Source organism: Maniola jurtina, chromosome 12 (genome assembly GCF_905333055.1).
Source record: "Maniola jurtina chromosome 12, ilManJurt1.1, whole genome shotgun sequence".
Lineage (NCBI taxonomy): Eukaryota > Metazoa > Arthropoda > Insecta > Lepidoptera > Nymphalidae > Maniola > Maniola jurtina.
This window is the reverse complement of record NC_060040.1, coordinates 1405781-1462222: the sequence shown is the minus strand read 5'-3', so window position 1 is coordinate 1462222 and position 56442 is coordinate 1405781. Positions and strand designations below refer to the sequence as shown.

At 38.5% G+C, this 56442-nt stretch overlaps 6 protein-coding genes across 7 annotated transcripts; 3 read left to right on the top strand and 3 right to left on the bottom strand.

Moving 5' to 3' along the window:
- The first annotated feature begins 4039 nt into the window (after positions 1-4039).
- On the top strand, positions 4040-8071 carry LOC123870239. Of its 2 annotated transcripts, none has more exons than XM_045913462.1 (4): positions 4040-4121; positions 5171-5373; positions 5918-6023; positions 6166-8071. In XM_045913462.1, the coding sequence occupies exons 2-4, from the start codon at positions 5172-5174 to the stop codon at positions 6635-6637; spliced, it is 780 nt and encodes a 259-aa protein (XP_045769418.1). In that variant the 5' UTR covers positions 4040-4121; position 5171; the 3' UTR covers positions 6638-8071. The 2 variants fall into 2 exon arrangements, with proteins under 2 accessions (XP_045769418.1, XP_045769416.1); XM_045913460.1 differs by having other exon boundaries at positions 5918-6038.
- Positions 8072-8760: 689 nt separating this feature from the next.
- On the top strand, positions 8761-14045 carry LOC123870237 (pleiotropic regulator 1). Its single transcript, XM_045913457.1, has 8 exons — positions 8761-8996; positions 9131-9255; positions 10196-10417; positions 11014-11100; positions 11395-11480; positions 11931-12125; positions 12844-13164; positions 13789-14045. Exons 1-8 carry the CDS (start codon positions 8881-8883, stop codon positions 13978-13980), a joined length of 1344 nt encoding a protein of 447 aa, XP_045769413.1. The 5' UTR covers positions 8761-8880; the 3' UTR covers positions 13981-14045.
- A 601-nt stretch (positions 14046-14646) lies between these two features.
- Positions 14647-19240, bottom strand: LOC123870242 (tubulin-folding cofactor B). Its single transcript, XM_045913465.1, has 5 exons — positions 19015-19240; positions 18312-18511; positions 17773-17916; positions 17006-17164; positions 14647-16002 (listed from the first exon to the last, which is right to left on the bottom strand). The coding sequence occupies exons 1-5, from the start codon at positions 19135-19137 to the stop codon at positions 15885-15887; spliced, it is 744 nt and encodes a 247-aa protein (XP_045769421.1). The 5' UTR covers positions 19138-19240; the 3' UTR covers positions 14647-15884.
- Positions 19241-23604: 4364 nt separating this feature from the next.
- On the bottom strand, positions 23605-41868 carry LOC123870244 (SR-related and CTD-associated factor 4). The gene is made up of 23 exons (XM_045913467.1): positions 41703-41868; positions 41343-41633; positions 40475-40613; positions 40132-40235; positions 38979-39139; positions 38333-38414; positions 37632-37709; positions 36232-36356; positions 35564-35677; positions 34857-34975; positions 34168-34376; positions 31736-31927; positions 30915-31105; positions 30653-30717; positions 30033-30119; positions 29566-29741; positions 29088-29186; positions 28098-28552; positions 27544-27777; positions 26969-27186; positions 26415-26495; positions 26128-26169; positions 23605-26054 (listed from the first exon to the last, which is right to left on the bottom strand). Exons 1-23 carry the CDS (start codon positions 41736-41738, stop codon positions 24556-24558), a joined length of 4797 nt encoding a protein of 1598 aa, XP_045769423.1. The 5' UTR covers positions 41739-41868; the 3' UTR covers positions 23605-24555.
- A 209-nt stretch (positions 41869-42077) lies between these two features.
- LOC123870240 (protein FRG1 homolog) lies at positions 42078-44108 on the top strand. Its single transcript, XM_045913463.1, has 4 exons — positions 42078-42238; positions 42319-42689; positions 42952-43144; positions 43896-44108. The coding sequence occupies exons 1-4, from the start codon at positions 42177-42179 to the stop codon at positions 44041-44043; spliced, it is 774 nt and encodes a 257-aa protein (XP_045769419.1). The 5' UTR covers positions 42078-42176; the 3' UTR covers positions 44044-44108.
- A 472-nt stretch (positions 44109-44580) lies between these two features.
- LOC123870241 (DCN1-like protein 5) lies at positions 44581-56122 on the bottom strand. The gene is made up of 9 exons (XM_045913464.1): positions 55870-56122; positions 55664-55780; positions 53847-53968; positions 53219-53319; positions 52884-53012; positions 52470-52594; positions 51692-51899; positions 50999-51094; positions 44581-50378 (listed from the first exon to the last, which is right to left on the bottom strand). The coding sequence occupies exons 3-8, from the start codon at positions 53954-53956 to the stop codon at positions 51018-51020; spliced, it is 750 nt and encodes a 249-aa protein (XP_045769420.1). The 5' UTR covers positions 53957-53968; positions 55664-55780; positions 55870-56122; the 3' UTR covers positions 44581-50378; positions 50999-51017.
- Between the last annotated feature and the right edge of the window lie 320 nt (positions 56123-56442).

Genomic DNA, 56442 nt, shown 5'->3' with positions numbered 1-56442 from the left:
GAGAGTGTTCTTAGCTATAATCTAAAAAAAAGTGGTTCAGCCGTTTAAGAGTTATCAGCTCTTTTCTGGTTTTCTTGTAGAAAAGAAGGTTAGATAACCGTTAGGTTCATAATATTATGTCAATAGACAAATGTCAAGCTGTCAAGATGGACGTTGCCTAAATACATAATTATTTATTTGAAAATGATGTTTTGGAAAACTCAGATACTTTGGATCGTCGGGGGTGTTATAAATTTTTAATTTACACTTGTGTTTTATTTATCTCTTTCTATTATAGTTGCCTCTTTAATCTACTGCCTAGTTTGTTCGGTGGCAGATTATGAGATGAAGATTTGAATCCCGGGTTGAACAAAAAAAAATTCTATCTAGAAATTCCCAGTAGAAGCATGAGTTGGGAAGTTGATGCTGGTAATAACCTCTCGGAGAGTGTGAAAAGCCGTTAGTCCTGCGCCTGATCTCTCTCCCTTCCCGAGAACAACCATCAAGAAACTCGGCGGCTGCTCTTTACAAATGTCCAATTTACTATTATCAATTTATGTCATGTATAAGTAATTGCAGTCTCGCTGGAGCGAGTTAAATACACGCTTTTTATTCTTCAGGTAGAAACATAATACAGAACCTACAATTCAATACAAATTTCTTTATTGCGAATATGGGTAAACAGAGAAGATGTAACAAAAACAAAAAGGGTACAGCCAAATTCTGGCTATTAGCATGCAATATGTTACGTTCTAACAACATTTATAATAAAACTTTTAAAAGTAAGTTGTCGTTGTAGCTAAAATTCGTCGATAATTATAAATGTCGTAAGCATCAAGTATCAATGGTAGCGGCCGCGCGCATGCGCAGCGCGCCGCCCGCCCTCACGCTTTATCAATGGGGCGGCCATGTTGTTGACGTCATAGCCTGTAGCCATGGCCGTCATGTTTACCCTATGTTTGTTTTCCCTCCTCCTTCGGCTAATTTCGGGTAGCTGCCGGCTTTTCAACAAAGCACTTTGTTTATATTTGATAGCTTTTTGTTTGTTCAATTGTTATGTTTGCTCAATTGTTATTATGTAAATTGTATACTTACTTATATAAACATATTTTGGTACGTAGATAATGTCATATTACATCATCATATTTTGTTATCAAAATAAAATTATTCGATTTAGGTACCTATATTTATTATCAACAAAGAAAAAACGGACTTAAGCCCACAAGTAGGAAGGTGAGGGAAGGATCGAATTCATCCCAGATTGTATAATTTGTTACACTTTTATGTTTTTGCTCTTCGCACCTACTGATTTATGTGGTGTATTCAATAAAAAAAACTCAAATCGATTCAGAACTATCGCAGAAATCGGAGTAGGTACATATCAAATAAAAATTGATGATATAATTGTACATTTTTTGTATTAGTTTGTACATAAAAATGATACCTAGGTGTAGATTTTATATACTAAAAGCTTCCTGAAAGTATGTTAATTACGGTAGTTAAAAAATATCAAAATCGGTTCAATTCGATTCAAGTTCGGATTCGCGGCCTTACATTACATATATATACTTAGGGACATACCTACATAAATACGGGTCGCATATAATACATATATTCGATTCGATTATATTATAACCTCCTTCAATCGTTCAAGTTCAATATTATGTTGGTATCAACAACGTGAGTTCCGAAGCGTGCTATCAAACAATATCTTCCAGGAACGTGGACACGTGATTATAGCTAGATATACCCCATCCCTTAGCCTTTGCTTTGATTTAGCTTATGGTCTTTACCACAAGATAATAAAATAATGTAAGTTAGGGAAAGCAAAGCTTATACATACTGTTCGGTTGACCATACATAAATATACAAGCAAACAAACAAACACACATAGGTACCTATGTACCTAACTAGTCTACAAAAATCATAGCCTTTTTACTTTTCTGTAGTCGAGTAAAAAAAAATTACTAGTTTGGAATCTAATAAAAAGTTTAGAAATAATAGATAGTGGTGCAGAGAGATGGGATGAAGGCGGTGGAGGCGATGGTGAAGAACGTAATATGCATTTCTTTTATGAGAGAAAAAAGACCTTCAATAGGCGAGAATGGAGGATCGAGATAAAAGGCGTACGGATCTGCATAATGTTGCAAAGGAGGCCAATCTTAATTACATTCCTTTGTACTCCGCGCCTTCTACCTATGACGATAGGAGTCCTCTACCTACTCGGATGTACAATCCATACAATGAATCGTTACTGCTTAATATAATATTATAAAGTGTCTGTCTTTACGTATAGAGTTCAATACCCAAAGGGTGAGCTAGCGGCATCCAATTATTAAGCCTCCGTCCGTTCGTCTTTCCGTACGTCCGTCTGTCCGTCCGTCTGTCAGGGGATTGTATCTCGTGAACGGAACCAAAACAAAGTGTCTAACATAGCTCAACGAATATCAGCTAAAATGGCAATGGGCAGGTCATGTCTGTCACAGAACCGATGGCAGCTGGGGCAGACGTGTTCTGGAGTGGAGACCGCGTATCAGCAAGCGCAGTGTAGGACGACCTCCAACCCGCTGAATCGACGACCTTAAGAAGGTAGTGGAAACTGGTTGGATGAGAAAGGCGAAGGATCGTGTGTGGTGGTACGCTCTTGGGAAGGCCTATATCCAGCAGTGTTCAAACAGGCTGATTGATCAATTGATTGAATGATGTGTAGTTATATCTTGCGTGTACTCACACAAGAAGCTACCGCTACAAATCGGATTTGTTCCCGACTGGATCAATTTGAGAAGTACCTACTTATTTGAGTGAGGGGCAACTGAGATTAATTAATTATCCACACTATCAGCTAAGCCATTTTAACTATATTAGTCCAATTTTAGCGCTTGCGTGAAAAATATTATAAAAATCGTGGCGTGTGCCAACCCTTAACCCGGGCGGAAAATTCTAGGGAAATTTCATAAGGGAAGCTGTCACGAATGAAAGCAAATCCTATTAGCTCATTAGTCGGCTGCAGCTTCCCAAGGCTGACATATATGTAAGTAGATAATATAATATAGTGGGTGCTGAATCTCTGCCTAATATGATTTAACATGATAACACAGAGTAAGGATACAATATTACATACAGAGGTTCAACAAAGCTGTCTAGAATCTAGACTCAAGATAAAGCAAACGTGCGGTACGTAGGTACGGGACGAAACACAGACCCGAACTTTTTTTTAAATACTTAAGTATTTTATTCAGATACAAGTTAGCCATTGATCGCAATCTCACCTGGTGGTAAATAATGATGCAGTCTAAGATGGAAGAGGGCTAACCTGGAAAGGGTCTGGGTATGGCAGTTTTCATTGAACCCATACTCCTTTAGTTTTTATACGGCATTGTACCGGAACGCTAAAACGCTTAGCGGCACGGCTTTGCTGGTAGGGTGGTAACTAGCCACGGCCGAAGCCTCCCACGAGACCCGACCAGAAATTCAAAAATTCTGGGAATCTAACCCGAGACCTCGGGATGCAACGGGTGGGGTTTGAACCGCCGACCTTTCGGATTTCAGTCCGCTCCAATAACCGTTGAGCTATTGAGGCTTAAAAGATATCTAACCACCATTATCTAAACATAATGTCTAGTTTGAGTAGGTGGATACCTAGTTACCTTATACCTAGTTTGTCAAAACGTCCGTTTGTCAAAACGTCCCAGATTTAAATCCTTGCAAAATTTTAATCCCTGTATTTTCTTATTATTTCTACTAATTCACATTTTAATGCAAAGAAAAGAGACAGCATAACTTTGTCAGGTTCTTTTTTAAAGCCCTACTCAACCCCAAATTCGGAGGGTCGCGAAAGCAAAGCCCGCGCTTGCGTAAATCAATAACTTTCCATGTACAATGATATCATGTATAATGAATGCATTTATATAAACGCTATACATTACCTTTTTACTTTAGTAAAGCGTAAGCCGTTAGTAGCAAAAATGTGCAATGGATGTTGTCCAAAATAGTGTAGCCAGAATTGCGATCCTTAATTTTAGCAAATGATAGTAAAAGTTGGCGCATGCGCTTCACATCCCATGGACCATTTTGAACAAGTGTAACCAAATATCCGGGAAAAGTGGTGTGTTTTATTTAAATCCGTGAAAAAAGCTTTTAACGTGAGTTAACATTGCATTTTAATGTGTGTTCAGTATTTTTAGAAAGATCTTAATTAATTATTGTTCAAAACATACTATTTAAACTCCTTCGCCATTTTATGAAAAAAAAGGAAAAATCTTTGCTGACTTTAAAAAAAAAATTGTAGGAATTTATGAACCATAGATGTTGCGAACTACATTCTACTTTTAAAACTTAAATTAATACATAAAGCTTAGCGCGCATTAATAAATAATTCCCAAATGTATTTTTGGGGTCATTTCGACCTCAGAAGTAAAATTTAATAAATTTTTCGTTAGATTGTAGGGAAAAATAATGGATATTAGGTAGATTGACGATGTTGGTTAATAAAGATGGATGTATAGACTTCTCGAAAAGAAAAGTCTTGCCGTCTCAAATTTCAATTAGGTACCTTTCGTTACTTCCGTTTCCGTTTCGTCTAGGCGTTTTTATAACTGTGTTCTGAGCCGCGGCTGTTTGTACTTTTTGTATGTAAATAATATTTGACTGTATTCTAGCCCCGGAAAAAATGTTTTTGTGCTACTTAAAATAATGATTTATTCATAACTAGAGGATGCCCACGGCATCGCTCGTGTGGATTCTGTCTGTCTGCTAAGTACGTTTTCACGGCTCAACCGCTGAACCGATTTTAATTAAATTTAGTACAAACCTAGGATACATTTCGGGGAAGGACATAATCAACTCTTTATCCCGGAAAAAAAAAACGGTTCCCGCGGTATACTATTTATTTAGCATACTATTTTTCACGCATTTGTCGTTCAGTCACGCCGTAACAGAGCTATGAATTTTATTGACGTCGTTTTTTGCATATAGGCTACATTTCTTTTCAACAAAAACAAACAGTTCCCGCAGGACATCATGCAGGACACATGATAAAATAACTTAAGCTTTGCACCAAAAAATATTATAACAAACCCCAATTATATTATTAAAACCTTGATTCACGCGAGCGAAGCCGCGTGAATAATATTATAAAGTATGGATAGTATGGATTAATATGTAGTTTTTGAAACATTTTTTTAATCTACAGAATGTCGTGCGGGGCGGAATGCCTCTCCCTGGGCCCACCGCCCGACTCTATCATGCACATGCCACCGCCGCCGCTGCCGGCTTTCCTGGCCAACATCGCGAACCTGACGCCTCCATGTCGCGCTTCCAAGTGCCCGCCGCCTCACAACACTGAAGAGAACGCGCTCTTCCCCGGCGTCGAGTATCACGAGCTGCCGAGACATGGTGAGTAGATTTCTACTAAGTAAGTATATTTTCAATACCTAGTATATCTACTATATTATAGTTGTTCCCTTTCACGAAGACCGCTGATGAACAGATAGATACTTGGGAATGCATTTGTTCTATTTGAACGTATTTTAACGGACGTTAAAAAAGCTCTGGTATGAATGACCTTAGTGATTAAAGGTAATTATTACCCTTAAAAGGTTTGTTAGATCAACTTTAAGGCTAAATTGGGATAAAACTGGCTTATGATTCTAAAGGCCTCTAGAACCAAAGTAATCATAATCTAAATTAAATAAATAAATTATTTGATTGAATTATTAGTGGACTTAATTGTGCATTTCCGTAAAACAACCAAAGTATCCGAGCTCAATCGGGTGCGACGCTGAAGTGGCGATGGACGGGATTAGCATGAGATCTAATTCGAAAAAGCAATAGACATTGGAGTACCAACATTGCTAAAGCAATAAGCACTAACTGAAATAAGGGGGCGGAAACCCCTACTAGGCGTCAAATAGTAGAATAATGATAATATTGTTTTCAGAGCCCGCTGCCACAGATGACACGTGGTTTCTGGTCCTCATCACATGCTGCATCGCTGTGTTGTGCATCGCTGCTCTTCTGGCGCTGTTTTTACTCAAATGCCGAGAGTATGACCTTTTCAAGTTTGTACCTAATTATTTTCCTAATAAAAGGGACAAAAGATTTTCTTTTTCATTAGTTCGCAACTTAAACAAATTTTATTAGTGTCTTTATATAATTGAATTATAATGATTTTTCTACTCTGTACAGAGCTCGCGGTGGATGCAAGAGTGGCACAGGCAAAGCCAGCGGTTCCAACGCTTTATATGGAAGCGCTGCATTGGACTCCAGGGTTCTTTGGGCAGCCCTAACTCCTCGGGGTACTCGGCACTTCGTCGCCGACACCTACCCTCACGATGAAACTGAAGACCATCACTACGAGTGTGTAGAACCACCACTCTACAAATTGGGACCACCAGATGATCTAGCGATCACTCGACATTTTAACGTAGAATACGAAGACCCCGCTCCACTTATCGAAAGCTACTCTGATAGAACTGAAGAATACTTCAGAAATGGAATGGATACGTTGCGTCGAGGAAATCGTCCTCTAGTCTCCTCTCCGACTAGAATCGAACGACCCAATTTACCCCCGCTAAACCTCCAGCCGAGGACTCTCCGAAGAGCTCCTCATTCCCGCCGAGTCAGCGATGCCAATAACCCGGAGAAGTCGGCTATCTGAACCGAAAATGGCGCGGTATTTTCCGTCGCCGATTCAACCGATATCGATTACGAGTGGTCAATAAACGACTCCAACGTCGACCGGCTCGTTTGAGGACCAGTACACACCCACAGAATAACACCCTTCTTTTTGCGTTGGGAGTTAAAAAGTACAATAATTACTAGTAATATTCAAATTCACGTGGAATAAATCATAATGACAAAGTTTACTACCCAACCCTATCGTCAAAAATCATGACGAGATCAATGATCAAGATTTTGCGCTTTCAAAAGTACAAAGAACAAAACTCATTTAGACTGTTCTGTTCTGATGAGTTTTGTATTGTGGGTATTTCGTTGATAATAGCAAACTCATTAATAATATAAGTATATCAGTAATAATATAAGTCAGCAACTTTTGAATTTTTTGTTACAATCTTAAAAATACCATTCAGTGAGAAACGTTATTGTCGTTGATTTTATATTACTTAAAATTAATATTCTACATACTGCATGAAGAAAAATAGTGTTGTATCAAAGTACATAAATAAGACGTGTCTATTAGTTATTTATAATTAAGTATAGCTAGTAGTAATTAAAATAATATTATGTAATACACGTGCTATTTTCATCCGGATCATAATTTTGCAAAAACCAAATAGCAGTAGGTACAAACTCAAGGTTAGTATGAGAATACATTAAGATAAAAATTATGCCTACTTACTCATAGGTAAGTAGATAATTATTTGATGAACTTCATTCAAAATAATCGATATAAGTAGTTACCCATCTAGTCTAAACGAAAAACTGGGCGGTTACAAAAAAGCTGCATCATTGTTATAGTCTCAATAGTGATTGGCTGAATTTCTTACAGCAACAACATTTGTGAACCTTTTCAACCTTGTTTCAATTTGAGTTAGAATAATTTTTAGCTTTAGTGAGCCGTCGTTGATTACAATCGTCAAACTGTAACAGCCAGTATAACAGCCAACCCCAAACTCGGCAAACTACGACGCCAGGCTGATAGGCGCCACGGACTTTCGACTGTTAAATACCTACGTTTTATTAATAATTATTTTTAAGTATTTTTCCAGAAATTTTGCAGAAATTTTTCTCTGTTGTTAAGTATTTTAATGTAATTTATTCACATTATTTTATTATCTGCAAAGTGCAATGCTCTAGCTATAGATCTAATGTTATTTTCTAGTCATGAATTAGTTTTAAATAATCTACTTGTGTGTGTTAGAATTGTATTCAATCTAAATAATTTTTAAAGTCAGGCACATTTTACTTACCTGTAGCTTTCCTGTTAATATATACTAAGTATCTATACATAAAAAAATATTTGAGCGCAACCGTAAATACATAATAATAATAATTTTAAGTCTAATACAAAACCTGCAATCAAAAGTTTTATACGTCTTAATTAATATTAAATAAATTATTTGGCGAATAACTTTAGTTTTTAACTTCACCCATCCTTTTTAACTTTACATGACATAAATTGAATCTTGTTTTTAACCCCCGACCCAAAAAGAGGGGTGTTATAAGTTTGACGTGTGTATCTGTGTATCTGTCTGTGGCGTCGTAGCGCCTAAACGAATGAACCGATTTTAATTTAGTTTTTTTTTGTTTGAAAGGTGGCTTGATCGAGAGTGTTCTTAGCTATCATCCAAGAAAATTGGTTCAGCCGTTTGAATGTTATCAGCTGTTTTTCTAGTTACTGTAACCTTAACTTGTCGGGGGTGTTATAAATTTTTAATTTACACTTGTCTTTTGTGTATTGTAAAAATGGGGTTACCTACCCTATACGGTGTCAGGTAAAAAAAGCTTTTATTGGAGAGTACCTCCTATGGTACCTACAGATACTTCGCCGTGGTCGCACGGCGCACTCACTTTGTAGTTTGTACTTCGTACCCATCACGCAGGTCTCATTTTTCTTGACGCCAATTAATATATTAGATATATCTAGTATTTTTAGCGTTACACAATATAAAGTTATATTAAGTTTTACTGGTTTTACAAAATACAAAATATGCGTCAAGCTTTATGAAATAATCGCTAATGATTTCCGAACGAACTTCATAGACAAAACAGCATGAGCATAATGATAATTTGACATTGACATTTGGTTTGCTGTCAAATTGTGGTCAAAATCAAATTGTCAAAAATCAAAACAACACGGACGCTAGTTAAAAATAAAAACCTTTATTTAACCTTATTATGTGAATAATATTAATATTGAAGGCAATATAAGACGTGAAAATGGCAGACGAAGTGATAAAACATTCAGTGCACACACTCGTTTTTAGATCTCTAAAGAGATCCCACGATATGTTTCTCTCGAACCAGAGTATGCTGCCTCCAATTGACGAAAAAGCGTAAGAACGTGATTTTAAATACTAATAAATAAAAAGATAACTTGACTAACTGACATATTATATTACCTAAATTTTAAATTTGAGTTAGCATAGAGTATGCCAATAGCTCCAGTTTGAATTTATTACTTGTTCAGTGAGAAAGTCCTGAAGGCAGTGAAAGCGAGAGACAGCTACGGGCAAGTGATGTCGGCTGTGCAGAGAGCACAGGCTATCAAACAACAAGAGGCTATGAACCGGCCTGACACTCCTCACGATACTGGTAAGAAATTACTTTTTCTTGATCTCTGACTACTTCATACTACTAAAATCCATCCATCATTATCAACAACCCGTTGCTGGCTCACTCCCGGATGCCCTCTCAGAATGAGAAGGGTAATCTATCCATCCATATGAAATATTAAACTTGTTGGTTGATATTAAAATGATGGAGAGTGTTGTGGTAGACGTCTTTATTCTATGCAGGCTTATGATCGTCTCCTTATACCAACTAACAGTAATTATAATTAAATCTTATTAGCTATTTATTGTCTTAAACATATTTCTTAATCTAACCTAAATAATTTTGTATCACCTTTTGTTCAAATTCAACGCGTAAGCAGCCTACATATTACACATACTAATATTATAACATTGAAAGTGTTTGTCAGTCTGTTAGCTTTTTACAGCCCACTGATTTTACGAAATTTGGTACAGAGGTAGCTAGGAAGTATATTTATGCTTTTTTTTATTCTGGAAAATGAAATCCACAGGATTTTTAAAAATCCTAAATCCATGCTGAAGTAGTAGCATCATCTATTTGGTGAACATGGATATATAGGATACTTTTATCCCAGAAAATCAAAGATTCCAAAAGCTTTTTAAAAAAATCAAAATGAAGAAAGAAAGAAAGAAAATATATTTATTTGTTGTTGGTGTCACAAACAAAGAACATACAAATGTAACATTTTCAGCTCAGCATAATGTGTTGCATCATATGCTTCAACACACATAAAATGCACTGACTAGTACCAACTCCTTTTCCATAATACCCTCATGCCCAATGCAGCTGGTTCTCTACCATTCCAGTTTGTCCTGTGGTAAATATTTTATGTGCGTAAGTGATATAGTAATAAATTATTATTATGACGTAAAAGCTATGACTTTAATTAATGAGATATAATATGATATGATATAGAGAGAATATAAAAGATATTTTGCAGAAATAGCAGAATCAGCAGCACTAGGGTCAGACGGTGCAATGTTACCCTACAGTGCACCCAGCATCCCCACTCCCACCGCGCTGGTGCCCGCGCCGCGCAAGGCGCCCACCATGCCGCGCCCCAAGTGGCACGCGCCGTGGAAGCTGTTCCGGGTCATCTCGGGGCACCTGGGCTGGGTGCGCTGCGTGGCCGTGGAGCCGGGGAACGAGTGGTTTGCCACAGGTTAGTTACCTACTAGCCATAGATTTTCTAAATGATATGAAACAACAATATCAATTGTCATTATCAAATCCATTGAAACACCTGATGAACAGAGATGTTCATATATGGAATAACTTGCCCAAAGATGTGGTTATGTCAAGCTCTGTTAACAGTTCAAGAATAGATTGGACAAACATTTGGAAAACTCAAAGCACTTAAAATATAGACACATCAGCAAAAGCTTCCTAGTCTTGGCTAGCTTATTATAAATAGTAATATAATGTCTCTCTCCCTTGAAGAGATAGTAACTGAAAAGCCCGTGGAGGGCCGCCCTAGGGGTCTTGGGTCACATGACTAAGAGCTTGATTACTTGTATTTAGTGTGTAATGGTAAAATTTAAAATTTAGTGTCATCTTGAACCATTTTCGTAATCAGCAGATGCATCCTGAAAACTCTCAAAAATAGCTCCCTTATAAATGTATTCACCTTGGATTTGAAAATGGATGTCATTTTCCTATAATCACCTCAAGAATCCTCAAAAATGAGCGTTATTTTTAGCTCTCTTCATCACAATTGGAAATAAAAATTCCAATAAATCCATTGTTTTTTTATTACAGGTGCTGCTGATAGAGTTATCAAAATATGGGACCTGGCGAGCGGGAAGTTAAAGGTGTCTCTCACTGGCCATGTCAGTACCGTTAGAGGTATTTTGATTTTTTCAAAATTTTTAATTCAATATTTTCCCACATAAATTACTCTATTTTTATCCAAAAAAATTGAAAAATATTTGTCCTTTATGCCTTGTGACGTCATTGATCGCCTTTCGTACAGCGTGACGTTAATAATAATAATTAACTATGTGAAAAATAAATAAAAACCGTGATTTTATTTATAATTAATCTCTTTAATAATGAATTCTAGCACCATAAATTACCGCTATACAATAACATCATTTTATGACTACAGTCCAAGATCCTATTATAATGAATTGTCCCCAGGTTTGGAGGTGTCACCCCGCCACCCGTACTTGTTTAGCTGTGGAGAAGACCGACAAGTGAAATGCTGGGACTTGGAATATAATAAGGTATAACATAATTATACAATTACTTCATAATTATTTTAAAATATCTACTAACAGGCATTGAACTGTGACTCTAGAGTCACTCATGTACATTAATATCTATATTTCTCATTTCATTTCATAATGACCCATTTTACACAACTGCCAAAAAAAGGAGTGTAATGTTTTCAGGGTTCATGTATGTATGTGAGTTTCTCTATTGCACCATACCTTCTAAATGCCTGAATAGATGGACGTAGCGGTACCAAGAATCCTTACATCATCCTGACACTGGCTATAATTTTTGAAAAAATCAGTATGGTTGCTACATGACGCCAAATGTGAATTATATTACTTTTTTAGTTCATTGGTCGTGTTTTTTTCTTCAATTACTTGTTTTAGGATTAAACTTACTAGACTTCTCGAGAGATAAGCTATTCGAAATCGACTAATGTACTCGATGTAATTACCAAGGTGATCCGTCACTACCACGGGCACCTGTCAGCGGTGTACACTCTCGCGCTGCACCCCACCATCGACGTGCTGCTGACGGCCGGCCGGGACGGCACCGCGCGAGTGTGGGACATGCGCACCAAGGCCAACGTGCACACGCTCGCCGGACACACCGACACCGTGGCCTCGCTCGTGTGCCAGGCCGCCGAGCCACAGGTGACATCTCACTCATTCCTTTAATGAACATTTACCTGTCATTCTATAAATCAACATTTACCACTCATTTCATAAAATAACATTTACCACTCATTTCATAAAATAACATTTACCAATCATTCCATTATATCAACATCTATCAGTCATTCCATAATAGGACATAATTAGTTAGGAATTGCCATAACATTTTTTAATTTTTAATTTTAATTTTTTGATTTTTATTTTTTAATTTTTATATACGTGACATTTTATTTATATGTAATCACTTTGCAGCGCCCTGACGGGGCTTCATGTTGTAATATTATAATTATTTTCTATTATGATGTAAAACATGAATGAAAATAAATAAAGAATAAATCATTATTTACCAGTCATTCCATAAATCAACATTTAGCTGTCATTTCATAAATCAACATTTACCAGTCATTCCACATATTATCAACATTTAGCAGTCATTTCCTTAATCATTACTTGCCAGTCATTCCATAAATCTACATTTATCATTCATGCCCCCAAATCTACATTTATCATTCAAGCCCAAAATCAACTTTTATCTTTCATGCCCCCAAATCTGTGTTACTCATACCCTAAATCAACATGAATATCCGCGATATAAATCAACATTTATTACTTATTCTCTACAATTTAATACTATCAACATTTCAACTCTATAAAATAATATTCCCATAGATAAACATCTTTTTTTCTAACATTCCAGATAATAACAGGTTCACACGACTCTACAATCCGCCTCTGGGACTTAGCGGCTGGCAAATCCTTGTGCACTCTTACCAATCACAAGAAGTCCGTCCGCGCCATCGTCATCCATCCCACGCTCTACACCTTCGCCTCCGCGTCACCCGACAACATCAAGCAGTGGAAGTGTCCGGAAGGAAAGTTCATACAGAACCTATCCGGACACAATGCGATTATAAACTGCATGGCCGTCAGCCCAGAGGGGGTGTTAGTGAGTGGAGGGGATAATGGTACTATGTATTGCTGGGACTGGCGTACCGGATACAACTTTCAGAGGTTGCAGGTTAGTTGACTTTTATTATCTCCCGTTTCAAGTTCATATTGGCCACAGTCATCGGTGTTGATAGATCGAATAAAAACCTCTGAAAACACATCCAATTTATAAATGCGAAAGTGTTTGTTTGTCCTTCAATCACGCCGCAACGGAGGAATGAATGAACATTTTCGTGGACATCGACTATGATTATATGGGTATTATTTTAGGAGTTTTCAAATTGAATTTTAAAATATTTAAGGAATCCTACAGGCTTGATCTTGAACGTTTCTTTATTCAGAGTTTGCTGATTATGAAAATGACGGCTCTAAAACCTTCAAGCTAATTATTATGTATTAAACTGATGATGATGGATATACTTATCTTATCTGCTCTTGTCGATTCTCAATAGAATCTGATTTCTGTGCGGCGGTAATCTTTCTTGATCTATAGATCTATAGATCTCAACCTCAGGCACAAATCTATAGAGTGCAGTGTGACTTAAGACACTATTAAAACGAGATAGCGTTATATCGCTGTCATGAACGTCTCGTTTTGACTGAAACTTAAGTCTGACTAAAGTCAAAGCAAGCTCTATAGATCTCAGCCTAACAGTCAACAGTTGGACATGAAGTATTTTTGAATGAATTCCAGTCGGCCGTCCAACCGGGCTCAATGGACTCCGAGGCCGGCGTGTTCGCGATGACGTTCGACCAGTCCGGCTCGCGCCTCATCACGGCCGAGGCGGACAAAACCATCAAGATCTACCGCGAGGACGACACCGCCTCGGAGGAGACGCACCCCATCAACTGGCGACCCGAGATACTCAAGAGGAGAAAGTTCTAGAACATTGTGATACGAATAAAGGCCGTTTTTTATTTAAGAATAAAATGACGTTTTTGATATTCAAATGTGTTTGTTTCCATTTATTACACTATTATAGCTGTAGAATTAGTAGGAACGGATTTTATCGAAGACCTATATTCGAGAACGGGGGCTTATTCCGTGTATCCACCCTATAACAACCATCCTAGTTACACTTGGAAACGCATCACTACTGTTATTATCTGTGGTTATCAGGCCTAGCCCGCACAGGGGGTTTTACTCTCGCGAATTATTTTCCGCGTATGGAATTTCACCTGCCCGCACAGCAAATGCGGTGAGCACCATACAACTCCATACTGCACAAATATTCGTGTGAATTTAACACCGCAATTTGTATTAAATCACCGATTTTTTCCCCGCTCGAATTTCAAATCGCAGTGCGGGCATCTACATATTATAATCTCTACGTGATTGCGCTACAGAATTGCGAAAAAAAATTGCGCGATTTTTATTTAGCGCGTTATTAAATTAGTTATATTTGTGCCTATATTACGTAGGTATCTGAACTGCATTTTGTGACTTCAGTTTTCATGATAAAATCTGATATAAAGGAGAATATTGTTGCCTCGTTTCCACCCCGGGATATGAGATAGATTTCCTTAGCTACATAAAAATTAAACACAAAAATATGTTCAAATATTCTTTATTAAAAAATTAATATCAGTCGTGTGACAAAATTAAATGGCGAATTAATACATGTTTGACATTAGTGTTTCACTTTATATTTTTAAAATATTTACAATTTCATTCCAATAGCAATGGAATGTACAATACATCACTCAACTGATAGATATAAATTCTATACAAAAAACTAACTAAACTAAATTAACAGGATGAAAAATAAAGTAAAAGAACCTCCCTTGGATGAATTAAATACTAACCCACACAAGGTAAAACATAAAAAATAGAGCACTATTTTAAATCATCTCGGTATAAATAGGTTTAATGCCTTTAATTACTTCTCACCCACCATTTTATCCTTGTGTTAAATATCATTTCAAAAGTATGACTATTCCATATTGTAAAGGTGATCAGTACTTTTGAGGAGTTAACATGGCGCATGAGAAGTCATTTTGTATGAACTATAACAAAAGTTCACGAAACTTTTAGGCATTATTTTTGAAATTTGAGCACTTGATTATAAATTAAAAAAAAGACAATAAAAACAATACGAAATATTACAAATGTAACCTAACTTATTTAATATTATTATAACTAATAACATTTTTAAATGCACATTCGTTATTATCGTAAGGAAATATGTTGAATTGAAGGGTAGTTATTACTACATGAAATAAATAAATTTTGATTTTGATAATGCCCATCCTTTTCTAATATGTTTTACAGAAAAAGACAGTATGATTTATGTCCCATTAATGTAGTTCAGTTAAGTGTAGTTTTGCGTTTTCAATATATTTTTTTTCATAATTAAATAATAATTGCTAAAAAACTAAACAATTTCAAATATTGCTATACAGTACAAATAATATAATCTATGATTGTTGAAAGCTCTAGTCTTCAGTAAAATATATAAAAAAACTCGCGTTTGCAGTGGCGCTGTAGTGGTAACACACACACACACACACAGTTGTAATCCCAATCAGCACAACTTTAATCATCATAATCAGATCTCTTTCCAAATCTAAGGGTGAGATCTATAGACCTCACTTATCCTTATTTTCACGGAGTCCAATCGGATGAGAACCGCTCTTAAAGTGTGCACTTCCTCGCAGATTAAGTCGCGGACAAAAATTAGTTAATTTATTAAGGTGTCTGTGTTGTCATTGATTAAAAAAGTTTGTGAATTGACGCCTCTGCAGCTAACATATTAAAGCGTTAGTTCCCATCTCCGCACTGCAAGCCGTTTATATCTCATCTTCTAAGTCCACCTCCTCTTCGGGGAAGTCCCCTACTGTAACGTACATGGGTTTGACGAAGCCGCCATACTTGGGCGGACATGTGAAGTATCTTTTGCCGTTCACTCTGAAAAGAAAAACATATATTTTTGAAATACTTTGATGTTGATGACTGATGTTCAAAAAAATTTATATAAAAGAAACTCTGAATGACCATCATATTATTTAAAATACAGTTCAAAGCACTGGATCTAGAAACTGGTTGGTATTTTGCATGCAGGTTCACTCTATAACGCTACCATAGAGCCCTAAAAAGGATATCAAAAAAATGAAAAACAAATGCAAGCAACATGAAATAGTTATGTTCATTTGGCCCTCTCTAATTCTCTAGAGGCTTTCGGTTTCGGTTTAAAGAATTTATTCTCAAAAAGAACATACTGTTCACTTACATTAAGATTACTATATACATTTCAGTACTTACACAGACGCATGCATTTACACTTTAAATTTTATATTATACTATATTATTAAAACTATATCAACCTAATTATTTATTTAGTTTTTGTTGCCGGAAGTGTTAAGTAATTTATAGGGAGTTTGTTCTAAGTTTGTGATTTCTAGAACTAATGATCCGATTCTGAATATCCTTTCAGTGATAGTTAGCTAGAGCTATGTTATCCCCGAGTACTGCAGGCTATAAACCGCGGGGCAAAAGCTAGTTGAAATAAAGTGATTTCAACTCTGTTGCAGTTACACCCATTTTGACACATTAGCATATTGGAGGCTGGGGCAGCAGAGGATTTTTTATCAATCAACTGAATTTAATATTTATCCAATCAAAATAAGGTATATATTTCAATGCTCCGTTATTAACCTCGGAGCATCGCAGCATTGAAATATAGACCTCATTTCATAAATATTAATTTTAATTGATTTTAAAATGCTCTGCTATCCTGTCATCCAACGTGCGTAGGTCCTTATACATTTCATTTATTTATTTGCTTTCATGTAGGTACGACCGGCCTCAGAATTCGAGTAGCAAGTTTGCAAAACTATTGCATCAAAAACGAATATGGTCATTAAGGCGCTGTCAGGGCATCACAAATACTTTGGCATAACGTAACACTCACGAGCCGTCGTTCTTCCCGCGCGGCTCGTCATACTGCACCCCGATCCACAGGCCGCGCGCGCCCTCCAGCGGTCCGTTGTAGCGCACCGTGGCGCGCCGGGCGCCCTGCGACGGCACTCGCACTTCACAGCGCGCCCCCACTAGCACCGCCTCCGCTATTCTACCATGAGGAATATCCATATCCATACAACACTAATATTATAAATGCGAAAGTATGTTTGTCTGTCTGTCTGCTACCTTTTCACGGCCCAACAGTTAAGCGGATTCCGACGAAAGGTACAGAGTTAGCTTATATTCCAGGGACAGACATCTTTTTATCCCGGAAAATCAGACTCCCCACGGGATTCCTAAAGACCCATCTGTTTAACCAATTTGTATGAAAGGTACCGTGGTAGCTTACGTGCCTGTAATTGACATAGGTAACTTTTATCTATTTAGGACGTCACATGGGGATAAAGGACAAATGTTTTTCTATTTTTTGACATAATAATATTATCCTGCAGAAATTACTCTATTTTAACAGTAAAGAATGGAAAAGTATTTGTCCTTTATGGCCACTACAAAACATCACATCATTACTAAAGTCCTATTCATGGTGTAATAGCCTAGACATAATGAGGTCATTTTTCACACAGTTTTAGTGTAATGGATCTAGGATTAAGATGGTTCAGGATTACTGTATAGTTGAACTAGAGTCAACTGACCTTAAAACTAGTTCAACTACTGAGCTAACCTACCTAGACCTAGTTCAAGCCTCAAGGTACTTACTTAGCCTCCTCTTCCAGCTCTTTCTGCTGCTGCTCTTTCATTTTGTTCATCTCTTCCTCATTGTATTTGCCCAGTTTGTTTTTCTGCAGGAATGAACGAAGAGTGTCACCTTTTTTCTGATACTCTTCTTCAGAAAGGCGAAACCTGAAAGTGTAAATTTGATTGTACACAACAGCCCAAAAAAAAAAGGAGTGTTATGTTTTAAGGATGTATGTATTTTGGATGGATGGATTGCATGGACAGATTTGGAGGTATGGTGTATGAAAAAATTGAATTGGCGTACTTTGAGAAATTTACAGAAGACTCTCAGGCATGCAGATTTTCTGCTATATAACTCCAAAAGTTAGAGGTTTATGGCCGAAATTAAACCCAGGACCCAAACCCCCCCCCCCCCCCCCCCTCAAATATGCTATCTAACTACTAGTCTATCACAGCTTTGAATTGCAAAATTCTAATAAACTTTTGCAATTGCTTTGAATTGTCAAAAGAATTTACCACTGGTTAAGAATCACCAGAACGACAAAGACTAAGTAACGTACCTCTCTGCTGCATCTGAGGAGTCAAAGTCCTGGACGAGTGTAAATTTATCTATGACATGTATCCTCATGCCATCATCAATGGGATAGGAGCCCAGCAGGGCTGCATCGTTGTCAATGTCACACACAAAGTTGTTCTTTTTATCATAAACCTTCAGTTTCATTGTTGCTGCTGAACCTCCAGTCACTAGCTCTAGTTTAGTCTGTAACAAGTAGGTAATTTTTTTTTGAGGTAGTAACACTTTACTGCTGAAACTGAAAACTCCCCACATCACAAGAAAATTTATGAAGTGATTAATAAAAGGGGCAATGGAGTCATGTGTGAATAGACCTTGTTTTTTGTCAAGTATGTAGGTACTAATTTAAAGTAAGTATAAAGAAGAACGATTTGCTTGTTTTTAATTGATACACTCTGGGACCACAGAACCAATTTTAATAATTCATTCAACAATAGAAAGCTACTTTATCCCGAAGTAACATAGGTACCACAATTACTTAGGCACCACGGACAAAGTCTCGGGCAAAAGATCTACAGCATCACTTGATCAGATTGTTATTTATTTTAGTCATATTTTCTCATTTATGTGCTGTATATACAGTAATTTTCTATCTTATGAACTGTTTTATATATAAAATATTCTAATAGAGGCATAATTTAATGATTTATTAGGATTAAAAGAAAAATGTGTGAATCATCGTAGGTAACCTTAAACTCTAATACGGTGATGTCTTTCTTGAACCGGCGCTCCACGGGAGCCGCATCTTCATTGTCCGACTTCGTTATGTGGACATTGACGAAATCTTGAGTTATTATTTGGATTCCTTCCATACTTGTAAAAATTTATTTACACCGACAAAATGAATTCTTTTAATTCTTGTTATTAATTATTATAAAATCTGTTGACACTTGACTGTTCCACAGAGTACATTTCTGTTCTGTGATGATGATTATTTGAAATGGTCTGTCAGTGTCATTTGTCAACACTCATTGTACTCAGTTCATTATGGTGCCGCCAGACGCTTGCGGCAAACAACATACAGCAAGCATCAGCATTCGACAAACATCACCGAGCACTTTTTGTATATTAGTGATTGGCTATGGTTTGACTTGCATTCAATTGGACCATTTTCGGATCAAATCGGACAAGCACTCCTTGCGCGATTGGCTGTGCAATCCTGTATTAGCATAGACAAACACCACGGGTGCTTGCCGATGCTTACTGCAGTAGGTACCTACATGTTGTTCGCTGCAAGCGTCTGGCGGCACCATTACAGAGGTAAACAGAGAGCTGCCAGGAGAGAAAATGTAGCCAACGTACATGAGCCCTAAAAAACTTGTACGGCGGTCTTTCGATTAATTATAATCAATAATTATATCAAAATGGGCGGGCTAACAATATATCAAATCGATTGGCGGGCCCAATAGACCAAGGGAAAAAAGTCACACTATGAAAAATCTTTATTTTATATTAAAAAAAGTCAAGGCTTCCGAGTTACCATCGCACTGTACAAGAAATCTCAAACTGATTATCTATTTCGGTAACATAAATCTGTATTGAAACCTCGGTTTTTAGGGTTCCGTACCACAAAAGTAAAAGCGGAACCCTTATAAGATCACTTTGTCTGTTCGTCCGCCAAGAAAATCTAAGTATCTACATTCCGTTGCCCTAGAATCATGAAATTTGGCAGGTAGGTAGGTAGATCTTATTGCACAAGTAAAGGAATAAATCCGAAAATCTTGAATTTCTGATTAATTACATCACAAAAAAAATTACAATGGGTTTCAATTATTAAAGCAAGATAACTGTACCTACCAAGTGGGGTATCATAATGAAAGGGCCTGTACATTCTAAAACAGATTTTTATGCATATTTTTTGATTATCGTGCAAAATGTTGGAAAAAACTCGGTGCGCGAGTCTGACTCGCACTTGGCCGGTTATTTCCTCTACTTGTGCTATAGGACCTTCATCTTGATCAACCCATTACTGAGCACGTGTCTCCTCTCAGAATGAGAAGGGCTTAGACCGTAGTCTGCCACCCATCAGTAGGTACCCTGTACATTATTTTCTTGAGACAGACAAACAGCGAAGTGAGCCTATAAGGATCCCTTTTGAGGTCTAGATCCCAGAACCCTAAAAAGGAAAAAACCTAAACATACTGTTCCAAAACTAAAGGTACCTACGCCACGGCCTCTGGAGCGTATGGACTCAATCCAATCCAACAAATTCTACCCAAAATGAATGAAATAAAAATACCTATTACGCATCCATACCAAACTTTAAAAGGGAAATCATTTCCGCCATGTTGTGACGTAAGCTAGGAATATATTTTGATTTTCAATCGTTCGGCATGTGACGTCATGACAAATTCAATATGGCGACATTAGGCGGACACGACAAATAGTACCTAATATGTCAAAAGTAAAAAATTGAGATAAAATGTTCGTCTAAACTCTACTAAACTAAGAAAGGGAAATCGTGTCCGCCATAAATATGATTGAATAATATTATATTGTATTTTCAATGGATTTTGTAGGAATTCAGTCAAATTATACTTATTTCTAGCCAAGACATCACGACATGGCGGAAATGATTTCCCTTTGTTAGTGTGGACGCGTTGTCATATAGTTTGGTATCAAATGAAAGGTTTTATTGTGTAGATATATTTCGAAAAATATGATTAAACTATAATGGTGTAATATTTTTTATTAAATCGGATTTAGATTTGAGATCTTGTTATATTAGGTATCGATTTGGATGAAGGATTTGTCTTGCTAGGTATCTTCTTATCAATAGACTGCAAGGCAGCATTCATTTCATAGCAGTGCTGAAACTCAAACAAGAAAACAAAGCAACTATACAATGCGTGCAAAATGTCCTCGACGACTCTCCTATAACAATTCAAAAGCTCGCTCCTGAAAATATAATTAAAAATGCGCGATGAATTTTATAGTTTTTTTTTATTTAAGCACATGTATGACAAACATTAAGCATGCAGTTTTTCTGCATATATTCTATAATATAATGAGCTAATTTTATTGATGTGATTCCTTATTAATTATAATTTTAAAATGTGTCAGCCCCCCCTAAAAATTAAAATTTATACTTTACACATTTATATATAAAACCAGCTAAACAACCCCAATTGATTCTCAAAGTAAAATATTGAATATAAGCACACCTAAACTAGAAAAATTCTTAATATTTTAATAATATTATAATATAATATTTGTATTTAATCCATTTAATTAAGTTGTTAGTATTCTACGCATAAGAACTTTTAGTCAAAAACTATATATTACTATCCTAAATGTGGCCTACACCTTCACCGAATAAAATAATGAAAATAGCTACTGAATAGTGATTATTAAAAAGTATAAAATATCAATTGTTTAAATAACAATTAAATAATCTAAAACCTAAGACATTACGCCAATTCGAACAAAGAGAAATGGTACATTTTTGAAACAAATCTACATCAAAGTAAAAAAAAGTACAACATTTTCTATGAAGTTGATATATCCATTTTTTGTCGCTTAGAGATTATTTACTCTAGGTTTTCCGTTATCTTGACCACTTGATATTTGTTCGGCACCATGTTCCAGAATGTTCTGGCAGATTCGGGTGACGCAAGCGCAGTTGTCGAGGCCTTTTGCACGCATTGCTAGCGATATAAAATCCATGTCGGAATAGAATATTAGGAGTAAAATCGCAAATCATTTAAATATACAAATAAAATAAGACAAGTGTAGATATATGATCCGATTCCAACATGTTATTGTTAATATAAAAAAACAGACGCCCGCCGAGTACAACTGTGCCAAATTTTATTATTATTTATTTAAGAGAAAATGTCACAATAAAACAATTATGCTAAAATATAATACAGATAAAATTCACCTTTAAATATTACAAAATTCAATACATATATTGTAACATTTTCTCTGCCTCTTTTCTGATTATATAAGTATAATCGCGTGAAATTATAAAAAAAAATTACATCAGAATATGAGGCCAACAAATATAAGGCTAATGCATCACATATTTATTTAGAATGTATTATATTAATTTGATTTTTTATTTATTTAATGATATTAGTTTCACAAAAAGTTTTGTAAACATGACTTTAGTTTTAATTTTAATCTGATAAAAACTTCTCGTAAGTTACTTATAACGAGTCCAAACTAAGAAAGGGAAATCGTGTCCGCCATTATTGTGACGTCCTAGCTACAAAAACATTTTCACATTTTAATAAAATATAATGATATATAATATTTTTAATTTTTTAGGACAAAATCTATTGAAACCATATTGAATCAAAATATATTTTTTTGCTAGGTCGTTACAACATGGCGGAAACGATTTCCCTTTCTTAGTTTGGGCAAGTTATACTTTAGCTCCGGACATAATAATAAAATTTCAATCCAGTTCCCATCGACCTATAACTAATTCAAGTTCCATCGAAAAGCTTACAGAAATTTGATCGCAATAACTTTAATGGCATTACAAACTCTAATTAATTGACTACTGGCAAGAACATTTTGACCGTTAAATTGAACTGGGGTCATTCATGCCTATCTTTCACATACAAAAAAAATAATGGTGTTTATTTGGTTTGGAAATAGTGCTATTTATTAACATGTAACGCGGAAAAGGATGGCTCTACATTTAGATTTATGAATTCAGTATAGTTTTGTGTACACACGAATCATGAATAATAATATATGAAGATATGGATCTAGCGCTCCAAATGCCTACTTATCGCTATCCCACTTCGACTAACAAATTAGAATGAGTGGTCGGATCCCCGTGGTGTCTCGCTCTCACTCGGCAGTCGAAATGGGATAGCGCTAAGTAGGTACATATTTGTTTCAAGTGGGTATCAGAAATCCATGATCTGAATAAGCACGATTATTGCCTCTCCCTATGTTTTGCTATTTAAAAAAAGGAACTGTAAAAGTTTAATTAAATAAAAATAATTTGAATTTGAAAAAAAAAGAACAATGACCATAGACAAGTCTGTAACAAAGGTAACAATGTGATGCATTAGCGGATACAGTCGTGCAATTGTTCTAGACGCGCGTGCACCGTACCTGGCCCCGGTCGCTCCACTTGAGCGCCGAGGCGCGTTCCTCTTCGCCGCCCCGCCGCCGCTAGCCACGCGCTAGTCCGATAGCCACGCGCTAGTCCGCTAGCCACGGCGCTAGTCCGCTAGCCACGGCGCTAGTCCGCTAGCCACGGCGCTAGTGCGCTAGCCACGGCACTAGTCCGCTAGCCGACAAACAAAACACCAAGCTATACCAGTAAGGCACTCGTATATTTCAACTTTTTTTGTATATAAAATTAATCTTTGGCGTTATAACGGCGGGCGCGGGACCCGCGGCTAGGCGTACCGATTTGACCGATGGTGCCTGTGACGTATATCACTACCCATATTGTAAATTTCACGTAAATGTTTTTTATCGGCTTGTCCTTCAATCACGTCGCAACTGATCAATGTGATTTTTGCATAGGTGAAACTAAAGACCTGGAAAGTGAGAAAGGCTACTTTTTATCCCGGATAATCAGAGTTACCACGGGACGAAGTCAGCTAGTATTTATCCGGAAAGACTAGCTGTCTCTCGCAACTGTCATCTTAGATTAAGGTTTTTAAAAATCTTAATAAAAAATTTCATAATTTTTCCTCAGTAAGAGTGGAAAAACATTGCTGGATCGTTGTTCTTAGAACTTTATAGAAAAAATATTTAGATATATTGATTGATTAAATTGGATGTCAAAATTTATTATATTAATCATCATTACCTATAAAAAAATTATTTAAAATGAAGGAAAAATATTAATTAGATTATTCAAACGAAATAAATAATTATTTGTAAAAATCGTAGTAAAAACTGCATTATGATTAATTCATTAAAACCCTACTTAAAATAACGTTACAACGTTAACAAAAACGCTATAAACTAAAACTAAACTAACGTTATAAACTTATAACATTGACGTTATAAAATAATAACGTTAACGTTATAAGTTTATAACGTTATACCATATTCGTAAAAAAACTTAATAACGATATCAGAAACGTCATAGGCACCTCGTGAAACGGACAATACGCGCGTCGTCACCGAATAAAAGCGCGTAGCCGCGAGTTGCGCGCCGTCCCAAATTTGCATGGGTCCTCGGCGCGCGCACGTACGCGTCACCCGAATCATTTCCACTGGAAGTAGCCAGTTTGCCACTTCTGCCTTTGTCAAGCCACACCCTCTGTGTTTTCACTAGTTTTTTCAGGGGGTTCTTTAGTCTCTGATTCTTGACTGAATATGTCGTCTGACTCCGTTGTGAGCGATGTGTCGTTTTCATTATTCGTGTTATCTATTTCTGGAGGTGTCTCGTTTTGCGGAGCTATCGCGAAGCTTGTATCGACCGCTTCATTTGCATCGTACAAATCCATCGCACTCTGATCAGTTTCCATGGCGTCAGATGACGGTTCATTATCTTTAGATTCGTATCCCTCACTTTGATCATCATAGCTCGGTTCATTTGTATCTGGTTCATTTAAATCGGGTTCGTATTGATTGGTACTATCGTCAGCGATGGATTCTTGTGGTTCACTGAGCACTTCACTAACATTGCCCTCTAGTGCACTTTGTTCATCTTGACTAGGATTAGCTTCATTGGTTTCTGCTTGGATGGTATCACTAGTTTGCTCCTCGGGTTTGTTTTCTTCGCTCTGACTTTCGTCCGCAGCGCCCCACCTGGATTTTCTATCCTTGTCTCTCCTGGAGTTTCTCTCTTGTTGTTCCTCTCTGGGCGGTCTCGCTCTGTCGTCAAATGTCCTTCGCCTGTCACTTCGGTCTCTGTCATTGCGATCTCTGTCATTGCGATCTCTGTCATTGCGTTCTCTATCATTGCGATCTCTATCATTGCGATCCCTGTCATTGCGATCTCTATTGTATCTGTCCTCATTATCCCTTCCTCCTCTCCGATCTTTCCTTCTATCGTCCCATTCATTTCTCCTGTCCCAATCCCTCTCTCTATCTCCGTTCCAACCTCTGTCATTGAACTGTTCCCTATCGTCAAATCTTCTGTTTCCTCTATCGAAAAATTCAGGTGGGCCGTCAAATCTTGGTCCATCAAAAGACCTGTCTCCATCGAAGCCGTCAAACTGTCTGGGACCGTCGAAAGGAGGTCGAGGACCGTCAAATGGAGGTCGAGGGCCGTCAAACGGTGGTCGGGGGCCATCGAAGGGCGGTCTAGGTCCATCGAACGGTGGTCGCATGCCATCGAAAGGTGGCCTCGGGCCGTCAAACGGCGGTCTCGGCCCGTCGAAAGGAGGGCGGGGACCATCGAACGGCATCCTGGGACCGTCGAATTGAGGTCGCGAACCATCGAATGGAGGTCGCGGACCATCGAATGGGGGCCTCGGTCCGTCGAAGGGGGGCCTCGGTCCATCGAATGGAGGCCGCGGTCCATCGAATGGAGGTCTCGGTCCATCAAACGGTCTGGGACCATCGAAAGGTGGTCTAGGCCCGTCAAACGGAGGCCGCGGGCCATCAAATGGCGGCCGCGGGCCATCGAATGGCGGTCGGTTGCCATCGAAAGGCACGCGATTGAACGGCGGTCTGTCAAACATCGGTGGGCCTCCTTCGAACGGAGGCCTCTCGAACGGTGGCCGGTTAAAGGGCGGAGGGCCCATTCCATTGAACCTAGGGCCAAAGGGCGTCGGCCCGGACATGTCCATCCATGGTCCTGCAATAAGAGTGGTTTGTGTTTAGCCTAAGGTCACTTTGGTGTACAAGGAGGAGGCTAGACAAGACCGTACCTCTCATGGGATGCCTAGCGGGCGGACCTCTCATTCTTAATTCTGTAAATTAAAATGGCTTGTGTCTTTAATTGAGCTCTACATACATAGCTACATTGTGTTTAATACAATAAAATGTATTTTTTTTTTGTAACATTTTATATTTTTGACCATTAATTTTAAAGTCACTACTTGACTGAAAAATGTGTAACAAGAAAAACAGAATAATAAAATACAGCATTAAGTATTAAAGAAAGAAATTTGTAATGATTGTAAACATGATGTTTGGTGTGTATGTGACCACTCACCAGCTCTGAAGGCAGGCGGCTGGTTGGTGCGCGGCGGTGGGATGGCGGTCCAACCTCCACTCTCTTCACTACCTTCGTTATCTGCAAAAAAAAATGCTCATACTTACAAAAATCGCTAACTCACATGACTTACTTTATTCCGGCACTTCTTCTGCTTGAGGCCTTTTGTCTTGAAATGTTAGAGGTACCAGGATAACCAAACCCTTAGGTAGTAAGCGGGTGAAAAGTAATTAAAGTGATTTTTTGAATAGCAAAAAGATTACCTGGCTAAGTTTGTTGTGGGCTCTTCTCCAACTCGGGCGCGTTTGGAACCCTCGTGGCTTTAGTTTTAAGTCTACGCAATTAATTATCACCAGTATATCATCTTACAAATCGAACAATTCTAACCATCAAAAGGTGTACAATAGTCCTACAATAACCTACTTTGAATAAATGATTTTGAGTTTGAAGTTTTGAAGACCGAGGTATAGTTTGTAAGGGCTCCTAAGTTCGCATCAGTATTCAATTTGCGAGGAGAGAAAAAAAGAAAACAGCAAGAGTATTGTAAGACTCACTGCTATTCATGTTGTCTCCCTCGTCGGCTGTCGTGGGCCGGTCCAGCTGCGGCGCTCGTTCCCGACTGTCCCTCGAGTCGCTGTCGGCTGGTAACTCCTCGTTTCTCACGTCGTCGCCTGTTTTGCCGTTGGCCATCTCCCACAGTCGCTCCTGCAGACTCTTCTCAGGATTGGAGTCGTTGGTCGTGTTGCGTGGTGACTTCTCACGACTCTTTTCTCTATTGAAATTAATAAATGATATTTATAATTAATTTTATGATAGTAGATAGATAACCTACACTTAAGGAAATTTCTAAATCATTTTTCAATACATATAAAATATTGCGGAATCGACATGATTGAGCGTTTTCTGGGGTGAGGCGGCGTACCGGTAAACGCAGTGTAGGACGACCTCCAGCGGGACCGATGACTTAAGGCCAGGTTAGGTGGCGGATAGGAAGGCAGAGGACCGTGTTGGGTGGCACACTCTTAAAAAGGCCTTTGTCCAGTAGTGGAGGCATACAGGCGGGATTAGTTTGGACCCTATACTGGATCTTGGATCATAAAGTCAAAGCCAATATAACAAGCGTTCTCACCGGTTGCCGTCCCGCGAGCTAAATCTGCTTGAGGCGTCCCGGTCCCGGTCCCGATCTCGGTCCCGCCGGTCCCTGCCGGCGCTTCGGTCACTTCGGTCGCCACGTTCTGGCCGGTCGCCGCGTTCTGATCGGTCCCCGCGTTCTGGCCGGTCCCCGCGTTCGGGCCGGTCTCCACGTTCTGGCCGGTCGCCACGCTCCCGGTCTTCCCTGCCACCTCTACGATCGTCTCTCTCCCTGATAAACAAATAATAAAAACAAGTTTTTAAAACAAACCTGACTGACTGCGGCTTGTACTGCATCTGTACCAGGCCTCACAATAATCCGATTTTATAAGAATTTTATGTACCCAGTGACACTCGCGTCATCAAGACGAATCCAATGACGTATAATTTCTTTTCCAGTAGTTTTCAGATCTATTTTCCTCTTTTTGGAATCTATTTGGTCAGTTATATTTTTTCTTATTTAAGAGGTATTCTATAACTTTAAAAAGTTAAGTTTAGTGAGTTGGTCTCGACATTTTCTTACATTACATTAAAATTTAATCAAAAACTTACCTATCTCTATCCCGAGTTCTGTCATTTCTGTCTCTTCTATCTCGATCTCGGTTCTCCCCTCGATCCCGAACTTCTCCTCGATCTCGATTATCCCTTTGTTCTCTACTGTCCCCTCGGTCTCGGTTATCCCTTTGTTCTCTACTGTCCCCTCGATCTCGGTTATCTCTTTGTTCCCTGCTGTCCCCTCGATCCCGATTGTCACCCCGATCCCGATTGTCACTTCGGTCTCGAGTGTCCCGTCCGCGCCCGTCTCTATCCCGCCTGTCCCTGTCTCTATCCCTGTCTCTGTCGCGGTCTCGCCTATCTTTGTCTCTGTCTCGTCGGTCTTCGTCTCGTTTGTCGTCGGGAGGTGGTTGCGTGGCGTCGAAGGTTGGTTGATTGTCTTGAGGGTTGAAACCGGGCGGGGGTTCGGATGAGTTGAATGCGGGAGGCGGTTTTGAGAGTAGCGCTTGGATCTAGGGAAGAAATATCACTTGTAAATTTGTTTGAAAACAAATCGCTCAATTTCTGCAAGTTTATTCAGAAAGTAGAAATGTCACTTGAATGAAATGAAACATAACAAAAAAACAACCGGTTTCTTTTTGGTGCAAAAACTAAATTGATTTGCGAAAATCACGTCAATAAACTATTAAAAGCATGTGCAATATAATCAGAGCCAATGTTTGAACCATGGTGCAGGAAAGTGGCCACCTTCCAGAAGCACGACAGAAAACCTGTCGCGTGCTCCGTCTAGTGGCCACTCACTCCGCAGTCTGGGAATGGTTTGTCTTCATCATTTTATTTTGCACTGGCTTTTAAGAGTCAAAAGTGTTTGTTCCTCTTCTTGATGGTTGTAGATATCCAACTTTGCTGTTAGGACTACAGGGATTATTATTTGAGCTTTGAACCACAACAATCAATTGTATTGACATCAATTATATTTTTATTTTGTTGAGCTAAATAAATTTTTATTTATTTATTTAGTTTTATTTAATAAGTCAACCAGGTTACCTGATCCATGGAGAGCGGCGGCGGGTTGGGCAGGCTGGCGGGTTCGTCCCCGTGCTCGGAGTTGTCCAGCTCCATAGCGTCGTCTGCTTCGCGCGTTGGCTGGGGGGTACACATTTGATACTACTATCAATGTACATAAATGGATGCATGGCTTTAGGTCTAAAAATTGCGTGGGAACTCTTCGATTTTCCGGATCACTCTTCAACTTGTCTTTAACTACGTATATTACATGCAAAAAAATCACGTAAATCAATTGCTTGGAGCAAAAGACAAACAAATCCGGCTTTTTTTTTGATTGTTTGTTTATTAATGTTTTGGCAAGATTTATGCAGTATTTATTATTTATTACCAACTAATAAAATCAATTGAATTAAACGGTACCAGCGAAAACTTTTTGCTTTGTATTTCTAGGAGTATTTCAAGTGTGAAAATGAAATAAGTGTTATGTTTCGTTAGTAATGAATAAAAGATTTCTCACCACAGCGTGTTGCGGCGGCCTTGCAGGTTGGGCCAGCGGGTGCGGCGCGTGCGCGAGTTGCGCGTGCGCCGCGTGCTGAGCGTGTAATGGCAACACGAGCCCGCCCACGTTGACGCCCACGCCCATCAGCCCGCCAAGGAACCCGCCCACGCCGCCCACCATACCCGCCACGCTGCCTGGGGAACGGCATGCGTATCACACGAGATATTAAACCAATTTGTATCTAATCCCGTGAGGAGCGAATTTTGGAGCAACGACATTTTACCTATTTGGGAGCAAAAACATTATTTGTTTTGGAGCAAGAACATTGTTATCTATTTTGGAGCAAGAAAATTTTAACTATTTTAGAGCAAGAACATTTTTATTTTTTGTCCATTTTGGGGCCAGAACATTGTTACCGAGTTGTGTGCGAATCTGGCGAAACCAAAACATCCGTAAAAAGCTTCACTTCAAAAAAAACTTGTTACCTGGCTGTGGTAGCGACTGTGGCGGCATGCCGGGCGGGAAGCCTAGCAGTGGGCCCGTGGGCGGCAGCGTCGCGTCTCTCTGTAGACCTGACACAAAACACTTTATTCACTTTTATATAAAAGTTAGTATATCGTGGCTTGTTGAAAAGCAATGAATATCATTTAGAGTCAGAGCCAATGTTTGAACCATGGTGCAGAAAAGTGACCACCTTCCAGAGGCACGACAGAAAACCTGCCGCGCGCTCTGGCTAGTGGCCACTCACTCCACAGTCTGCGAATGGTTTGTTTTCATCATTTTATTCTTACACAGTAGCTATTAAAAATGATAAAGAAATAAATTAAGTCCCACCAGGTCTACCGTTGCATTTGTTTTGGTACCAAATCTCTTAAAAGAGTGGCGGTTATCCCTTGTCACTTTCTATCTGTACGTTCAAATGGAAAAATCCAAAAACCGGGAATTTGTGGTTACATCACAATAATTCGATATCACATCGCACTTGACCGATTTTTTTAATATTTTCATTTGTCGCGGGTTTAAAAAGTTAAATAATTCATTTTTGGCTAGTGTTGTTAGCAAAGTCAAAACAAACGGAGAATTAATGAGAATTATATGATCATACCTGGCACCGGCGCTCTGATGGGAGGCACGCCCGCCGCCAGCGCTGGAGGCAAGCCGCCGCCCATGCTACAACAGACAACACAAGGTACAGTCATAGGCCGTAAGTCGTTTAGCACTTTAATGATCATATTCGTGTGGCACGGTTGTGCACACATGCGTTAGGTGTCAGGGCATGTTTATAGAAAAAGACAGAAGTGTGAAAGTGTGTCGTATATAAACAAAGAATATAAGATCGCGAAAGACATCTGTAGTGTTGCACTTACCCTGGTGGAGGCATCCTAGGCATGGGCATGGGTATAGTCGCGGGTGGTACAGGCATGCTACCGGGCAGCGGCATGCTCGGCGGCATGCCCCCCGGCATGCCGGGCAGGGGGCCCGCCATCATGCCCGCCGCCGATACAGGTGGCATGCCCGGCATCATGGGCATGCCGTCTGGTATCGTCTTGGGTATTATCTGGAACAATATTGAAAAATTAATAATTTTATTTTATTAAAAGAAAAACTTACAACTAGTTACAAGTAGATAAATATAAAAGTATAACTAATGACAAGCTTTCAGTTAACATACAAATATTAGCCATATCAGGGGTGAAGCATTAACTATGTCTGGGAAGAAGTATTAGCCATATCTGGGGAGAACTGTTTGCCATATCTCAGGAAAACATATCAACTAAATCTGAGGACAAATGTTATTCATATCTGAAGAAACATATCAACCATATCGGGGAGAAATATCAGTCATCTGATTAGTCACACTAATATTATAAAGGCGAAAGTTTGTATGTGTGTGTGTGTGTGAGTGTATGTTTTTTAGTCCTTCACGCAAAAACCACTGGACGGATTTGGCTGAAATTCGGAACGGAGATAGATAATATCCTGGATTAGCGGGGCTATTTTTCCGGGATAAAAAGTAGCCACACAGGCTACTTTTTATCCCGGAAAAATAGCCCGGCTCCAAACCAAACCAAAGAGTTCTCCCGGGATTTCGAAAAACCTAAATCCACACGGACGAAGTCGCGGGCGTCAGGTAGTAATACATATATGTATATTTATTACAGCTAGGAGAGAATTTCAGTGAACTCACCCTAGGCGGTAACCACGGCGGCAGCGTCTCCTCGTCGACCGCGCCGCCGTCCTCCAGGGCGTCCAAGGAGAGCGCGCCCAGCAGCCAGCGCGCGTGCAGCGCCGGCCACGGCAAGTAGGCCACGCCGAGGTCGGCCTCCCAGTAGTCCTTCCACTCCCGACCCTTCACTCCCTTGCCCGCCGCCCACGCTACCTAGGGTATAAAAACTTGTTACTCATAGTTTCTTACGATGACAATGCGGTTTATACAGGTTTGAAGAGAAGTTTGTTTTTTAAAAAGAGAAACTGATGAGTTTCTTGTCGGCACTTCTCAGTAAGATCTGCTTTCCGAACTGGTGGTAGAGTCTTGAAATATAAAAGTAGCAGAAGCTGTCCAATATGAAATCACATTTAAGGGGTCTTGATATTTATTCACCAATATCTCCACCAGGTACCAGGTACTATTGTACAGTTTTTGATTGTCAATTGCCACATCGTCACTTTCCATCAGGTGTGATTGTGGTCAAGTGCTTGCCTATAATGAACAAAAAAAAGCTTGTTCAGGACTTGTGCTATACTCACAGTGATCTCCTTGGAGTGCAGCTTGTGCTTGTTGAGCTTGGCGAGCGCCTTGGCCGCGTCGCGCCGCCGCTCCATCACCACGAAGGCGCAGCCGCGCGGCGCCACCACGTCGATCGACACAACACCGCCGAATGCGCCGAACAGGTCTGACAGCTCCTCTTGAGTGGCCAGCTTGGACAGGTGGCAGGCAGACTTGTGCTATACTCACAGTGATCTCCTTGGAGTGCAGCTTGTGCTTGTTGAGCTTGGCGAGCGCCTTGGCCGCGTCACGCCGCCGCTCCATCACCACGAAGGCGCAGCCGCGCGGCGCCACCACGTCGATCGACACAACACCGCCGAATGCGCCGAACAGGTCTGACAGCTCCTCTTGAGTGGCCAGCTTGGACAGGTGGCAGGCAGACTTGTGCTATACTCACAGTGATCTCCTTGGAGTGCAGCTTGTGCTTGTTGAGCTTGGCGAGCGCCTTGGCCGCGTCACGCCGCCGCTCCATCACCACGAAGGCGCAGCCGCGCGGCGCCACCACGTCGATCGACACAACACCGCCGAATGCGCCGAACAGGTCTGACAGCTCCTCTTGAGTGGCCAGCTTGGACAGGTGGCAGGCAGACTTGTGCTATACTCACAGTGATCTCCTTGGAGTGCAGCTTGTGCTTGTTGAGCTTGGCGAGCGCCTTGGCCGCGTCGCGCCGCCGCTCCATCACCACGAAGGCGCAGCCGCGCGGCGCCACCACGTCGATCGACACAACACCGCCGAATGCGCCGAACAGGTCTGACAGCTCCTCTTGAGTGGCCAGCTTGGACAGGTGGCAGGCAGACTTGTGCTATACTCACAGTGATCTCCTTGGAGTGCAGCTTGTGCTTGTTGAGCTTGGCGAGCGCCTTGGCCGCGTCACGCCGCCGCTCCATCACCACGAAGGCGCAGCCGCGCGGCGCCACCACGTCGATCGACACAACACCGCCGAATGCGCCGAACAGGTCTGACAGCTCCTCTTGAGTGGCCAGCTTGGACAGGTGGCAGGCAGACTTGTGCTATACTCACAGTGATCTCCTTGGAGTGCAGCTTGTGCTTGTTGAGCTTGGCGAGCGCCTTGGCCGCGTCACGCCGCCGCTCCATCACCACGAAGGCGCAGCCGCGCGGCGCCACCACGTCGATCGACACAACACCGCCGAATGCGCCGAACAGGTCTGACAGCTCCTCTTGAGTGGCCAGCTTGGACAGGTGGCAGGCAGACTTGTGCTATACTCACAGTGATCTCCTTGGAGTGCAGCTTGTGCTTGTTGAGCTTGGCGAGCGCCTTGGCCGCGTCGCGCCGCCGCTCCATCACCACGAAGGCGCAGCCGCGCGGCGCCACCACGTCGATCGACACAACACCGCCGAATGCGCCGAACAGGTCTGACAGCTCCTCTTGAGTGGCCAGCTTGGACAGGTGGCAGGCAGACTTGTGCTATACTCACAGTGATCTCCTTGGAGTGCAGCTTGTGCTTGTTGAGCTTGGCGAGCGCCTTGGCCGCGTCACGCCGCCGCTCCATCACCACGAAGGCGCAGCCGCGCGGCGCCACCACGTCGATCGACACAACACCGCCGAATGCGCCGAACAGGTCTGACAGCTCCTCTTGAGTGGCCAGCTTGGACAGGTGGCAGGCAGACTTGTGCTATACTCACAGTGATCTCCTTGGAGTGCAGCTTGTGCTTGTTGAGCTTGGCGAGCGCCTTGGCCGCGTCACGCCGCCGCTCCATCACCACGAAGGCGCAGCCGCGCGGCGCCACCACGTCGATCGACACAACACCGCCGAATGCGCCGAACAGGTCTGACAGCTCCTCTTGAGTGGCCAGCTTGGACAGGTGGCAGGCAGACTTGTGCTATACTCACAGTGATCTCCTTGGAGTGCAGCTTGTGCTTGTTGAGCTTGGCGAGCGCCTTGGCCGCGTCGCGCCGCCGCTCCATCACCACGAAGGCGCAGCCGCGCGGCGCCACCACGTCGATCGACACAACACCGCCGAATGCGCCGAACAGGTCTGACAGCTCCTCTTGAGTGGCCAGCTTGGACAGGTGGCCCACCCATAGGGTTGTACTACATACTGACACAAAAAAAAGTATAGTATATAGCCCATACTAATATGATAAATGCGAAAGTGTGTCTGTCTGTCTGCTAGTTTTTCACTGCCCAACAGTTTAACCGATTTTGATGAAATTTGGTATGGAGTTAGCTTACATCTTGGGGAAAGATATAGGCTACCTTTTATCCTGGAGACTCAGAGTTCCCACAGGATTATTAATGGCCCACCCGCTTAATGGATTTATATGAAACTTGGTACAGATCTCGGAAATTGACATAGGCTATTTTTTATCCCGGAAAATCAAAGAATTTCCACTGGATTTTAAAAACCGAAATCCACGCGGACGGAGTCGCGGGCGTCATCTAGTGTAGTATAAAGCATTCGCCATATTTAATCTATTGACCGTTCACTAGAATTTGACGCGTGACGTTATGTTGCCACCATAGCTAACTTTGTATAGCAAAGAATTAAGTTTTCGTTTAAGCGAGACAAAAAACTCACCACTAAGGTTTTCTTTTTTGATGGGAGGTAGTCCTTTCTTTTCCCTTTCTCTTTGTTTTTCCTTTTCTGCTTCTCGCTCCTTATAGCTTTTTTCTCTGTCTCTATCTCTGTCTTTGTCTCTAAAGAATATAAAAATAATGGTTCAAATTCAAAATGGAGGAAATCTTTAAAATGAAATTATAGGGTAAAAGTAGAAGGCTATCAAAAACGAGGCTAGAGGTCAACGAATGTTGCGTAAGTCAGTCGGAGTCAATGCCGCGTCGTAGGAAGGACATTGATTCGAATTTCGCACGCTATACATTGCGGGTTTGAAAAACACTGAATCACTAAAACTACAAAATAATGCAATTTATTTATTAAGGTTACTAGCATTGGATTGTGTTGAGGTAGTATAATAATAACGCTAAGTTTTTGATAGCGTCCTGGTTACACCCTGTATAGTCGAATTGAGGTAGCGTCGTTTGCGGGAACCACGTTGGTAAAGTAGCATACCAGTTATAGGCGACCTAGGTTCGCATCTCAGTCGCGTAGTTTATGAATAGCTCCGTGGGAGAAGGGGCTAAATCGCTTGCCGGCACGGCTTTGCCGGTAGGGTGGTAACCAGCCACGGCCGTAGCCTCCCACCAGACCAGACCGAGACCATTCCACACCTCAGCGGTTCATACCGGAAACAGAACTTCAATATTGGAATGAGATGTCAAGTTCACCTGTCTCTGTCCCGCCGTCTCCGCGGAGAGCGAGAGCGAGAGCGCGAGCCTCTCCGTCTCCGTCGCGGGGATTTTGATCTCGATCTGTGCCTTCTAGACTTTGGGGACGGACTTCTGCAACAATGCAATGAACATGTACAGACGACTAGCTGGTGCCTGTGACTACGTCTGCGTATTTAGATTTTATAAAATCCTGTGGGAACGTTTGATTTTTCGAGATAAAAAGTAACGGATGGGCCATGAATACGGAAAAAAAAGATAGAACAAGCGAATAAATATCGAACTTTAAAACATATTGTTAGGTCCATTCTTCTGTAATTTGTAGATAATTTTAATTTTAAGATTGTAATTTCTTTATACCAGGCCGTTTTTTATCGGTATTTCGATAAAAGATGGCTGTTCTGTTTGGCGGCCGTTTTAAGTATAACCTGGTACCACCGCTATAAAAGATGACAGTCTCCTATTGCTTGCCAGCGGCACCACAAATGAATCTATAAGTTTTGTTACTTCGACTTCATAGTACACCCTCGATAAAAGATGGCAGCCTCCTGTTCTGTTTGGCGGCCATTTTCGACGGAATTTAATACGTTACTTCTGTCCGCAAAAATATCTGCGATACTTTCTAGTCGCGCCTAAAAAGAAATTTATTTAAAAATACGTTTAAGTACCTTGAGTCATTAGCATCAGGTATCTCTATCACTTGTGGGCCGGTCTCAACAAACTCTATGTCCGATTCATTGGCCATGTCGTCTTTTGGCTCATTCTGTTGCTTAGGCGGCTCTTGTTGAGAATTCTGCAAATAAATATTACAATAATTATTGCTTTTGGTAAGAATCACACTAATATTATAAAGGCGATAGTTTGTATGTGTGTGTGTGTGTGTGTGTGTGTGTGTGTGTGTGTATGTTTGTTACGCCTTCACGCAAAAACTACTGGACGGATTTGGCTGAAATTTGGAATGGAGATAGATAATATCCTGGATTAGCACATAGGCTACTTTTTATCCCGGAAAATCAAAGAGTTCCCACGGGATTTCGAAAAAACTAAATTCACGCGGGCGAAGTCGCGGGCAACGGCTAGTTAAGATATATATATATAGATTGACACACAATAATTGATTAATTGTGGCAATTTTGCTGTACATAATCTTTCAACCAAAGCGACAGGCCTAAAATCTAAATCTAATCCTATCCATATCAATAAAAGACCTATCATTTTAGCTTAGTTTGGAGATTGTATAAAATAGAATTATTTATTTTTTATTTATTTATTTATTTCATTGCTGTCATGTACTAATAACTATATAACTTAAAGCTAAATAAGTATAGTTACATGACGCCCTGTCAGGGCATCGCAATTTACAATAATATATTAATTTCATTTATTATACACACAATTATAATCATTATAAGTTAAGATAAATTTTAATTTTAATACACTATTATTAAATTATTAAATTAGTAGGTTAGTAACACTAAATAAATTAAATAAATAGTTTCTATTTGTAGGTATGTCATATCGTGAGTAATAAATATGCCAAATTAAAACTAAGTTTACAGATGCAAGAACAACAGTACATAGTTTATCGTGGAATTGAGGTCATATACGTAAAAGTAGGTGCAGTTAGTTACGAAAAAAGTTCATTTATGTCATAAAAACAATTTAGCGTGAGCCATTGTTTGAGTTTTCGCCTAAAGGTCCTATCGTTATTTTCATCTGTTATGTATTTTGCCACATTACCATAATGGTTACACAAACTGTATTTTAGTCAGTACAGTTTTTTTGTAAATTAAGAAAAGCATCAAGTATCTCATTCCAAATCAGATTCCCACCTTAGAGTTATAGGTATTTAAATTTTTTTTTCCAAAAAAATCAGGATTTTTTAATCTTGTGATGTGTATGCATATAATTTTCAGAATTGAGATCTTTTTCATTTTGAAATGTAATGTGAAACTTAAAGTTAGTAGTGGTGATTGTCTTTTTTTGTCGACAGTCTTCACATTTCAAATGCAATAGTATTCTAACGTTTCTAAATTTTTATAAGAAAAAGCAATGAATACCAACTTACTAAAAATGGTAGGTTTTGATTTTGGTTCTGTTGCTGCTGCATTTGCATGTCTGACATTTGTTGAAGGTGCATCAGATTCTGGAATTCAAAAAACAATATTAGTAGGGTTTACACTTCACAAAGATTTTAATTAGGGCCTTTTTCACAATAACCAGATAAACTTAATCTAACAAATAAAGACATTTTGACAGATACCCAATACAAAAACTGTTTTAACGTCGAATTTATACATTAGATAAAGTTTATTTTGAGGTTGTGAAACAGGCCCTTATTTAAATAAACTTTCAAGAACTTTTGAATTGTCAAGTGAATTTCCTGCTGGTTTAGAATACCAGAAAAATTTCTCCGAAAAATTGTTTTCTGTTCAATTGTTTTATGGCATGCGGCTGCACCAGTCGGGCGCAATTTATTTGCCAGAAATTCGGCAGTTGCTCTTTACTAATAATACCAACACAGACTTATTATTGAGAATGGTTTGGCCATATTCATTTCCTGGCCTAGTGTGGATTGGCAGCATTCCTAGACCTTGGAGAACATTGTGGAGAACTCTCAGGCATAAAGGTCTCTTCACAGTGTTTTCTTTCATACACATAAACCCCAGACCCTGTGACTAACAGGCAGATGTTTCAACCACTAGGCTATCACCAGTTTTTCATTCGTTAATAATATAATAGTAGTGTATAATGAATATTGGTACATACCGGTAGATTCATTCCAGTCATGAGTTGCATTTGCGCCTGCAAGCTCTGCAACTGCCTCATGATTTCTGGATTTGTTAATATACTGGAAACAAAGAGAAAAGAGAACATAACTAACACTGGATTAACAAAAAATACTGGATTGATTTAGCTGAAATTTGAAATGGAGATAGATTCCCACAAGATTTTTAAAAACTTATATCCACGCGAACGAAGTCGCGGGCATCAGCTAGTAAAAAATAATAATCCCATGTAGAGCTAGCCAAGGGTTTTGTTTATATAACAGAAATCACTACCCATATTATAAATTCGAAAGTGTTTGTTAGTGTTGGTTTGTTGCAAAGAAGCATTGGCGTAACAGATTGGCATAATTTTTGTGGAGAACTGTAATAGGCTGACCGGAAATTTTCACAGATATATAAATATGTATGTTGCTATAACAACAAATTAAGAAGTGTTATTTCTTGTACGATGGTATGGACCCTGCGAGTCACACACTCATATTTATTTATTTTAAGTTATATTTTTGTTGGTACCAAATAAACAGTTTTTCTTTCTTTCACACTGGTCCGTTTTTTTTAAATTAAGTGTAACACCTTTGTTAACCTGCATTTAGAGCAAAATGATTGATTAAAAAATGAGCTCTCACCTGCCAAGTGCATCAGTGGTATTGTTGGAAGTGTGCCCCGAGTGGTGTGGCGCGTTGTTGTGGGGCTCGGGCGCGGCGTCGTCCTCGCTCTCGTACTCAAAGTCGTTCAGCAGCTTGCGGTTGAACTTCGCTGGTTGCGGCCCTGACGAGTCGTCCTGGAACTGGGATGTAACAATAAATTAATAATCCAAACATCCATACATTTTGCATTTTCGTGTGGGACCATGTTTTTTTTTTTGGGATAAAAGTAGTAGGCTACTTTTATCCCGGAAATCCCCTGACTATAACTTTACTCTGTATCAAAATTATTATATATATGTCGTCGAGTCAATATTAAAAAGAGGTTTTAATGTCATAGACTCCGTGAAAAGTAACGTTACGTGAAGAACGCAGCCATATTTGTTTAGCTGTCACTGTCAGAGTTGGATTTTGATCGGCACGCGTTGCTGTGTTCAGAATTCACTCTCGCATTTTATTATCAGAATATTAACGTAGCGATTGGCGATTCATTATTATTCGTCCGGTTGTTGCCGAGGACACTTCTCAGTAGATACGGTGTGTGAGTGTCGTACTGTAGCCGTAGGTTTTAGAATAGTGGTTACCTAAAGTGGTACTGGTGGTTGAACGAGTTGTTATTGTGGTGATTAGGTTAGATGGTTGGTTTGGGACCGGTGTAGGGGTGGAAGGAGCCGGTCTAGGTAGGTTAGGTTAGGTTTACCTAGTTACGCTGGAAGTTGTCACGTGCAGTAAGTGAGAGTTATCATGTTTGTAGTTGCGGGTAGTTCAATATCATTTGATAGTCCAAGAATATCGTTAGTGTGCCCACGAAGGCTCGGTTAATCTAAAGGTTGCTATCCTGACATATCCGCTTAGTTATTATCCAGGTTTACTAGTGGTTAGATCATGCTTCAATCTTAATAATCATTAGAAGCGCCTACAAAGTAATAAAAAAGGTGAAAAATATGCCCACAATAACCTGATAACACCCTCGGCCTCCGTTATATATTATATCAAAAAGTAAAATTAATTACTTTATTATTATTGTGGAGCACCTTAGTTAAGGCCATCAAACGGGCCCACTAGTTTGGCGAGTCATATCATGTAAATATTAATATCATGTATATAAATGAGTTATGAAGTTAAAAAAAAGTACCTGGTCACCCCCCATCATGGGTGAGGATTGATGTGGGGAGTCCTGACGCGGCATGGGTGACATTTTATTGTCTGATGTGTTGTGGGAGATATTAAGGCTACTTCCTGCAACACAAATAATTGTTAAGTGTAAACTATCCTCTTGGTCACAGAAAATTCAGACTTCTAGCTTTATCTACAACAAAGTTACCCTTTCCTTAGACTTAAGACACTGTTAACATGAGACAGCGCTATACTGCTGACATAAAACCGTCTTGTTTTAACTGAAGCTTAAGTCTGAGAGAAATGAAAGTGCACTCTATAGATCTTAGCCTTAATGTGTACTGTGTATGTATATTTCTCACCATTGGCAGTGTTGTTGAGCTGCTGTATCTCCTGGTGCAGCGGGTGGGAGGGGTCGGCCAGGTCTAGCAGCGGCTGGATGACGTCCGGGCTGAACACATGGTTCTTCTGCCACAGGTTCAGAACACGGATTATGTTGCGCTGAAAGATTGATCATTCATAGTTTAATATTTACAATTATTAGTGTAGTTGGCCAATCCACATTTGGCCAGTGGTAAACTATGGCCAAACCCTGTGGCCAGCCAAAGAGAATTTCTGAGAGAAGATGCAGGTTCAGTAGTGAGCCAGCCATGGGTTAATCATGATGATGCTTAGTGTAGAGTATAGCAGTAATAGTGTAATGGTTAAGTTACTTGAGAAATCTGGGGTTCAATCCTGGACATGCGTGTCTAACTTTTCAGATATGAGTACTTTAAGTTTTAATATCCTGCACTTCTTTTAATGGGGATGGAAAACACTGTGAGGAAACTTGTGTGTCTGAGGGTTCTCCATCATGTTTTCGAAGGGGCGTAGTAGGAATGCATGATCTAAAACTAAAAAACTGACTCAGTGAACTAAAAACCTGTTCCTATAAATTCAAATTTTGGGACAACTAACTTCAAAACATTCTCAAAATTCTATTGTTATTAATGAATATCAATGTTTAGTAACACTTTATCATAACTAAGCTAAGACTGAGCAGTGTATGCTGATAAAACTTCAATTATTGCAATTAAGTATGTATAATTATTTTGCCTATCTTACATCAAAGGGAGCATGCTAATCAGAATAATTAATAGTTTATCTATATCTAGGATCATTTACTATCAAAATTATCCTTATATATTAGTGATGCACAAATTATAACCTAAAACTATAAGTCTTATCTACCTTATCACCATCAGGACATCTGAACAGATTCGCGAAGGTTTGCTGCATGTTCTTAGCGAACCTAGGCGCAAAGACATCCTTCTCCTGCCCGAACTGATGTCGCGACTGCCTCACTATTGAGTCTATCACGTATAAACCAGGCACTTTGTACTCGGGCTTGCACTTTTGAATGAACTTTTCGACACTGTGGACTACGTGCTTGTAGAACTTTATGGCCTTTATTGCACCTCGCGTGATAGCACTCATCTTCGCCTTGGATATAGGCGGCTTGTTTTCGTACAACCCGGACAACTGAAAACCAAAAATCAGTAAAAACGATGCTAAAGCTACATCCACCATCGAATTTTGAAGCAACAATACCTCCGCGTTGAACGCTTTAACTTCGGGCGTATCCATTTTGTTGTTTTGTTTTGTTATTGCCTAATTAATAAATTAATGCACTACACTTAAATTAATTATTTGCGTTAGGAAAATCATCTTCAAATACGGATCAACATGTTCAGAATTACAAAATGGCGTAAGTTTGAAAGTGTTGCCAATTTATAAAATATAATTGTTTCATAATGTTGGTACACTAGTTGTTTACTAAATAGTGTGTAGATGCGCCATAACAACCCTTTTTGGCTAAAATTCACCGACTACATCAAGCTGAAGTCGAACAAATTGAAGATTGCTCGCTGGAATGTAGGTATTTGTCTGCGATCAATCGCCTAACCATAGACAATATAGAGCAAAGTTTTGTTTTTGTCTTTGTAGTAAATAAATACCTATAAAATTTACCTTTGATTTTTACATAAATTTAGTTCTCTGACAACTCTTGGATTTGGAAACATAATGGGCGATGAATATGCAGCCGTAAAACGTGGAAAGTTAATACTGAAAGGCGATAAACCAAAGTGAGTTTACACAAATTATGATTATAACCTCAAAGCCATAATAAGAATCTCCCTTTAATTTTTTTATTTTATCTCAACAGGGCTAAGAAACGCAAGCATAAAAAGAAAGAAAAGACGGAAGACGACAAAGTGGACGAGGACTGTATAAAACACGGTGGTTGGTGGAAAGTTGAGAAAATCGAAGATGTATCAGGATCAATAGCTATTGAATTTGGGAGGAACACGTACATTTTAGCTCTAGACAATGGATTATTTACTATTGGAGCACCACACGGCGACGGGGAAGGTCCCTCGCCAGAAGAGATATTCACAGCATTTCCAGCTGGTGACAATAAATTTGCCTTAAAGTCTGGATATGGGAAATACTTAGGTGTGTCTAAGGATGGTGTAGTGACAGGGCGGTCGGACGCTGTGGGGCCTATGGAACAGTGGGAACCTGTTTGGCAAGATGGTGGGTTCTATTTCTAGGATTTTTTTTCCAGGATTATTATTTTAAGATGGATCCACGTAATGATCCACGGATGGATGAAAGTCCACGTATCAACCAATCGAACAATTGCGTGCACGCGCAATTTGTCAGCCAATTGCGTCAATGCTCTTGTTGTTTGCCGGCTCTATATCTATAATTTGTAGCTGGCCCCATTTGTATATAAAACTCAAGCTAATTGATTTTTCCAAGTATTCAATTAAAACATCTATAATTATATTTGTAGGAAAAACAGCAATCCTAAGTTCACTAAACAAGTTCATGTCAGTGAATGAGGATGATGACTCAGTAGTTGCACGCAACATTGCCGCAAGGGATGAAGACGTGTGCAACATACGTAGCAACAAGAGCAGGGAGGTCAGCCGGTCTGTTGTGGCCGAGGAAGAAGGGGACCTGACTGAGGTGGAGGTCAATTATGTGTAAGTGTGATACTTTCCTCAGAATTCAGCAATTGTCTAAAATTTACATTTTTCTGTGGGAGTAATCAATCAATTAATCATTTATTTCCAAAAACATTGTCATATTATAGTTGGTCAGATGTAACAATTTCCTTCATATAAAATGGCATTTAGTAATATTTGAGATCAAAAATGGTTCTCCTCACTAGTTTTTATCTATCAGTGATATTCCAGTGCTCAGTAGCTGATATATGTCTCTAGAATACAGCTATGGCAGTTTGGTTCATGTCTTGTTCTAATGGACTTATGTTTGGACCTTTATTAAATGCAGGGCATTTTGAATCTGCAATTCAATAGTTAGTCTAATAGGTTTCCATGGACCATAATGCACAAAATCAGTTCCATTTATATTATTAGACTAAAGGATGCCTGCGGCTCCGCCCGCGTGTTTTTTTTAAAAATCCCGTAGGTACTCTGATTTTCCGGGATAAAAAGTAGTATGTCCTTCCCCAGGATGTATCCCAAGTCTGTACCTTTCATTAAAATTTATTCAGTTGTTGGGCCTTGAAAACGTAGCAGACAGACACACTTTCGGATTTATAATATTAGTATGGATTTGTTGACAGTGACTCATGGGCAGTTTTTTAAATTCCTAGATTATAAGTTTTATGTACTTACCTGTAGCTTATTTTTATATTATATTTTTACTGAATTGTATAAGTATTTATATTGAGTTCTTTGCCTTTAGTAAAAACTTTGTTATTATTTGCAGTAAGAAGTTCCAGAAATTCCAGGATAAGAAGTTGCGCGTCAACGACGGCGGGGTGGTGGAGCTGAAGCGCGCCAAGACCGACGGCAACCTGCACGAGACTCTGCTCGACCGGCGCAGCAAGATGAAGGCCGATAGATATTGTAAATAACTAGTATTTAACATTGAATAGCTTTAATTATATTATAAAATAAATGTAAATTATTTTTAATTGAATTTTGTTTTTATTAAACTCCACTAGTCACAACCAAAACCCTTGGATGAATTAAACTATATTAAACGCTCCGCCATATGTGCGCCGGCCCTAATTCATCCAAGCCAACACCTAATGGCAAAGGCGCGGCCGCCAAGCGATTAAAAAAAGAATACCCGGCTGAGTTTGTTGTGGGCTCTTCTCAGACGGGCGCGTTTGGAACCCTCGTAGCTTTAAGTAGTTTTAAGTTACGTAATTAATTATCACCACTATATCATACAAATTTAAAAATTCCGACCATCAAAAGGAGTGCAATTGTACCTACTTTGAATAAATGATTTTGACATTGACTTTAAGCGTTCCGGTACGATGCCGTGTACAAACCGATAAGGGGTATGGGTGTAATAAAAAATAATTATTTACAAAAAAATATTTGTCATAAAAAAACTAATAGTCTTAACTATGGGATTCAGGATATGAAACAAAAGGCAGGTGTGATTTTTTAAACGATTTATTTCTCTTGCAATGACATTCGGTACAAGGGGGGCCTAAAATGTTTTTTGAGATTAATTTTGTATACACCGCATTCTTATAGAACATACCGTATTCGTTACAATCATAGAGAATTTGAAAATACTACCTACATGTCTTATAAAAAACCATATCTACACCTAAGCCTAAGTATAGACTAGAAGAGCTAGTCTATCGGAACTTTATTCAGAGTGTTCGGCCTTGCAAAGTTCTAAAGCCTGTTTATTTATGAAATACACCAAAATTTAATTCTACAATAAATTATGAAATAATAAAATTAAATTGGTCTTTTGTACGGATTACCATTGCGAGTACTCGGATGGTATTCATATTCAAATATGGCAGAACACTTTTAATATAAATTATCTCACTAAGGGCAGATTTTTCAACTGTCAAATAACTTTTATCTGAGGAATAATTTTTGACAGATTTTCTATACAACTGTCAATACCTCAAATAAAAGTCAATTGAAAAATCGGCCCTTAATTTATTAGTACAAATTAAATTCGGTATAATGCGTCCAGACTAAGAATAAGAATTCCACCATGTTGTGCTGAGCTAGAAATAAATTTTGATTTTTAATATAATATTTTTAATGGATTTTATAGGACTAAGATCTAGAAATACATCATTATTTTTGCATTGCAAAACTCATGTTTTTTAAACAGGCTTTGGAACTCAACAAATTATATTATTACAAAAAATGCAAATTAGTCTCTGAAGTAAGCGACACTTAAAGTAAAAAGCTTTTCAGTCAAGTTCATACATCGATAACCTACTTATATGGCCCTATACTGAAACACTAATTAGTTTCTAAGGTCATCTTTTTAAAGTTTTTTTTTTGACATGTACTGTGGTAAGTAGTCATTTAGAAACAATACAATTTAAGACTCGCTTAACAAGTGTTTCAGTATTTTGCGGCACCAATATTTATACTGGCATTTCAATATTAGACAACTTTTTATGTGAAATTATATTGAATACTTATTGAGTGTTGCCTGATCTTTGTACAAAAAAAATGATATCTACAAAGACAAAATAGTTTTTTATACAAAATAAGTAGTTAATAACCTATCAAATCAATATTTGACAACTTCTCATCTAAAATTATACAGAATATAGTGTTGCCAGATATTTGTACAAAAAAAACTGATATATACAAACACATAAACAGTTTTTTTTACAAAAAAAAGAAGACGATAATGTATAGGTTTACGCACTAGGTCTGTGCGTCGATTATTTTAGTACAAGTATTATTGGACCAATATGAATATTCTTCAATTATTAAATTAGTAACAGTTAACAATTTATTGCATTATTTTAATTAGTTTCGATCTTTACAAAGTATCGTTAGTTAGTAAGACCGAGAACATACTAAAAACGTCACCATACACAAATGAACACGTACTGCGAGTTAAATGGCGTATTAAGTATGTTTCTAGCCTAATAAAGGCTGGATACGGTGATACTATAGTTTGCCCATCCTAGCTGTATACTCGGAAAATTCTAAACAAGGAATAGACACGGTATATTCTGTCTTTAGTAACTAAAATAATTCGAAATAACATTATAATTTCCAGCCAGTGTTGTCACTTACGATCTTGGTTTTACCCTATACTTTGGGTAGAAAGCCCTTCATTACCCTATTTTTTTCAAATACCCTGATTTAGGGCGATTTTACGTTAATTATTATTTAGCAACACTATTTCACGTTTTTGATATAATTTCACGATCCTAAATCTTAAGTCTTTCGACAAAGAAGGTCTATTTAGATGAAATAATACCAAGCTAATTTTTTTTTCTTTCTGCACTTTTGTTTTGCCTATCCCCTTTGATAAATCGAAAAAAAAAAAACAAAAAAAAAATTAGGTGAGTATAAAAAATAGGGTTACCACCTGAAGTTCTATTTTACTCGAAATACATGAAAAACGGTAATGCGCGCTCTACCTAATATTTTTCATTTCGCCCTTCAAAGTGAGAACACTGTCTAGAGTCTAGAGCATCCAAATCAACGTAAATTAAACTGTAATTCTATGCAAATACAGCTGGTTTTGCAATAATGCGCAGATTACTTTGCTAGATATCTAATGACGGCACCAATAGTTCTACAGCTAGGTTGGGCGAGCTATAGGGTAGAGACATATATGGAGGAATTCCGCTTCTATGGGACACAAAGAATGTTAGGCAAGCATCATACATGCGCGGACAAGACGCCGAAAAACAATTCCACAGGCTTTTCAAAACTAGATGTGTCCCTAGCCTTATTTATAGACTTGAAGGTTAACCTTCAAAATAGGTTAAATTGATTTTAATGCTATACAGTAACGTTGAATGTCTGCAAAGATTCATAAATCATAACATTCGAGCACAAAACTATGAAGAAATTAGGTTTTTGTTCATTTTCAGGTGCCAATGCTGATGACATTTCAATGGAAAAAGTTAGACAGTATATTATATCTTGAAATTTCTATCTATAACATGGGTTTTAGTGGTATAGTGCGCACAAAACCAGTATTCCAATCTGGGAACGAGGCGTATGACTCCACATTGTACTAAAACAGATCTCAGTCGGGCTTGTGTATTTAAGCCTTTTTTCCGCTACTAAAAATGCAGTTACGCATCCCATACAAAAGCGGGTATGTGGGACTCACTGAGAATGCTACAGCATTCTACAGCGTACCCACTAAAGAACCCAGCGGCACCGTCCGCGGCAGGCATGAGGCGTTTCAAGATCTTGTGTATTTAGGCCTAGTCTATGACCTGCGCAAGCTGCCATGTTGCAACATCAGATTCGACTACATGTTTAGCACACACTATATTATAAACATCAGTTTTATAAAAAAAAAAAACAATTTTAAACACCTTTTTTTGAAGTTTTTAACCATTTTCTTCATTATATTTGATAAAAATAAGGAAAATGAAGTGGTAATAAAAATATTCATTTGAACTATTTTCACATAAACTGATTTGTTTTGCTCTCAAAAAATTAAATTTTTTTTGCCAACCTTGCTTAAAATCTCAATGGATGCCACCGCTAACTTAAAAATCAAGGTATTATTCTCATAATAATTGGAACAATATATTATTATTTTAACATGGTTTCGGTGGGCAAGATATTTTAACATAAATTATCTAAATACAATATTGTTACAATAACCATAGTATTACGAAACTCGTGAATTGAACCATTGCGATCGTCGCAATCATTGATATCGGCTTTTATGGTATTCTGCTTAGAACTTATCTACACTAAATGAGAAAGATTTGTTTGTGCTTAAATTAAAAGTAGTTAAATTCAAAATATCTACCCATTGTACAATGTTTGTCAATTGTTGAATTTGTAAAATAATAATTGATGTAAAATGGTAATAATATTGAATGTAATCGCTACTGAACCGATTTTAATAATTCTTTCACGTAAGCTACTTTATTCGGAAGTAACATACCTATAATATATAAATAGCTATATCAAATTTCACCCGAGCGAAGCCGGTTGGATCAGCTAGTTTTTTATATAGTGCAGCCTTTATATATGTAAAAACTGTCTTTGTTGCTTTTTGAAAACAATAACCGTATCTTGTCGACTTTTTCCCGTAGAATTTGCATTCCAAATACAGACTGACATAATAACTCAAACAATAAATATCCAGTTGGGCATAGAGTCCATTGTAAAATAGGGAGAGTAGATGTATTTAAAAATAAACGGAATTTGTATTTTTTTTTTTTAAATTTATAGACTAGCGCTTGGCTGCAATCAGACCAGGCAAGTGATGATGCAGCCTAAGATGGAGCGTGTGGATTTTGAAACTTAACTTTTATCAATGACTGGATCAAAGTTTCGTAATAGGGGTAGTTTTAATAATTAAGCATTACATTCAGAGTATTTTAGATTGCATACATTTTCAAATGATACAGAAATTATAAGCTTTAGATGAATGAAAACACTATAGTTATTGTTGATCATATAATGTGATTAAATCATTTCTGAACCCAAATAGATAATTATTTAGATCTTTAATTAAATAGTTTATTTTTGTTATTGTAATTACGTATACTTAATTTGGTCATATTGATTGATAATTCTTCAAGAATGTTGTATCAATATCAATTTCATTAAAGTCAAAGATGGTAGTTTTATAAAAATCATTCTATACATTGAACATATAACTATACTATTATTCTATAATAGCATTGTCTGTATTAGTATTACATTTCATGGATTATTTCCATTGATAAAATCAAAATATGATGAAAGAAAGATGTAATAAATTCAATTGTTTAAACTCAAGTTTTTAATTACTCATCACAACAAATCTATACTAATATTATAAAGAGGAAAAGTGTGTAAGTTTGTTTGTAGGAAGTAATCTCTGGAACTACTGAACCGGTTTTGAAAATTCTTCCGCCAGTAGAATGCTACATCATTCCTGAGTGATGTAGGCTATTTTATTGTCAAAAAATTAGAGATCCCTATGAAATTATAATAGGCTAACCGTGCGAAGTCGGAGCAGGTCGCTAGTGTTATATATTTTAAAAGCCCAGAAGTTTGCAGTTATTAATAATATAAAGTGGGTTCCTGCAATTCGGGTTCAGAATGTATGTTAAGTTTTAAGATTGCTATACACATAGTTGTCTAATTTCAATGCAACAATTTTTACTAAACAGTAAAATCAACCCGATGTAACTTATACGGCGTCAATTTTGATGTTTTTCTTTTAGAGTATCTGCATTTTTTTCTTAACCAATGTTGTAAGACAAGGACAGACAGACCTAATTCAATTTAGAACGGCCAAACCTCGTGAGTTTAGGTGCCAGTCGTGAGCCTATTGTTTATTTTATTTTATAAAGGGCTTTGAAGATTTTGGCCTACCTAGTAACTACTGGTGGCTAGATTGTAGATGATTCCACCAGAACAACTTTGCCTAATATCTCGGAAACGTCAAACTTTGGAATAAAAAATAGCTATGTTAAGGAGGACTCAGGTATAGGTCAAACCAACTTTGAGTATAGCAATCCTAGCAATTATGCCGGAAACATATTATTATGTAAGACATGTACGTATGGCCGGCTCACTAATGTATATGTAATGTAGTACAAACAAATCATAATATATACAAAATGATACTGATTCTGATGGCAACTAAATTTTAGAGTACTCGCAACTTTTTCTTACCAATATAATAAGGAAAGGACAGACAAACTTAATTACATTGCACAGATTTAATGAACCGCTGGATTCAGGCAGCGCAAGAGAGTTCGTGTGGAAATCCCTACAAGAAACCTATGTTCAGCAATTGACGTTGATTGGTTGATAATGATAATGAACAAGATAAAGTTGAAAACTAAAACCAAAAAAGAAAAAAATTTTTTTTGGAGACCCACACTTTTTTGATCCGTTAGGTCAAATTTTTTTTTGTATAAAATATAACCTATGTCACCCCGGCCTTTACAAGCAATCAAATGACACCTCATTCATGAAAATCGGCCCGGTAGTTTATGCGCTACGGTGGGACACACAGAATCTGGATACAAACATATATACATAGACCACTAAAATCATAACCCTTCCTTTTGGCTTTGCCGTAGTTCGAGTAAAAAGAAAAAGATGCGGATACTCTAAATTTAGTTGAGAGAAAGCCATCAGAATCGACGCCAGTACATGACAGCGTGTGGTTACATTCAGCGCCGCTCCCGCGACGCCCGACTGTCGCGCCGCTGCGACTACACCGACACGCGACGCGACGTGCGCGACGACACCGCAACTGGCGACAAATTATTACATTTTTACTTACGGTTGTGGTCCCACTAGATTACAATGTGGGATTATTCAAAGGGCGGAACAGTATATTCCTAAAAGGCCGGCAACACATCGGCGGTTCCTGCAAATGTTCATGGGCGGCGGTAATCACTTAACATCATTATGCTCATTATTTCATTATCTAAAAAAAAATCAACTACTGGATAAATTTTGGGTATAGCAGTCATATCACTAGAAACTAACCAACTACAATACACAGTAGAAAATATTGCATATTGAACTTTAGAAAGAGATAACGGTTTCGTAGAGCTTTGTCTCTGTCGTTGAGACCCACAAAACGTGATACTCCGATACTACTTTCGATTTGTCTACGACAAAATATTCATGAACGGCGGTAATCACTTAACATCAGGTGACCAGCCTGCTCGTTTGCTCGCCTCTCTCAAACTAACTCTCGGAGCCCCGCAGTCTTATAGTGACCACGACTCATGCAACTGGGTCGAAACCTATCCAAAATACTAATTGTGGTATATACCCATTATTTATCCATGGTTTAACAACATTAAAATATGTTTAAACCATCCTAGATATAAACACTGCCTGGTTTAAGTGGTCAAAGTGTACCTTGTAGTGACACAGTGTCTCAGCTGGCCCGCATAGTGGAATCCCCCGCGCGCTCCGCTCGCAGCCACTCCACAAACTCATCCAGCATCACGGGCCCTGCAACCATATACAATAGGGTACTTTACACCAAGCGAGAACAAATCTCAAAGTGTATAAACAAGATAGTACTAGCAATAAGCAATCAAAAAATGGTAATTTCAGTTCATATAATTGTACATAATGACTTTTATAATTTATTTCAAAGATTTCACTAAATGTTCGAAACGCGCGAAACTGTTATAGCCGCCATGATGAATTCCGACTGTGACGTCACATGGATTATAGTTGTATTGAATTTCACTAAGAAAATGCCATTGTTTACCAACAATATGGAGGCTATCGTTTTTGCAGGGGAAAAATACAAAAAAATGCATTTTTATTGCACTTATCGATTTTTGTGAATTTTTTGACACAATCAAATCAAGACACTTTTCAAAAAAGGGTAAAATACCATATTACCATTCAGAAACAGCTGACCTTCCGACTTTCAATTTAAACAAAACTTACAATATTGCATCTTTGGGCTAGCTTGGTTTTTAGTTCATATGAAACTAAATGCATATCTGTGACCTAGAAGGTCTATGCTTTATTTTTGTGTTTATTATGGAAAACTAAAGTACAGTATGACATGTTGTTAGATCTCCGATCACTCACAAGCGCCGTCCGCGTCGTAGGTAGTGAGCTGCGTGTCCACGGTGCGGCTGAACTCGAGGATGTTGCACCACTGGTCGCGGTTCACGACCCGGTAGCGCCTCTCGCGCGACAGGAACTCCGTCAGTTGCGGTCGGAGGGGCCAGCGCGGCAGTAGGACGCCTAGCAGGGCCCGCGCTGTGCTTGTGTCTAGTGATCTCTGGTCTTTGTCCTGGAAATAATGTACAATACGACTATTTTCAGTGGTACGGAACCCTAAAAATGAACCTCAACCTCAAATTGTTTCTAATCACTCTTGTGTTAATGCTTTAGAAATCATGAATTTATTTTATTACCAAAGCTAATTAGTTTACTTACCACAGCTTTGTGTTTCAAGGATTTTTTTGATTTTAATCAAGATTTAGGAGTAAAGTATTAGCAAAACAGCATTTTGCAGCTTGAAAAAAATTCCCAGGAAATCACAAAAAAATCCGGGAATATAACCCCTAGTTTCCACCCTACCGACAAAGACGTCTCGCCCAGCCATTAAGCACTCTAGTATGATACAGTGTAGAAACCAATCAGGGATATGGTTTTGATGAAAATGCCAACTGCCATCCAACTTAGCATGTTTCCATCTAAGACTACATCTTCACTTACCACCAGGTGAGATCGCAGTCAAGGGCTAACTTGTATAAGAATAAAAAAGAGCCAATTTATGAGCAATTGTGTTAAACTTCTTACTACGTACTTACGTAATAATCTATACTCATAATTGTATTAAAATTGAAATCAAACTTACCCTAGCAAAATCATATGAATATCTGTATACAGCCTTAAATACATATGGGTCATTGAGTAAACAGCGTAAATATTCTAATTTGTTTTGTAACTTGAGCACATTGTCACACTGGAGTTCTGTTAGACCTGAAATGCAAGAAATAAAGCATTTATGTTTTTATGTCAAAGTACATTGTGATATGAGGCAGTAAGTACTTGTGACGATGGTAAACTCTCGCCTGTGGCTCGGGCTTACGAACGTCAGCTCATTGGTAAATAACCTTAACACCTTAATGTTTATCATGTTTTTCAACAGACAGACACACTTTCGCATTTATAATACATATTATTTATTAGTATGGACAGTGAAAGAACAGTTCTATGAGGGGAATTCGATCATCAAATTGGATTGGGCAAATTCAACAGGGTTTTGTACCTTTGACCCACTCCTCCTGTGTGAAGAATCCCATTTGCTTGGCACCCATTTTGTATGCAATGACCAGCATCACAACATTTTCTGGATCCACACCTAAATCCTCACAAAACTTTTCCATGCCTTCAGGTCCTGAAAGAGTATTCAGTAATATACAATCAAATATTTTTTCTAAAAATAAAATGTCATAATAAGTATAGGAAGGCACTCTTTATCAAAAGATGATTATTAAGATTGAAGATTAAACCTTTACTAAAAGTAAACTTGGATAAGGATCTTTTTTATTTATTTTTTAAAGAATTTTCCTTATGTGGAAATAAATTGAATTGAATTATTACCTAATACATCTGGTTCTGAGACTGTTGTGTATTCTTTAAACCATGTTAAACATTTTTTGGCGCTAAAACTGGTGTCTTCAGTTTTGGAATGTCTTCGTGAACTGCAAAGAAATATTTACAGACATTAGATCAAACAGGGGAATCAGGAAATAAGGAATTGTCAACCCCTTTTGATTCTATACTTTGATTATCATAATTTTAGGGAACAATGTCTGCGTGGATTTAGCTTTTAAAAATTCCGATGGAACTCTAATTTTCTGAGATGAAAAGTATATCTCCAGGATGCAAGTTATCTATGTAACAAGCAGATGATGACCACAACTTTGTCCATGTGGATTAAGATTAAAAAAAAATCTTGTGGGAATGTTTGGATTTTCCGTGACTATTTGAAGTAGCTTATTTCCTTCCCCGGAATACAATGGTTGGTTAAAACGTATGGGCCATGAAAAGCTAACAGACAGACAGCCACACTGTCGCATTTATAATAATCGTATTTTATTTCATTGCAAGTTAGCCCTTGATTTTGATCTCACCTAGTGGTTAGTGATGATGCAGTCTAAGATGGTAGCGGGCTAACTTAGTATGTAACTATGGCTGCATAGCTTAAGGTCTCCTTTAGGCTGCTCACCTAGAGTTGCGTGAGCGTTTGTGGTGATGGTGGTCGTCCAGCGTGGTGGTGCCGGGCACGATCTCAGCGGCCGGCGCGCCGCTGCGCGTGCGTTTGCTGCAGCGCGGCATGGCTCTACCACCCTACACAAATCAACATACTCTACTACTGTACTGTGTACTTTTGTTATCTAAAAATAACATTCATTTTAAACCTTATTTTAAAAAAATATAGACCTAGTGCTTGGTTGCAATCAGACCTGCTGGCAAGTGATGTGAAGGACCTATATCAAAGATGGAGGGGATAAGTGTAAATTAAAAATTTGTAACACCCCCGACAAGTAAAGGTTACAGTAACTAGAAAAGAGCTGATAACTTTCAAACAGCTGAACCGATTTTCTTGGATTGTAGCTAAGAATACTTTCGGTCAAGCCACCTTTCAAACAACAAAAAAAACTAAATTAAAATCGGTTCATTAGTTTAGGAGCTACAATGCCACAGACAGATACACACGTCAAACTCATTACACCCCTCTTTTTGGGTTGAGGGTTAAAAACTGATGCATATTCAAGCAGTTCTAGTTAGAAATGAGTAAGAAAATAGCTTTATATGATGTTTAAGTGCCTAAACCAGTCCAGAGAGAAGAAAGAAAAGATGACAGTGACATTTTGACTGTACAGGTGTAGACTTTGACAATGCCTTGTGGTACAATAGCAGAAAGGTGAAGGAGGAACCAGATCAAAAAGTTCTGAGATACACTGCGAAATATCCTGTAGAATACAGATAGACGGGCAACTTTGTGCTGATGTTCCAAACTTTGGCACTTAGAACTGACCAGCACTATGTCAAAATGAGTCTGCAATCAGTCTGAAGATTTAGAGCAAATTAGTTGAAGGTAGGATGTTGTATCTTGAACATGAATGACCTTGAGGCAGTTGACGGATATCAAAAAATAAAAGTAAATAAAACAAAGTAGGTATGTAGTTGTAAATAATTATAAGTGGGAAGTAGGTGAAGTATCCTCAACAGCTTTGGCTATTATTATTGGAACCCAAGATAGTATTTAGCAATCCTGCATAAAATAAGTATTTTGGTGAGAGCTGACTGTGATGGATGGCTGCTTTTTACACTATTATTTTTTAAAGTAAAATGACTTCAAGTAACTAAGTTCTTTTAAGGATAGAAGTAACATTTGTGTTACTTCCATTCTTATTTAAAATGACTGCCAAACCGAACAGATTTTCTAAGGCCACTATGTTTTGTAGAGGTATTTTTAATTGCAATATCTGCTACAAAAAAATAAGCTTCATTTTATCTATGCCTGATATTTTTTTCCTCTACATAGTTACTTAATAGGTGATAAACAATGTTGTTTAATCTCAAATTAACTTCTCTGAGAAACTCGTTCACTTTAAAATTCCTTTGCATTGTAATAAGATTTGCAATTGCAATCTTTATGTTCATTGGCTGACAAAAGATGCTATTTCCACTTTGCAAATAAATTATTTATCAACCTTGCCTAAACAATGTTACTTTATTCATGTACCATCCTACATCTTTGACTGTCAAGGTTATCTAGAGTTATTGAACAAAATTATAAATCATGTAAATGTTTGTTAAGGTAAACAACAGGGATTTTCTTGTTTTTTGTATAACGATGATTAACATAGTAGCTGTAGGTTTAGGTTATATCATGCATGCAAAATTACTTCAGCTGTGACACCCACGCGAGAAAAGTCGCGGTCCATAACAAAGTTCAGATTTTTGCTCGAAAATGTCGGAATTTTTGCAAATAGGTCGCGATATTGACTGTAAGGTTACAAATCAATGAATACTCACTATTGGTGGCAGACTCGTTATAAAACTAGAGAACTTGAACGGATTTTCGTCTCCTATTTTGCGAATTTGCGAAGACAGCTTGACGAAAAAATGTCTACTTGACAGGTCGATAATAACCTGAAATAAAAAATCAATGTGGAGAAAAAGGGAGACCGTACAAAGCATACATCACAATCACATTACAAGGGCATTAAATATGTAGGTACCTGAGAATAACGTAGTGAAAATATCACAAAAAACTTAGAAGTGGACTGTTACTGTTTTACTAAATCTAAGTTTCGAGTCTCAACTTATACACGAAGAAAACAATACTTATGAATTATTGAAATAGTATTAACGGGCACGAAGGTTCTTCTCAACGAACTAATAACACACAAAACATGCCGTCCATATCAAATTATAAAGAAAATTTTACAAAAATTAAAGTGCAAACACAGCGGTTGAGACGAAGAATTTTGTTTTTTTTTTCACTGGCCATTTTGTTTTTTTATAAACTAAGTAGTTGTGGCTTCTAGCCTTTTGAGTCTAGACGAGTAAGTGATTTTGTAAGTTTCACTTTTAAAGAACTATTATTTATCAAATAGTCTTTTCATTATTAATAGAAATCATTATTCAAGTTAAAAACTTGCATTAAAATTAACTTTAAATTGTAATGCAAGTTTTTAACTTTATTACATCTACACTCTCGCCGAGGTGAATGAACAGATGATAGGGTCTTGTTTGTCTACGCCCAGCAACAACTGAAAAAGATGAAAACTTTGGCCTCATTCGCATGAGAG

Excerpts from the sequence above, each read along its gene's own strand:
- LOC123870239 (XM_045913460.1), top strand. The coding sequence starts at position 5,172 with ATGTCGTGCGGGGCGGAATGCCTCTCCCTGGGCCCACCGCCCGACTCT. Across the intron at positions 5,374-5,917 it reads TCACGAGCTGCCGAGACATG|AGCCCGCTGCCACAGATGAC; the intron begins GTGAGTAGATTT and ends TATTGTTTTCAG. Across the intron at positions 6,039-6,165 it reads CGAGAGTATGACCTTTTCAA|AGCTCGCGGTGGATGCAAGA; the intron begins GTTTGTACCTAA and ends TACTCTGTACAG.
- LOC123870237 (XM_045913457.1), top strand. The coding sequence starts at position 8,881 with ATGGCAGACGAAGTGATAAAACATTCAGTGCACACACTCGTTTTTAGA. Across the intron at positions 8,997-9,130 it reads CCTCCAATTGACGAAAAAGC|TGAGAAAGTCCTGAAGGCAG; the intron begins GTAAGAACGTGA and ends TTACTTGTTCAG. Across the intron at positions 13,165-13,788 it reads ACAACTTTCAGAGGTTGCAG|TCGGCCGTCCAACCGGGCTC; the intron begins GTTAGTTGACTT and ends AATGAATTCCAG.
- LOC123870242 (XM_045913465.1), bottom strand. The coding sequence starts at position 19,137 with ATGGAAGGAATCCAAATAATAACTCAAGATTTCGTCAATGTCCACATA. Across the intron at positions 17,165-17,772 it reads GAGCTGGAAGAGGAGGCTAA|AATAGCGGAGGCGGTGCTAG; the intron begins GTAAGTACCTTG and ends TCCTCATGGTAG. Across the intron at positions 16,003-17,005 it reads CGCGGGAAGAACGACGGCTC|AGTGAACGGCAAAAGATACT; the intron begins GTGAGTGTTACG and ends TTTTCTTTTCAG.
- LOC123870244 (XM_045913467.1), bottom strand. The coding sequence starts at position 41,738 with ATGGATACGCCCGAAGTTAAAGCGTTCAACGCGGAG. Across the intron at positions 30,120-30,652 it reads CATCAGAGCGCCGGTGCCAG|GTCTACAGAGAGACGCGACG; the intron begins GTATGATCATAT and ends GTTTTGTGTCAG. Across the intron at positions 28,553-29,087 it reads CGCCGCTCTCCATGGATCAG|ATCCAAGCGCTACTCTCAAA; the intron begins GTAACCTGGTTG and ends TTTCTTCCCTAG.
- LOC123870240 (XM_045913463.1), top strand. The coding sequence starts at position 42,177 with ATGGGCGATGAATATGCAGCCGTAAAACGTGGAAAGTTAATACTGAAA. Across the intron at positions 42,690-42,951 it reads GGAACCTGTTTGGCAAGATG|GAAAAACAGCAATCCTAAGT; the intron begins GTGGGTTCTATT and ends TTATATTTGTAG. Across the intron at positions 43,145-43,895 it reads GAGGTGGAGGTCAATTATGT|TAAGAAGTTCCAGAAATTCC; the intron begins GTAAGTGTGATA and ends TATTATTTGCAG.
- LOC123870241 (XM_045913464.1), bottom strand. The coding sequence starts at position 53,956 with ATGCCGCGCTGCAGCAAACGCACGCGCAGCGGCGCGCCGGCCGCTGAG. Across the intron at positions 53,013-53,218 it reads CTCAGAACCAGATGTATTAG|GACCTGAAGGCATGGAAAAG; the intron begins GTAATAATTCAA and ends ATACTCTTTCAG. Across the intron at positions 51,095-51,691 it reads CTACGACGCGGACGGCGCTT|GGCCCGTGATGCTGGATGAG; the intron begins GTGAGTGATCGG and ends ATATGGTTGCAG.